This window comes from Antedon bifida, chromosome 11, assembly GCF_963402885.1.
Source record: "Antedon bifida chromosome 11, ecAntBifi1.1, whole genome shotgun sequence".
NCBI lineage: Eukaryota > Metazoa > Echinodermata > Crinoidea > Comatulida > Antedonidae > Antedon > Antedon bifida.
In genome coordinates, this window is record NC_136236.1 from 6,849,392 (window position 1) to 6,918,170 (window position 68,779).

Sequence of the window (68,779 nt, forward strand, 5' to 3'; positions counted from 1 at the left end):
AAGATGGGCCAAAATATCAACATGCGCCGTCTGTGGTAATTGTTTTGCCAATACTCAGTTTCAGAGTGCTTTCATTATTATTTAGGATATAATGTAACCATAATGTTATATCATGTGTGTTGAAGAAGATCCGATACACAAAACAGTGCACTTATACCTTGTATATTATACAGTAATTTAACTGTTTGATTGAATAATGTACACTATTTTTATTTACTAAAAATGGATTAATAGTTATTAGATGTTTGGTAGCCTTTGCGGCGGTTTTCATTATTATTCAATGGACGTTTTTTATGATAATAATAATACTAAATTTTTAAAATCAATTATGCTGATATGAGGCTTATTGTGACATTTTTATTGAAAGGGCCGGGCAACTAACTTTGGAAATTGATAACCGTTGGTGGCGCAGTTTGTGTCATACGTACGTACGTGTACGTACGTACGTTGTCGCCGTACATTCAATTGTTTTTGTATTGTCGTCGTGTCGATCGTCTGGCCTAGCCTAGGCCCAGCATAGTACAGTAGTAGTAGGGCCTAACCTAGTAAGTAGGAGGCTATTAAATAACCCTATTAGTATAAAAAAATGTACTGAACCAACTACGTTCTCTCCGGTTTATTCACAGCTAGCCTAGGCCTTAGGCCTTACTTAGCCGCTACGCTAGCCTAGCTAGGCCTATAGGCCTACCTCTCTCAAGCCTAGTAGGATGGCCTAGCTAGTAGTAGGCCTAGGCTAGGCCTAACTAGGACTAGGCTACTGGCTGCTAGGTCTAGGCCTATATAATATATTTATAGATTCCCTACATAAAAGACCTCTCTAGCCTCTAGGCAAAAAAGCCTAGCATTTAAAGTTAAAATTGCATGCATTAAAAAATAGGGGTTTACGATGAAATCGGTCGCGTCTGAAATCGGTCGCGATAAAATCAACTTCCGGTATTTTGTATGGCGCGCCGCTAGAGCTATACTTTTGATGAAATCGGTCGCGTTTGAAATCGGTCGCGCTATTTTGTATGGATCGAGCGGGATGCATGCTAGAGCGGGATATACATTTTTCGTTTATATAGATTTAATTGCATTAGGCGCAGGAGCCCCGGATAGCGTTACGAAGTCGTTAACTCTGTCAGCCCATGGTCAGCCCAACTAATGTGTTTTTCCCAAGGACAATTTATCAATAACTAAACTTTGTCACCACCCATAAGTGTGCTGTTCATTTTCTATTGACCAATGAACACCAATGTAACTGGACCTGAGTTTCTTGCTATTCGACCTTGGGTGCAAATTATACAATTAATTGATGTTAAGGCCACTGACTACTCTTTTCTGTATAGAAACACTGAATTGACTAAATAATAAGAAAACCCCACAATAATATTTACTACTACTTGATATAGTGTTATACAAGAACTATATTAAAAGAATTGAATGTATGGAACATGAAAAAAAAAAGTTAAACGTTATATGTAAAACATCACTTAGATGATATCTATCAGATATATCATTTTCTAAACATTGTTTCATTAGTTATATCACGGATCGGAAAAATAAGTTAGTTATAAATAAGTAAGTTATTTCTCCATGAAAGTTTCTCCATTGTTATATTCACATCACATTTTCATTTTCTGACAATGTGATTGAAAAAATAGTCAATTATATTGGCGGCCCAAAACGATGATGTTTACTGTTGGGCCTACAGAAATGATACAAATTCTCAGTTGATATGACACAAAATTTACAGAATTCAGCACTAACAACATACCATATTCTTCAGTTCAGGTCACAAGTTTCAGGGGCGACAATAACATCCCGCCAAAATTGTCCTTCTAATACATCTCTGTATTGCCAAGTAACACATGGGAAAAGAACAAATAAAAAACAAAAACCATTCAAAACAGACCTATTTCTGTTTTTAAAAAGATTTAAATGAAATAATTCTTTTTAAACACTGTACTGTACTTGGAAACACGTACTTGATTTGTGATATCCTCCGTTAAAAATACAGTAGAAAGTGTCCCCTTAATAGGGGTTCTACTGCCCCTGGAACAATTCCTAAAAAAACATGTCCTCTTCATAGAGGTTTCGCAGAAAAAAACCAATACCAATACTGATCTGGACTCGGAAATTAAAAATGTAGCAGGCAACGTTTCACCAATGAAAACCAAAGACAGACAAAGTATCATAATTATTATAATATCCATTTTTATTTAATAGCGATAAATGGATATAAATATTTCGTCTTTTTTGTTATTTTGTGATGGAAAAAATATTGAGTGAACATTGGCACTGAGCTTAAATGTTCCCCGTCCCCTTAATGTCCCCTTTATAGGAGTGTCCCCTCAGTAAGGATTGGCTGTTTCGCCCCTTAATAATAAATGATGGTGTCCATCTTATGTCCTCTCAATTTTAATGTGCTACACCCGATAATAGAATACACATCTAGCTCGTGTGCACTTTAAAGAACCTAGTACATCTTTCGAGACGAGTAGGGGGTTACCCCGGTGTATTAGTACATCACAGCCACTGATCACCAGCTGGGCCCTCTGGGAGACCAGTCTTTGACTGAAGAGGTTACCCAGTATAAATATATATTTCAATTCAATAGAATAACTAGGCTCCCATTTGATACAATGTGTTACCCAATGTGCTCAATTTGATTGTGCTACCCAATCCATGCTATCCATTTGAAATAATGTGCTACCCATTTGAAAGAATGTGCTACCCGATAATCCATATAGAATAATGTACAGTACTATATCCATTTGATTGTGCTACCTAATGTGCTATCCCTTTGAAATAATGTGCTATCCATTTGAAAGAATGTGCTACCCGATAATCCTTATAGAATAATGTACAGTACTATATCCATTTGATTGTGCTACCTAATAATGTGCTATCCATTTGAAATAATGTGACTATCCATTTGAAATAATGTGCTACCCGATAATCCTTATAGAATAATGTACAGTACTATATCCATTTGATTGTGCTACCTAATAATGTGCTATCCATTTGAAATAATGTGACTATCCATTTGAAATAATGTGCTACCCGATAATCCTTATAGAATAATGTACAGTACTATATCCATTTGATTGTGCTGCCCAATGTGCTATCCATTTGAAAGAATGTGCTACCCGATAATCCTTATAGAATAATGTACAGTACTATATCCATTTGATTGTGCTACCCAATGTGCTATCCATTTGAAAGAATGTGCTATCCATTTGAAAGAATGTGCTACCCGATAATCCGTATAGAATGTACAGTACAGTTATATCTATTTGATTGTGCTACCTATTGTGCTATCCATTTAAACTAATGTGCTGTCTGTTTGAAATAATTCAAGTTTTTTTGTTTTGAATATGTTTTGCTATCCATTTTAAACGTGCTAAACAAGTTACATATTTGTTAATAGAAGTTTGCGGTACACCACATATATTAGTTCTGAAAAGAACTGTTGAGTTGCTCGACGTTTCGATTTACTCTAAAGTCAAAGTCTCCAAAGCTATTCCATCATGCCGTATTCGGGGAATCGCCCACAAGTGTTTTCTCAGAGCAGGGTATGTTCCGTATGGGGTTCTGTATGCTATTTTTTAATAATTTACAAAAAATGAATGATCATATTATTTATCGGTATGTACGGAGAAAGCTCGAGCGGAAGTCGAGGGTTACTTTTGCCAAGAAGACGAAGCGCGAAACAAATAAAACGCAGCGCGAAACATCTGAAATGATATATAATTTCTTAAAACATGAAAACACAGAATATATTATATTAATATAACTTTTTAATATTTCCAAAGGCTCGGACATGGAAGAAGGGCCTTAAAAACTGAATTTCTATATGTTAGACCACATTTCCATAACTTTTCAAAACTCATCGAACCCTCTGCTAGTAGGCCTAATTAATATAGGAGCGTATCGCCAAATCATTAGAAAGAAAACATGGCATGAAGATGTAATTAATCAAACAACGGCCAAAGAATACCAACAATTTTAATTCGATTCGTAATTACTACGGTGGTGGACTAAGCCTAGTTTGAAACTATAGTAACCATTTATTTTAGAAAGAAAGATAGAAAAATTTGTTTCCATCTCCATGTTAATACCAAGGCACTTTTCAATTAAAAATTCTGGCCTAGTATTCTTGCAAGGTCGTCACAGCTCCAGTTACAAAGGTCGTCACAGCTCCAGTTACAAACGGTGATACAAAGTGTCAATCATTTGACCAGTGAACAGCCCACTGGTAGGATAGTCCTTGAAACCGTCCGTAAAACACATTAATCACTCACATCAGTCATGCCGCTAATGGTTGAAAACCTCACTTTTTGGGGTTTTCAAACGTAACGCTATCCGGGGCTCCTGCGCCTAATGGATATTTTTTAGGAACTAGATTATTTATGTGGATATTTTTTACTTGGTTAATAAATATTTATTATCAGTCATTAAATTACTTTTTTTTTTTGTATTTCACAGGTCTCGGAGAAGGACTGTGTCTGTTCAAAATGGCCATTTCTAAACACGTTTAAATATTATATTAGGCATAATGTTATATTATGCATATAGTAATTTACCTCTATTTATATGTACTGTAATTAATATATTATATAGAGAAAAATATACGTCTGTCGTGTCTTTTATTATGCAAACACTTACGTAAAAGAGAACAATTTTATTTAAAAACAATAATTTTTACAATATAGCCCGTAAAGCCAGCGTATCCATTTTTATACTTATGCATACTGTGACAGATTATATCATATCCATGTGGTTAACAACATACTATTCGATCACCTTATTTTTATTTCTATTTTATTTCTCCGTTATGTAGGATAATATTAAGTGTATAATGATTATTGTTGAGGCAAATCATGTGTATATTTTTATTTCTAATGTTTAAAATAGATTTTAGTAAAATGTGATCGTGCAGTACAGCTGTTTCCTCTAACAATACGTTATTTTGCTGACGGGGTTTCCCCTTTTTAAAAAACACGCACTTTTTAGTGTGTCAAATCATGGACAAAACACGTACGATCGTTGTCCATGGCGAGGTAAAGATGACGTCTATTACTAATAACCATCCATACGTTTGAAACGTCTATAGGCCTCCTGCACGTGTTTTTGTGAAACGATCCAATGAGCTATAGATGCTTGACGCGATTATGAGATCATGTTCATTCATTCATTCATTCTTTATTTAGCCTTTAAAATCGAAATACATTTAAAACATAGGTAACCAAAGGATAAGCAAAAGCAATTAAAATCGCTGTAGCTCACAGGCTTGCTTATCCATAATAATTCCGAATAAAGCACTTTTTCTATAATTAATTTTGACAGTATGATTTATATATAATTTACGTATATACGTCGGCGATACTATAGATTTTAATTTGAATATCTTTTATTTCTTCATTTATAATAATCATTTAATGTAAATAATTAAGTAAGTGCAACTCAGTGTCTCACATTCATACCCCGTTCGTAAATATAAATGTTGAAATATCAGTGCAGATTACCTCCTTGAGAATCGTGTCCACCTTTATTATCCATACAATATTATTCTCACATCTATCATTGTACATCATAGTCCTACTGTAGGCCTGTAGATTGATTTATAACGGCATATTATCTATATATTTTATTAATATCCTAAAACCATACGTAATTGTTTGCATAATAAAAGACACGACAGACGTATATTCTCTATATAATATATTATTTACAGTACATATAAATAGAGGTAAATTATTATATGCCTAATATAATATTTAAACGTGTTTAGAAATGGCCATTTTGAACAGACACAGTCCTTCTCCGAGACCTGTGAAATACAAAAAAAAAATTAATTTAATGATTGACAATAAATATTTATTAACCAAATAAAAAATATCCACAAAAATAATCTAGTTCCTAAAAAATAGCAATTAAATCTATATAAACGAAAAATGTATATCCCGCTCTAGCATGCATCCCGCTCGATCCATACAAAATAGCGCGACCGATTTCAAACGCGACCGATTTCAAACGCGACCGATATAATCAAAAGTATAGCTCTAGCGACGCACCATACAAAATACCGGAAGTTGATTTTATCGCGACCGATTTCAAGCGCGACCGATTTCAAGCGCGACCGATTTCATCTGACACCAAAATAGGCCTAGCCTAGGCCTAGTCTTACTCTTAGAATTTTCTAAATTTTAGCTAGCCTGGCCCTAGCCTCTAGCTAGGCCCTATAGTGAATTTGTCAATTGTATGACCCACCTTACGACCCCTGGGAGAGGTGTGTCATTACAAATAATTATTGACGCAAGGCAAGAAGGGTGCGCCAAAATACCTTAATAAATGGTACGTCAATCAAAATTAATATTGTGTCAATGTCCGTCACTTTACCACTCACTATAGGCAATGAACAACATGGTCACCAAAATAAGCGCTACATGGTCAGCTAAAGGCAAGTCACTTTTTGACTCAGAGGTGTGTCATGGTATTCATAAGGTATGACACACATCGGACAAATGACGCACCTCTTCCGGGGGTAGTATGGTGGGTCATACAATTGAAAAAGTGTATAAAATACTAATAGCAGCCTCTCTGAGGGCCTATTGACTATTTTTTATTTTGGCCTAGGATAGAGAGTATGTCATGTATGTCATTAACACAAAAAATCAGCTTAAAAAGGAAATAAACCACGTCATTTTCTATCACCAGATTCACAATGGCAACAAAATTGATGCAGTGGCTAATTGGGCTTTCTTTATTCGTTGGTGTCTGGGCATCACTTGTATTCAATCTGGTACCAGTAAAAATTGACTCTAGGATATATGAAGTACTTTGGCCTGTAAGTAGTAACCAAACCAATAGACTCTAGGGTATATGAAGTACTGTGGCCTGTAAGTAGTAACCAAACCAATAGACTCTAGGATATATGTAGTACTGTGGCCTGTAAGTAGTAACCAAACCAATAGACTCTAGGATATACAGTATGAAGGACTTTGGCCTGTAATGCACTTGTCAATTATATGACCCACTATACGACCCCCGGGAGAGGTGCGTCATTTGTCCGATGTGCGTCATACTTTTGAATACCATGACGCACCCATGCGTCAAAAAGGTGACTTACCTTTAGGTGACCATGACACACCCATTTTGACGCACTGTGACCATGTTGTTTATGATATGGTGGGTGGTAAAGTGACGGACATTGACACACCTTGTTCATTGATGTGACGTACCATCTAGGTTTTTTGACGCACCCCTGCGTCAGTAATTATTTGTAAATGACGAACCCATGACGCACCTCTTCCGGGGGTCATATAGTGGGTCATACAATTGACAAGTGCATAAGTAGTAACCAAACCAATAGACTCTAGGATATAAGAAGTACTGTGGCCTGTAAGTAGTAACCAAACCAATAGACTCTAGGATGTATGAAGGACTATGCCCTGTAAGTAGTAACCAAACCAATAGACTCTAGGATATAAGAAGTACTGTGGCATGTAAGTAGTAACCAAACCAATAGACTCTAGGATGTATGAAGGACTTTGGCCTGTAAGTAGTAACCAAACCATTGCGGTCAGGTGGTGAAGAGATCTCCTGGTGCATTTTCTCTTAATAAAAACATCCTCTGATAGTAAATGGATTTACCATTTAGGCTAACTATAATTAGACTCTGTGAATAAAAATATGTGGGTGATACAAGTACAGAAAGTAACTAGTAAGAGCAAGGCAATTTACTCAACTCCGGAGATCATAGGGTTTATCTGTGGCTGTGACACAATCAGTCCCATGCCCTTAACAAACACAGCGTGCCGCTGAGAATATGTACATAGAACAGTACTGTTGGTATTTGTTGCAGCCAGACGTAAGATCAAAGGACTGTTACAAGTTCCTATCTTGGCAAGGCGAGCTCAGTACCTTGGTAAGGGACTTCAATTTAACATGCTTTTTATTTATTTTACAGATGCCTGTCTATCTTTTAATAGCCTTTGGGGTAAGTAAATAATTACTGTTACTAACCTTTTCATTTTCTGTTTACAACATGTACATCATAAAATTTATAAAACCATGGGAATATTAGACACCAATTTGACATTTATACCGTATATCCTCAGGTATAATCCCACTTCTGGTTTCATCCCACCACCTACTTTATGTCTGATTTCACAAACAGGCGTATCCTCGTGTATTGTCCCAGTATTGACTTTTGATTGATGTAGGCCTCTCTCTAGCCAGTTCAGATGAGGTTTTACAAGAAATGCTTATAAATAATTTTCTTTCCTGAATCAGGTTTTTTCTGGGTATATTCCCAATCGACCAAAATTGGCCCAATTTACAACAAAGGAGGTGTTTATTAGAGGGAGTTGTTTATTTGAGGGAAGTAACATTATATGTTAACATGTACTGTATAATCAAATAAATACCCCTTGATATAAACAAAAATATAGCACAATTAATATCAAGAAGTGAGGGGATACAATGTAGCATATCATATTTCTGTTATTTCCCCCCCCCCCCCAATAGAATCATCATTCCCTCCCTCGAGGAGAGTTTTTATGGAGCCGTTTATTTAAGGGGGGTGTTTATTTTTGTGGGTGTAATATTTTATTAACACATCAGGCAAAGAACATTAATTCTAAACCGCCCGGTGATATACTGAAATTTAATTAATTAATTTGAAACGATAAAGATGAGGAAATCTGTGAGAATGAGAAAAAGTCACCCCAACCGAGACTCGAACTCGGACCGTCTGCTTGATATGCAGTTGTCCTAACCATTAGACCACTGGGGCTTTCATGGTATTGTTCAAACTCGATTGGATAGCGACTCTTTAACATTCTCGGCGTGTTACGGCGGAACAGCACTAGTCCTCAATTGTACGCACGCGCACCAGAGATCAAATTGATACGCTCTCATCTATTCAGAATATAAACAATAACATGCAAACTATTTACTTACAGTATATTTCTTATAATTTTCATCGTTTGTAATTTTTGTTAAAAAGTTTAATGGCTTGTGGAAGGAAGGAGAGAAGATATCGTTCAGTGCGGGAGGCCGGCAGACGATATCTACCACTTGTCACATTCAGGTGACAGTTTATCCTCTCGAAAAGAGGATGACTTTCATCCTTCGTGACAGACACAATTAATATCAAGTGAAAAAATACAGTAGAAATTGTATCAAAATTCTTAGTAAATTGTAGATCATGTAAATCAAGAAATTCTACTACTACTGTGTTTCCATGTGGCAAGGCATTTATGTGAGGAAATAAATAAACGTGGGGGTGTTTATTCCAAATGATGTTCTATGGGGGGCTTTTATTTGAGGGGGCCCCTCTGTATATTCAATAAACTGGTATTAATTACAGTATATTATTTTGTGTTTCTTCGTAGAGTTATTCGTTAATTGTCATTGGTTACCGGGTCGCTACATTTAATGATTGCGAGGAAGCTGCTGAATCACTACGAAAAGTAGGTTTTAGGAAAATATCACAGAAAATCTTAAACATAAGCCCAGTGGGCTTATTTTTGAGAAACGGATCTAGAGAAATAGACTAAACACATTTTGAAAATTTATCTATTACTATTTAATAATTAGATTAATAGCTGGAAAACATATTTTGAAAATTAATAATACTGTATCATATTTTCATTTATTGATATTGCTTTTTGGTAGTATGGTAATTGTTAATTTATGTTAATGTAGCACCTTCTGTTTAAATATGGTAGTTGATTAATGATTTAATTATTTCCCAAATATTTCTGCTTTAAGTGGTTACAATGTGTTATTCTGAAAACAATATGTAAGTTCACATTGAACATATTTATTCATGCTTACTGATCATGATCAAGCTAGTCATTTTATGTGAACCAAAAAGTGATCAAACTAATGTATCAAATTAATCACTGTAATGAGATTAAAGATGTATTGTCCCCCTGAAAAAATAATTTTAAATTTTTTTATTGTTGAATATGCCATTTTAATGTCAGATAATAGTTATTCACTTTGACCAAAAAGTGGATCCGAAAAAAAATTATGTACCTGAAAAAACTGTAATTAAAGCAAAAATAGTCAAATTGGCTGCCAGCCAATGGGTTTTTGGTTGAATTTAACCATTTATTTTGTCTATTTATAAGTGAAAACGTTATTTTTTGTTCCTTTTTTTTTCTACGAAAGTGATTAACTTTATTAAAACTACAAAATAACCTATAAGTCTGATTTATTTAACCTTCATTTTTTCATGTTTTTGGGGGACATTAGAGTAACACTATTAACCTAGTACAGTAGAAAGAAAGACAAATATGAAAGACAATATGTAAGTTCACATTGAACCTTGATCATGCTTACTGATCATGATCAAGCTAGTCTTTTTGTGTGAACCAAAAAGCAATCAAATGAATGTATCAAATTAATCACTGTAATGAGATTAAGTGGCGCATTAGAGTAACACTATTAACCTAGTGCAGTAGAAAGAAAGACAAGAAAGAATCAACAAGGGAAACTAACCTAAAAATAAAATATTCTGTTGATTTGAATTTAATTGATTTTATGTTTCCAATATGTGACAATGTCTAATGCCTTTTAGTAATGTTGCCCATTTGAATAGCATCGCTGGCGTTAATAAAACATCTAAATGAACAGTTCTCAAATTATGTGTTTTCTATGAAACTGTCTACTTTAATACAATTTTTTTTCTAAATGCTCTTTTTAACAAATGAATATTTGCAGGGTTGTAGTCATGGAAATGTTGGTTAAATTAGCTTTTCTCAATTTAAATATCTACTTATCTAATTCTATGCCACACAATGTGGTGTTGTCATTTATCATATTGTTTTTTTCAAATACCTTTCAATAGAGTTTTTAGCTCTGTTTACACTATCAAACTACTGTATGTGACAAAAAAAATGTGATATGCCCATATATGGACATGATATCATATCACTACCATATTTAGGCATATCACACTTTTTTGTCAAACTAGTTTGATAGTGTAGACAGTGCTTAAATCTCTGTCTACACTATCAAACTTTATATGTGACAGAAAAATGTGATTTGCCCATATAAGGACATGATGATGTCATATCACTACCATATTTGGGCATATCACTACCACATTTAAGCACATCACACTTTTTTTTGTCCAACTAGTTTATAGTATAGACAGTGCTTAAGTTATACCAATAATTCCTTTGTTATTTTATTTTATTAGGAAATTGAGGAAGCAAAAAAAGATCTAACAAAAAAAGGACTAAAGTTATGACAAGGTGTGGAATAGTCCTAAAAATATGGAAGGTGTGTTTGGAATTACAAGTCATTCCTTATGCTTCATAATACACAAACTTTTATGTAAAGGGGAGGGAGAGATGCTATATAATGACATTTTTAAAATGAATTAAATGAAAGACATAGGCCTAATAATGAGTTTAATAATACCGATATATAGTAGTATACAAATAATGAATATATGAGTGGAATTATAGTAAAAATAGGGCAATTATTTTTTTATAATATAACCTGCAATCGTCCAATCATATGACAAAAATCTATTTAGATGTTATAATACATGTGTAGACAATAATAAACAATATAGCCCTACCCTGTATTTGCTTTTACATTATGCATCATAGCAGCCATTTGATTTTGTGGAATTATGAAGATCTGTGTTTTGTTGAACTTCAAAACAATTTGTTTTTTATGTTTAAAGATATATTGTCCCCCTCAAAAATAATTTTTTTATTTTTTTTGTTGAATATGCCATTTTAATATCACATAATAGTTATTCACTATGACCAAAAATTTGATCAAAAAAAAAAACATTTTCCACCAATAAATGTAATTTAAAGCAAAATATACCTAAATTGTCTGGAAGACAATGGTTTTTGGTTGAAATTAACCATTTCTTTTGTCTTTTTATAAGTGAAATAATTATTTTTTGATGATTTTTTTTCTACAGAAGTGAATAACTTTATTAAAACTGTGAAATTGCCTATTCAAAATCTGATTTTATTAATCTTTATTTTTTCATGTTTTTGGGGGACAATACATCTTTAAATTTTAAGCTCTAACTCCTATCATAAGTTTGACAAATAGAGTGTGAAGTGCTTGAAATGCAGATGTCCTTACCATTAGAATTCTTTTATAAACACATACCACTGGCACAGAACAAAACCGCCCGATGATATACTGAAAAAGTTGATTAATTTATTTGAAACAATATGAGTGGGAAATCTATGAGATTGAGAATCGTACATTATTAGACTGCATCTGACATATTTTGAAATGAAGCCGAGTGGGCGGGCTTGATTTCGATCAGATGAGCTTCTTTCCGAGATTGTTTTTCCAAACCAAAGAGAAGGGCTTGTTTTCGAGATGGGCTTCTTTTTCAACGTTGTGTACGTTGGCACCATGCTCTCTACAGTAGTTCAGCATTCTCAAATTATTTTTTGGAGGATACCATTAAATACATTTTATGAAAGTCAATTTTATTTGTTTGTGTTTGTGGTATTTATCAATGTTTTTTTTAAATACAGTATTTATAATTAGTTCACCATCAGTTTCCAACTAAGATTAAAATAACATAATATATTTAGCTTACCCGGAATTTCAACAATTAAGGGTCTGTTACTGAAACAAAACTGTATCTCAAAAAATGTCATTACATTTTAAATATGATCACTGATCATGGATTTGGTGGGTACCATACAGGGCCGTAGCCAGGATCTGTCAAGGGGGGGTTCAGACACTAAGTATTTGGGTCACTGCCCCGCGCCAACCCCCCCTCCCCCGGATCGTACTTTTTTCCTCCTCCTCACACACGTGGACTATTTAAAGGACGATAATATTTGTTGCCGTATGTTAGATGCGCGTGCTCTGTGTGCTGAACCACCGCCGATTGTTTGATCATTCACTCGGTATTTTGTTTTGCGTTCAAGTTACAAGCCCCCCAAAAAAAGCACAATTTGGGTGAGAAGGCAAATTCAATGCTTATTATAGCCAGGGGCGGACCCAGGGGTGTTTCCCTTGTGGCCCGGGCAACACCCTTAATTTCATACTAAATGTTGTTTCTGCCACTAAATTAAAATTGAGTTCCATTTCATCGTATACAATATCCATCCGGACCCGGAACTTGATAGGCTTAGTCATAAAGTAGTTACAGAGTTGCAGGGCATTTTATCATTGTTGAATGTTTTGATATTAGCCTAATTGTTAAAACGACCTTCACAACCAAAATATTTCTTTGTAATAAAATTTATTTTAAATGGAACGCTACAAAAATAATCCTCTGCTTCATCAGAGCATGAATACTCAATAACCAGACAAGAACGTATCTTTATTACGTTTTACCACCAATACATTTTCATATCACGCAATCCATTTTTCAACAATATAGTGGTATAATAATAACATTTTGAGGGATTAGTTACAGTTTGACTTTGAATAAACCATTGGTAATTTACTGAAAATCCAAAATGAACTTGTGTTATAATACAAACAACATTATTCAATCAAAGAAACGCTCTACTACACATGAGAAATATCCTACCCACGCATAGCAGTGTTACTAGAGTCATAACAGATTACCTCTAATGGATCAATCATTCACATTCAAAAATTCATCGACAAACGAAATATAGCCTATATTCATTCCTTTCAAATATTAGGCATATTGCCAAGGCTAATAATCGATTTGTTCATATTTATTGCGTTTTGCCGGGGGTTTTCCATAATCTAAGGCAAATTTTTAGGCCAAATCATAATTGTGCGTATAGTTTTGTATTTCCGATGCGTGTAGTACCCTATTTATCTTCATTTCCGTACGTTCGTAAATATTAGTCCGAATTTCCGTAGTAATTTATAGACGTTCCGAAATTTGAACCGTGTTATACCGGTAGCAGAGCAAAGTTTGCTTCTTTCTGCAAATGTCCTATCATTATTTTCTTTGTTTTATTTGGAGTGTAGTTTAAAACAACACTTTTGTAAAGTTTATAGTGGATAAATAAAAATGAATTTTTGGAAACTGTGGTTTTAACATCTGACTTTATTTAGCATTTTTAAATGAATTAAAATTCCAAATTATACAATTTAACCTTTCGCTCAATATATTTATAGCAACAGCTTCATATTTTTTGTATAACTTTTTAAAATTATTAATTGATAATTAATTTACATTTATTGAGTACATTTATTAGAATGTATTACCGTACCAAAAGTACCTTCATCGGGGACTTCCCCGTGACGTTCGCATTGAACGAAAAAAAATTTATCATGAATTTTACGTGCGAGAGTACCATTTGCGGCCATCTAGGGGTGTCATTTAACAATTTGCTTGCTCAAATACTCAGTGTCTACAGCCCTGGAGTCTTTGGGAAACCCTCTTAAAATAGTCCTGCGACCGCCCCTGATAGCTCTATCTATATTTATTTACAGCAATTTGTTGAGGAAACTAAATATATCAATGTAAATAGGTGGTATTAATACAGTTGAGTAGGCCTACGTATCGGCTGGTGGTCTAGAAAAAAAATAATCGAATGCTATAGGCCTAATGTAAACTACAGTACATGATACCATATAATTATATTATAGTGTAATATATTAAATTCACTATAATCCTCTATGATGATGATACACTATACTTCATAGCCACACATAAATATTGTAGGTGACCGCAGCGTTCCATTTTTTGATGTACGTCGGAAGGCTATATACTTTATGCATGCTGACTGCCAGTGATCGAAACAATAAGTACGCGGTTGTCTAGCGGTGTCCTTTGTACGATTCGTTCGTGCCCAAGCTCGCGTCAATATCATGTTACATCCTGGGACCAAAAATTCGTATTATTTTCAGGTGAAAATCGGCAACCAATTCATTTGTTTAACAATAAGGTATGAGTTATTCACGAACGAGTTTACGAATTTTTCAATTTACAAATAACCTTTTGTATTGTGGGGCACGTATTTGTTGGAGGATTTTCAGAGATGAGGGTGGTGAGGTATTGGGGATGTCGGGGATGGGGGTTCGCAGTCGGTTAAGGGGGGTGGGGTTCGCTGTAAAGGGGGGTTCGCCCGAACCATAAAAACCCCCCCTGGCTACGGGCCTGGACAGTGCTTAAAGCTCTGTCTACACTATCAAACTTTATATGTGACAGAAAAATGTGATTTGCCCATATAAGGACATGATGATGTCATATCACTACCATATTTGGGCATATCGCTACCACATTTAGGCACATCACACTTTTTTTTTGTCAAACTAGTTTATAGTATAGACAGTGCTTACGTTATACCAATAATTCCTTTGTTATTTTATTTTATTAGGAAATTGAGGAAGCAAAAAAAGATCTAACAAAAAAAGGACTAAAGTTATGACAAGGTGTGGAATAGTAGTCCTAAAAATATGGAAGGTGTGTTTGGAATTACAAGTCATTCCTTATGCTTCATAATACACAAACTTTTATGTAAAGGGGAGGGAGAGATGCTGTATAATGACATTTTTAAAATGAATTAAATGAAAGATATAATAATTTAATACTGTAATACCAATATATAGTACTGTAGTATACAAATAATGAATATATGAGTGGAATTATAGTAAAAATAGGGCAATTATTTTTTTATAATATAACCTGCAATCGTCCAATCATATGACAAAAATCTATTTAGATGGTATAATACATGTGTAGACAATAATAAACAATATAGCCCTACCCTGTATTTGCTTTTACATTATGCATCATAGCAGCCATTTGATTTTGTGGAATTATGAAGATCTGTGTTTTGTTGAACTTCAAAACAATTTGTTTTTTATGTTTAAAGATATATTGTCCCCCTCAAAAATAATTTTTTTATTTTTTTTGTTGAATATGCCATTTTAATATCACATAATAGTTATTCACTATGACCAAAAATTTGATCCAAAAAAAAAACCATTTTCCACCAAAAAATGTAATTTAAAGCAAAATATACCTAAATTGTCTGGAAGACAATGGTTTTTGGTTGAAATTAACCATTTCTTTTGTCTTTTTATAAGTGAAATAATTATTTTTTGATGATTTTTTTTTCTACAGAAGTGAATAACTTTATTAAAACTGTGAAATTGCCTATTCAAAATCTGATTTTATTAATCTTTATTTTTTCATGTTTTTGGGGGACAATACATCTTTAAATTTTAAGCTCTATCTACACTCCTATCATAAGTTTAACAAATAGAGTGTGAAGTGCTTGAAACGCAGATGTCCTTACCATTAGAATTCTTTTATAAACACATACCACTGGCACAGAACAAAACCGCCCGATGATATATACTGAAAAAGTTTATTAATTTATTTGAAACGATATGAGTGGGAAATCTATGAGATTGAGAATCGTACATTATTAGACTGCATCTGACATATTTTGAAATGAAGCCGAGTGGGCGGGCTTGATTTCGATCAGATGAGCTTCTTTCCGAGATTGTTTTTGCAAACCAAAGAGAAGGGCTTCTTTTCGAGATGGGCTTCTTTTTCGATGTTGTGTACGTTGACACCATGCTCTCTAGTAGTTCAGCATTCTCAAATTAGTTTTTGGAGGATACCATTAAATACATTTTATGAAAGTCAATTTTATTTTTTGTGTTTGTGGTATTTATCAATGTTTTTTTAAATACAGTATTTATAATTAGTTCACCATCAGTTTCCAACTAAGATTAAAATAACATAATATATTTAGCTTTCCCGGAATTTCAACAATTGAGGGTCTGTTACTGAAACAAAACTGTATCTCAAAAAATGTCATTACATTTTAAATATGATCATGGATTTGGTGGGTACCATACCGTCCGACCGCAGGAGGCGGAGGCGGTGCCTACACGGACGACGTACACGACGGTCCAATAACGGACCCGCTCATTTTGTAAAAGGGGTAAATGATAGTGTACACTTCTACCTTTTGTTAACATAATTCATTCATTGGTTTAGTAAACAGTTATTATTATGTTAATATTGACTGTTTGGTGTTCGTGGCAGCGTGCTGTAAATGTCCAAGAAGCAGTTAAATCAACTAGTTTAAATTACAATTTGAAGTTTTCACAAATCATGACAGAAGAAAAATCGAATTTTCCCTTGGGCCTAGAAAATGTGTCGTCGTTCGGGCATCCGTCGTTCGCCGCCGCCGACGACGCTGAGGGAGATCAAAGACTGGATTACGGCGCTAGAATGGCTAAGCCGAAAAGTAAAGATTTTGGGAGCTTATGGTCGATGTACATACAAATAGGTCTAGCTGTAGCTTCATATTGGTAATGTATACTTTTATATACTAGGCCGAGACCTATGTTGTTACAATTTCAGAAGTAGGCTAGGCCTAGCTAGCGCTATCCCTAGCTAGCTAGCCTAACCTGGCTGGCCCTATCTGTAGCCTAGATAGAGGCCTATTACTATAGAGGGGCCTAGGCCTAGAGGCTAGGCCTAATGTCTCCTTCTTGACCCGTTTGGATGCAATAATGAATATGCATGATTGGGCCCTATAATATACTAAGGCCTAGGCCTATATAGGCTAGCCGGCTAGGCCTACCCTTTATTATTGTTGATTGATTGCCAGGTGGCCCTTTCATGTTTTTTTTTAATTATGATTTTTTTATATTTATTATTTAATAATGATAATACTATTTATTCGGCAAAAGTTCTTAAGAGTACTTTACAATTCATCTTGCCAGGAGCAAGTAATAGGCATGAGCCCAAACAGAAAACTGCTCTAACTCCATCATTATTATAAAATACAAAAATAACATTAACAAAACTAAGTAGGCCTAGGCTAGGCCTCTAGTAAAAATTAATTAAAAACAAAACAAAGTTATAATGGGATACACCATTAAGAATAAGCTGCATTGAATAAACAATATAAACAATTACAACTTAATATTTTGAGATCAAATGTTTGGTCCTAGGCTAATAATAATATAATTAACAGGCATAGGCATAATTAATAACTTTAATTAGGCCTAAAAAAGGCAGACTATATAAATAAAGGGAAATATGTATTTAATTATAGTCACAGTAGTAAGTTATTATAGGTTGTCGTTCGACTTTATAGGTATAATACTAAAGCCTAGGCATATACAGTATACACTATACAGGATTTTATATGATTTTATATGACTTATTTTTCTTTGTATTGTTCAACAGGTTTATTTCAATATCCCTTGTATTTCTCAATAAATACCTGCTTAGCAGTGAAGATCTTAAGGTATTCAATGTTTGTATAACCTCTCTATTTAAGGGTACACTTCCCTCATTTGTTTCATGGCAAAATAAAATAAAAGAAATACAGTAATTTGATTAAACCTTATATTTAGGACACCCTCTATAGAAGAGCTCTGCTCTAAATAATATGCTTTTTGATTAGCATTATGTACATATCTGGCTTGTGTGCACTTTAAAGAAACCAGTACATCTTTCAGAGGAGTAAGGGGTTACCTCGGTGTACTGGTCCATTCAGGCCCTGTCGTTGTTGACAGACTAATGTTCACCGTTTGGTGGCAGCACTCGACACGAAGGGATCCTTAGGGGGAGTAGAAAGTTGTGTGTGTCGTCCACACCTGTGCGCAATTCAGCCCAGTAGGCTGCAAGTCACAGGTTATTCCCCAATTTACATTTTTTTTAACACATTGTATTTATTATATTTTCAGTTGAATGCACCCCTGTTCATCACTTGTTACCAATGTGTGATTACGATTCTACTTTGTTACCTGCTCAGTTGCATGGGACGTATGTTTCCAGGCATGATCACGTTTCCAAAGCTTCGGTTTGATTACCGTACGACAAGAGAGGTAAATGTATAAACACATATTTCGGCATTATTGCAAACAGTTTAATTTTGTAATAATAATAATAATGACTTTCACTTTCTGCTCAAAATAATTCATTCATTGTCCCCTTTCTCCTTATGTTGCCACGTACTGTTTATACCCTTTTCACACTGCTTAACTTGTAACAAGCTCCACCAGATTTGATCTCTCGATTTATTACACACCAATGGTCAAACATCTTATTGAGATTGGCGTGTACAACAGTTGTATTTAACTGGATTTTACTTGGTTGCCCATCGGGACCAACCCTTTTCATTTTCATTGCCCTACATAAATATTGGGAGCCCAGAGTTTAAATAGTAAATATACTAATATACTATTTCAATATTTTTACCATTATTGTTTTTTTTACAGGTTTTACCTCTTTCCATTGTCTTTGTTGGTATGATTGTATTTAATAATCTTTGTTTAAAATATGTCGGAGTTGCTTTTTACAATGTTGGCAGATCTCTTACTACTGTGTTTAATGTGGTAAGTTGAAAATTTACCGTACAGGTAGGTTCACATTGACCGTTGATCATGATCACTGATCATGATCAAACAAGCCATTTATGTGAACGCTGGAGAAACCTGATTAACCTATCTTTAACATTAATTAATTAATTCATAAGATAGAATCAACCAATCAGCTTTTGATTAATATTGCGCGCAACCATATTGGCCCAGATTTTATGCAACAAAACACCTCATTAGCATAAATAGATCTTGGAATTATTTCAATGTGAACGGTTTGTCTTTAGTGGGCTGAAATTTCTTATTATGATAATAGATCATGATTTTTAAATCATGATATGAACACACCTAATGTACTAAAGAAATGATATTGAGTACTTACTAAAAAAGAGGTAAAAAAAACATTAGGCCTATTATACTGAGTCGCTCATGATCGGTATAGTGCCTCATTGGGTGCATAATATTTATTACCATTTCATTGGTATACTGTCAAGAAAATCGGTCTCTCCGGCTGCTTTAAAGTCCCCTTTTCAAACTTGTGTGATTACGTGAAAGTGCTAGAAAATGGGCCTAATTTATGAAAATGTTATAGCCAATTCTACCTAGCCAGCAGGCAAATTATTTCCATCTTATGGATCTATTGTACCTTGGGTCAAAACGATTCGTGCTAAAAATGCAACTTTTTTTAGTAAAACTAATTTATTCATTGAGGAAAACTACATAATTATACATTATGATCAGGGAAGAGGGTTCACTCTTCCATGATTATTTCATTATTGTTGAATAAAATAAACTTTACAGAATATCTTAAATACTACTAGACTAGGCCTAAATCTATCTTTTCTTTAGTTGCTTACGCTTGCACTTGGCCTTTTTCTGAAAAAAAGGACCCTTCCTTGACAATTTTAATTGTTTTCATCTAGGTGATGTCATACCTTATATTGAAGCAGACAACCTCAAAGTCAGCACTAATGTGTTGTATTACAATCATTGGTGGCTTTATACTTGGTGTTGATCAAGAAGGAATCACTGGTACGTATGCATATGCCCATTACACGCAATTTGCACATGCGTACACATTTTTCCAGAAAGAAAAAAGATAAATAATAAAAATGTTCTAATGTAATTATAGTGTATACAGTCCTCCAAACTTTAAAAAAATGAAATGTTGGAAGGTTTTATGAAACTGTAGAGGGCGCTGTAATACTACATCAAACTATAGAGGGCGATATGGCAAACCTAAAAATATTTGCCATCTATAATGATGAACGTTAAAACTGGGTTTGCAACTCAAAGCATGAACGGATTATAAACATAATATGGACCGATATTGATATGTTTTTCATTCTCTAATCAATATCTACAATAGTATAAATTATACATTTTTTGGTTCATCCAAAATATCGAGAGAAATTGCATTTTAGCAGGAGACCGGGAGATAACTCGAAATATCTGGAGACTCCAACCATTATCAGGAGAGTTGAGAGGTTTGGCCTGCATCAGTCCATTTTTGGTTGATGAAAATAGAGTTACGGTTTGGGCTTTCCAACTTTGAGAAACAATGGACGACAATTACTTTGACCAGATTGCAATTACTGTACATTTTGTTCTCCTCCATTTTATAATTGCATTGTTCCTTGTGTAATACAGACATGAGAAAAGATGATTTAATATGGAGCCCTCTATATATTGGGAATTGTTTTTAGCTTCCTAAATGTTTATTACCACACAAAGGACCAGTTGAATTGCTGCACCTATTTTAAAAGATGTTTGCCCTACTCTGACATTGTACCTTATACTTGAGAGAATAGCTATATTTGCAACTTAATTAGGACTCGAACCCGCGATGTCTAGATCACTAGTCTGAAATTCATACTGTGGTACCTCTAGCTTGAGTTGATGTCTAGGGCTAGAATCAGGTCCAAGGAAGCAGCAGGTACTGCACCAACAGGGTGATAAATTAACTTTGCTCCCTGATGCAAAGCTACTTCAAAGCAGGCCTAGTCATTCAATTATCCATATGTTAAATAAAATTAATGTCCTAATTTCTTTATTTTTTTAGGTGTTCTCAACTATAAAGGTGTAATTTATGGTGTTCTAGCAAGTTTATGTGTATCACTTAATGCCATTTTCACTAAGAAAACACTACCGTGTGTTGATAACAACATCTGGAGGTTGATGTACAACAATAACATCAACGCTGTTATACTCTTTATACCATTACTAATTTTCTCAGGTGAACTTCAAGAAGTTGCAAACTTTAACAAATTATATAGCGGTGTGTTTTGGTTAGTGATGACAATCACTGGAATATTTGGATTTGCGATCGGTTTTGTAAGCGGACTACAGATTAAAGTTACGAGTCCTCTGACGCACAATATAAGCGGTACGGCGAAAGCGTGCGCTCAGACGATTCTTGCAATCATGTATTTTCAAGATATAAAAACGGCGTTGTGGTGGATAAGTAACGCACTTGTATTAGGTGGATCGTTGGTTTACACCGTGGTGAGACGTAACGAAATGAAACGTGTGCATGAGGCAAAGGCGAACGATGAAGCAAAAGAGGGTCTCTTGGAAAAACCAGTTTAGTGTGCAAGGTGGAAGACTGAATAGAAATATATTGAATAAGGCTTTGCAATTTTTAGGATGCTGGATTACTTAAAAACCCATGCGAAGCCTGTAACCAGGTGGACTGAACCCATTCCTAGCCTGTAACCAGGTGGATTGAACCCATTCCTAACCTGTAACCAGATGGACGCTGTTTTCTCTGCTAAGGTGTCTTTTTTAAACTAGAGACAAGCAAAGAGTGAAGATGGCCTTCATACAACCTACCTAGCAAGCAGGCAATTTTTTAATAAAATAGGCTATAGACCTTTAAGAACAATCGTGAGGTAATTTCCTGATTGATCGTAATCAAAACGGTACTGGGTTTGGTCTACTAGCGTTCCTGATCCCAACTAGTCATCCATTCATCGAAGCATTGATGATGCAAGCCTACCTGGTGGTGACTGTATAATGGTCCCGAGATAACAACTAAACTTCGGCTTTAGTTGATAGAAGATTGAAATGTTTTGTTAGAGATAGATTATACGATGTTTGATTACAGTATATAGTGTAAACGTTTTTGTGTATTTGATTGCGATCATATAGGAAATTACTACCTCACGACAAAAATAGTAGAATCTGTGTTATTTCTTATGACAATTCACACAAAATGCAGAGTGGACGGGTGGTTGAGCGTAAACCTGGTTAGGATACATTTTTGTGGGACGAGCTACACACTTTTCTGCTATACTTGTCTGTGAATTGGTCTTAAAGGTCTAGCCTTCAGTTCCCCTAGTCCATACTTTCCCGCCTTTTTTAATTAACATAAAAACCACCCTGGTGACAGGCTTGACTGGATGCTGCAGGAATGGTCCGACAATACAATGCGGTTACTGAGTGTAGGTTCCTTTATAGTATAGTATTGTATTGATAACTAATTGTAACTGGGTCTTTTTTCCTGGAATTGGTTTCCAACGTAAGTTTTAAGTTACTAATCAACTACAGTATTTATTTTTCGTTTATTCAATATATTCTCCACACATATAAAAAATCAGAATAATAATTATATTAACAAGTTTGGTAATTAAAAACATTGTATGTGTACTGTACTGTTCATATAACAAGTTGCTAGTCAGAATGACTTCGGTATTTACCGGCTATTTTAGCTTTATAAACCAACTGCTAACTTTGGTGTTGGGTAATTAACTTACGTGGGTATTAAACTATAACTTAAACTATAAAGCGTGGTTCCCACTAGAACGCAGCGACGTATCGACGCAAAGTGCTGTATTGCGTAATCACAAGTGGGAACCGGCGACGACGCAACAGTAGGCCTACTGGAAACATCGCATGGTTGATTTCACGCAGGCGGGGGCAAATACAATTATTGGAAGGGAATTTACTTACGTTGCGTTGCGTCGCTAGTGGGAAGCAAGCTTAATGCGTTGTTCTCACTAGAGACGCAATACAACAACGTAACGCAACGTAATGGATTTGATCAATCACAAGCGATTATTTGAACTGTCACTTGTCATTGGTCAACTCGCTTGCGTTGCGTCTACGTCCTTGCGTTGCGTCCTAGTGGGAACCAAGCTTAAGCTGGCCCATAGTCCTATCTGATCACTAAACTTGTGTATTAGTCGAGTGGAACCCACTCGCACAGTTTAATACAAATCAGTGGCCTATTCAGAGAGAGTAATATGCATGGTGCTTTCTTTTCAGTTGGAAAAGTGCACCCAAGTTTTACCCTTGGAGAGTTTTGTTTGCGCATGCGCATTTCCAATCCAAATCCCATTCTTAGCAACACATTCTAATTCTGTAACTTTTTCGATTCATGAATTATAATTATAGTTTCTACGTTGTGTATTGCGAAAAAAAGCGCAACCAATCAGCTCTTTAAATGATACAGATAAATGCACTGTCGACTTAAGTGGATTCAGAGACTATACAAATGTTAGCGTGGTTTGTTTTTATTATCTAGTGGAAAACAGATGGTCGGATGCGGGTTTTCCCCGTACATATGCGAAAGAATTACAAGATAAGCGACCTACTTCTTAAATGTAACTAAACCTAACCCTATAAATGATCTCTCTCTATCTCTCACTATGGAGTTAGTAAAATGAGTTGCTCATGGGATTCGAACCCCATACATCGACTAGCAAATAGTCTAAACCATTCGGTAGGCTCTAAACAAACTAAAATTCGTACGTCATACTATATTACTAATGAATTATTCATGTTCATCGTGTGACGTTTCTTGCGGTTCCCAACTAACCAAAAAATAAAATTGGTATCCTACACCCCCGTCACACAACTACCGAATGCCACTGTATCTTTTTTCTCATTTTAAATTTTATACTATAAACATAAAGAGTATAGTTTTATTGTATTAGTGGTTTTTTTATATTAGAAAATATAGATCAACGTTTTGTCTAAATTATGATTGATAAATTGTAATGGTTTTATAAGATGAACATTCCATGTAGGCATAAGTGTATAGTACAATTATTGTGTTGATGTGTAAAATCAATAAATGAATCTGAATCTTACTGAGTTTATAATAAATTAATTTAGACACTAAATGTGGATATATTATTTGTAAAGTTAAACGCATTTCGTTCGGAAAAAACAGCGCAGAAAGTTGTATTTGTTGTTCTAGTTCACGTGTGTGTTTGTTATTGTTATTCTGTGTTGTTTTATAGTATAGGCAGGTCATGAAATACATCGAATGAACAGTATGTGATGCATCCATGTGACCCAATAAATCTTACCCTATTTCGAGTCCTTTTGATGATTACTATTCTAGGGCGCAAATCTACCTAGCAACCAGCGCACTGACCAGTCAGATGTATAAACCTTTAGGCTAGTGATTTAGAGTCATTCATGATGTTCGAGACAAAAACCGTAAATAACCATAAGCCTAATAATTAGAAAGAGGATATTCTTATCCTAGGCTGATTTCAAATAAACTCAATAGTAAAATTGTTGGAACCTAGGGTCAAAGGTCACAAAATGCATCTGACTGGGTTTATGTTCTATTGAACATAGTATCTCTAGTTATTACCTCAAAAAGTAATTACAAGATCTTTACCAAATTGAAACCACAGATAGATATATGATCAAGGACCATTCCATTAAATTGTGGAGGCCATCCGGACCAGTATCCTAATTCTGGACCACATTTTATTATTATTTTCAGATCTGCTTGTGTTAAAAGACACTTTTCAAAGTCTTAACTTTAAAAAAAGTGTAAAATATTAAAAATAACAAATACTAATAAAATATAAAACAAAAATATTAAAAGGTGATGAAAAAAAGATCATGAGCAGAACCAAGGCCCTCAATAAAGCGTGGTTCCCACTAGCGACGCAACGCAAGGACGTAACGCAACGCAAGTGAATTGACCAATCACAAGCGATGGCTTATTCGCTTGTGATTGCTAACTGTCTATAACTTCGCTTGTCATTGGTTAAAACGCTTGCGTTGCGTTTACGTCCTTGCGTTACGTTCTAGTGGGAACCAAGCTTTACTGTGTAATACGGCTGGATATAATATCATTACACCAAACTCACATTCACAAGGTTGTCGTGCAATTGTTGTGCCTAATCGCACAAGGCACAACAATAACATAACAATTCGGGGGATATCATAATTTTGTAGCGGAATTACTTTAGGCGGAAGTATTATATGCACTCTCGGAGTGCTTTCTTTCTAGATTTGTAATGTTAAAGAATAAGGTATTCGACCTATTATTATTATATAACTGGCCCACCCTGTTATAGTTCCAAGTTGGACGCGACGCAATGGCGTAAGCGCAACTCAATTGAGTCGACCAATCATGATGATGGATCATCCTGACTGTTTTTTGTATCTCAGACAATTAAAAATATGTCTCTGAAACTCACTTGCCGTGCTCCTTTATTGTGTTGCGGGTTGGAGGAACCGAGCGTCAATAATCTTATGTCTAAACTATCAAACTTTATGTGACAAGAAATGTGATGTTTCCATATGGGCACAATGATGTCATATCACTACCATATTTGGGTATATCACTACCGGTACCATTTGGCACTAGTTTGATAGTGTGTTAAACGGGTTTGAAACTTATCGGCATACCGTAAATCTTCTAATTGTAACCCTGGGTTATTATTCTTTGATTGTTTTTTAGGGTGGGTTACTATTAGAAGGGGGGTTCTATTAGAGTAGTGGGTTACTATTACTAATCTTAAAAATTAGGCACCACCTGAAAATAGTACCCACCCCCAACTTTTCCGGTCAGCAACTCATAGCAACATAATAAAACAAACAAATTTGTTTGAACTCTAACTTTATTTTATAAACTCAAAAACACTCAATCCTCCCCCACTCCCGAGATCAACATGCATCTCCTTATTTTCAAAATACGGCTGCATCATAAGTTTGTTTGACTCTAATAGTAACCCCCATTGGGTTACTATTAGAATAGTGGGTTATTATTATAGATTGACTTATAAGGTGGGTTACTATTAGAAGGGGGTTACTATTGGAGTGTGGGTTACTATTAGAAGATTTACGGTATCTTTTGTATATTTGGTCTTAACATACAATTGTGAACCGAACGTGTTTCCGTAGGCCTACTACACATATCTTAAACTATAGCCTACAAAAGCCGATAACTTTCAATCCCGTTTAACACCTCTACCATTGAGCCACTTTCTTAAGAAAACCGTTGACACAATCTATGTAATAATGTGATCTATGCTTATATGAAGCGTCCCTTTTTATCCTAAATACCCATGCCATGCAATTCTACGGCCAATTCACTTTTCTCCATGACGCAAACTGCTTCGATAGTAAGTCGGGAGTGTGTGGAATCCTTCCCTGGGAATAGTGATTATCAGATGGCATGCTGTCCTAAAAAATAAACTTATGTAACAAAAGTCCATACATTTTTTTGCCACTGTTTTACAAGAAACCTGGTTAATTTGCAGCGTTTAGTACCAGCAGGTTTTAGTTTAATTAGGCCTTATTCTACATCTGATGGTTTAAAATGACGATAATATTTTATAATAGACGCTCATTATCTATTATAAATTTACGTAAGGGCAAAATTCGGTAAATCGCGCGTTATTTCTAGAATGTTTAGGCCTACTCGATGGTATATAAAGTTGGTTAGAATCTCGGTACTGATTTAAACCACCAGATGTAACCCTGTTTACTAATTAAATTGAGTTAGATAATTAGTTATTGACAATTAAAACGAATTTAGGTTGAACGATTTGCCCCAAATAGGGGTGTTTTCCGACCGTAGTATACACTGTCTAATGGATGTACTCTTAAAAAATACCTGCACACAATAATACGAGGATGCTTCGCATTTTCCTATCTCCTCCTACGATAATTGTTTTTAATAGCTGAAAACCGGTTTAACAGCTCGAGTACAGTATCATAATGTTGAAGACAGGCCGATTTTCTTAAAAAATACTATTTTGATAGATTTAATATACGTTTATACAAATGTATTGATTTGCGATGAATGGAACATTCCAATCTCTCAGACTCCCAGTTTGTAGGTAAATTTATGAGCCCTTGGTTTAACACAAGTAGGTAATCTAGTATTTTAAAAATATGCTATATTGTTTTATTTATATATTTTAAATCCATTCTGTTATTGGCGGGTTTCCTGCTGCTGACGAATGTAACTAAAAATAAACAGTTGGAAAGCATTTTTCTCTTTTTCAAGATTTCTTTTTTTACTACAGTACATTTTCACAACAAAAAAAAGATATGTGAAATTGCATAATAGTTACCTTACACATACAAATGTACTGTACAACAATAATGGTGGGTAAAACATTTGTAATAAATAAAAAAAACTCAAGGGATGATATTACGAAGATTCAAAACCGCTGTTCATAACAGCACACAAATATGTCTCCTCACTATAATGTTACATAACTGGATATCATACAATATTTCAGATTAACAAAAAAACTTTGCAGTGCTTCAATTAAGCCCATGGGCCAATTTTCCATTAGATTAGGGATTAACTAAGTACCTGCAAATTGGCAACTTAATCTCAACGTCAACAAGATAATTTCCCGCGTTTGATTAAACATAGTATCAGCATGGAAGAAATATATTATACAGATATTGCCTGCTTAGAGGTGAAATATAAGATTTGACATCCCCGAGGAAATGATATTATTATTATAAAAAGTATTTGAATTTTATAATGTAATCCAATGGGCCAAGCAAGCCACAGATTTGGCAAGAAAAAAAGTTGGGTTTCTACTGTATCATAAATTATGTTTATAATCTCATAACATAGAATAGAATAAAAATTAATATATTTAAAATATTATAAAACAATCTCATAACACTAATATAATACTTCTAACCTCTATTAAAAACAAAAGTTCAGTTAAATTGTTAAAGATGTATTGTCCCCCTGAAAAAATAATTAAAACAATTTTTTTTTTAAATATTCCATTTTAATGCCACCTAATAGTTATCCACTTTAACCAAAAATAGGATCGAAAAAAAATGTATTTAACTAAAAAACTGTAATTTAAAGCAAAAAATCATCAAATTGGCTGCCAATGGTTGAATTTAACCATTTATCTTGTCATTTTAATACTGAAAACATAAAAATTGTTTCCTGTTCTTTTTCAAAGAAAGTGATTATCTTTTAAAGTCTTATTTTATTAATCTTCATTTTTCATGTTTTTGGGGGACAATACATCTTTAAATTCTGTTCTGTTTTGTATCAAAGACAAAAATATCTCCCTCAACAGTTTGTATCCAGCTGCTATTAGTGCAGTGAATGTATGAGGATGATATGACGCTTTTGTTTTGCAAGTGTTATGTTAAGCGTGGTTCCCACTATCGACGCAACGTAACGCAATGCTACGACGTATTGACGCAAAGTGCTGTATTGCATAATCACAAGTGGAAACCGACGACGCAACGATGCTGCAAAGATCGTTTGATTTCACGCAGGCGGGGGAAAGCACAATTATTTTTGAAGGGCATTTCCATACGTTGTGTAGGATGCGTTACGTTGCGTCGCTAGTGGGAACCAAGCAGCGGCAAACTGCCGTATTGCGTAATCGCTAGTAGTAACCGACGACGCTGCAAACATCATCAAGGGAAATCAAATCAGTTTGATTTCACGCAACAACGCAAAGCAAAAGAACACTTGAAAACATAGTACCCAAAACTACGCGGGGTGAACCAGGTCAAGGTTTACGGCATGCTAACCTTGACGCGCAATAAGCAGGTTTGATTTCACGCAGGCGGGGGCAAACACAATTATCGGAAGGGCATTTGCTTATGTTGCGGAGGTTGAGTCGCTAGTGGGAACCAAGCTTAAGTAAATTATGTTATAGTACAGTATTGACCAAGAAGATTTCTTCTGAGTTTTTTTAGAAACAACATTAGCAGCATTTTAATAGGTTTTAAGATAGATAACACTAGTTATGACTGGGTATAAAAACATATATTGCATAAAAGACCATTATTATTATTACTATTGAAATAATAATAATACCATATTTTTAATTTCCGCCTCTAAAAATAACCATAACGATTTAACTGTAAATTTTTAGTACATCCTATTCTAAGCATAAACAATTTCAAGATAAACTTGAATATGATGAGTTATTGTAAAGAATTTTTATTTTAAAATATTTTTAAATTAATTATTAATTGGTATACCATTTGAATAAATATTGCAAATAAATAATATATTGATACCATACCATATAAATATTCAGCATTATAGAATTAGATAGCATTAAAATTATGTTGTATTTTACTAATATTATGATTAATATTATAAAAATGATTAATCATTACTGTTATTATCATTCCTGATATTAATTATATATTTTTGGTTATTACTTTATTATTTTGTCTAAAATAAACAGTTGACCAATCAGAAAAGTCCAGGGAACTGCTTGAAAATTTCCTGAACAATGAGTCTGTCCATCCCACTTGACTGATCTTCTTCCTCTACTATTGATCGAAGGCATTTTTGGAGATCGTCCCTGCGATGTCTGTGGTCATTGTAAGGTGTGAACTGTAGTATGCTATGCACTAGTGAAATGTACTCGGTTCGATTCTAGAATAAAAAAAATGTTGATAAAAAACATGAATTTAATTAAGAATAACTATTCCCTATAAAACAGTTCATAGTCAATTAAAATGTTAATAATGGCAATGATAGTGACAGAAGTCATTTAAAATAATAAGACCACTGAAAACTATTATAATTGTTCATTGCAATAAAATGAATAGTTTCTTGGTAAATTTATAGTGTCTTTGCATACAAGGATTGTATGGAATATTATACAATACACGTTCTCGTATTGGTAAGGGGTGTGACTACAGTAGTGTATTGAATGGTCATTTGCTGAGTTAGCACCTTTCATACAAAGCTGCAAGACGGTAATATTACAGTAATTCGCGAATGCCGGCTTATGTGTGAAAGGGTAAAAACTTCTGAATGCAGGCTTCTGTTAGACCGCCTCTGCACCTAGTAAAATTTTGGTAATTTTACCGTCACGGTTGTAAGCCTGATCTATGTGAAAGAGTTCACGATATAAGGCCCGCTTACGCAGCGAAGCATTACAAAACGAAGATCGAAATCAGGACATTTTATTAACTATTATTACTAGATTATATCGACATTGGTGTAGATTAGTATGTAATAATAATAATTAATATAACATCAGAACAAATACAGCTATTATTACAGTAATTTTGGTCGAAAGAGGAAGATGCTGTAACGTAAGCCTGGGATCTCCACGTGGCTCCAATCGTTATGAGCGTTGCCATGCTAAAACGAAACATTGACGTTCGATTGCATTTGCCGGCGCTGGACCGGAACCATGCCAGAACAGCTGTGTAAGACCCTTTAAAGATGGCAATATGCTTTTCAGAGTAAGATTATCGCAATATTACCTGCGGTATTGCTGCAATTTCGATGTGAAAAGGGCTATGGAGAATCCCTTTTTGAACTGCTACTATAAGATTGGAGTCTGCGCCCTAGCCAATCCCAGAGTCAATCTAATAATACTTCAATGGTATGGTAGTTTACTGTACCTTGTCTCCAGGATTTAAGTCAGTCAGTTGTCGAATGACAATATCTATCAGCACCCTCATATCATTTGTGTAGAAAATATTTGATGTTTCTGTTGATGAGAAGATGTCAGCTAAAAACTTCACCATGGAATTCTGTGGCTTAGGTTCATAGTCAAACATGGCTATAGGATCATCTATTTAAAAAAAAAAACTCCTGTTCCAATTTGCACTCATAAAAATAAATTAATTATAAAATTATTAAACTTAATTAAACTTTGATAAATAATTTGTATTTAAAGTGATAGGTAAAGTGGAGTGAGTTTTTGAGTGGAGTTGTGGCTTGGTGGTTATGATGCTTGGCTACCACTCCAAGGGTCCTGGGTTCAAGTCCCTGTCAGGATTTTTTTCTAAGGACAAAATTACAACTCCACTCCCAAAGACTTGTAATAAGATTTTGTTTATGTAGAGCATCTTGTATATGTTTGTCTTGTGAAACTCTGAGGATCCCTAATGATCAGCAATTGCTGGATGGATCACCCTCATTAAATATGGTAAAAAAAAAAGGGAATTCCTCTCCATTCCATTTAGCATTTCGGCCAGACCCGTATTGTGCATGTTTGTGTGGAGTACAGTACACCTCACAAATGGATTACCCTCCCAGTGATTTTTTATACAGCCACTTATATGTCACATGGGAGAGGAGGAACAATGTGGATAAAGAATCTTGCTCAAGAACTGCCGTGACCGACTAGAGCTTAAACCAATAATCCCTGGATAACCTCTGAGCCAGAGAGCAATTCTTTTAAATGGTGACCTCTTTTTGACCCGATTTATTGAATGATCGCACAATCAATACCGAAGCGAAACAACAATTTGCCTTATCAATGACAATCAATTTATCAACTCACCTTCCCTATTGATTAGTAGCATAAATTTCTCAGTAAAATATTTCACATTTGGGTTGTCACTGAAAGCTTTCACTACTGGATTTTCAGCTGGAACTAAACACACAACAAAAATAATTGAAAATAAAAATGCCTCATATTACAGTTTTTTTTTCATTACACTACAGATTAAACACAGTAGTTTTTATCCACATCAATTGTAGTAAGCTAAATCCATCGCTTGTGACCAATCACAAGCGATGGATTATTCGAAAAGTCGATTGTCATTGGTCAACTCGCTTGCGTTGTGTGTACGTCCTTGCGTTGCGTCTCTAGTGGAAACCACGCTTTAGGCAAGATACTGTACTTTACTTGCTTTTCTCCACCCAATTGTATAAATGGGTAGCCGGTTAGATCAAGACACAACATTATGGGAGTATGTTTCCATAAGTGTTTGATAAAAAAAAAATGACCTGAGTAATAATGTGAAGAGCTTAGAAGCATTGTGCAATAACAAATATTATTATTATTAATATTAGACTACATAGAACCTTTTTACCAGTGTAGCATAGCAGAATAACCTGCAACAAAACAATGAAAAAACAATGGCTGATTGACAAATTAATCAATAAAAACTGAAACATATTGTATCCATTGTATTTTTGTAATATTTAAAACTGAAAGTGAATTTTTACAGTTTTGAAACTGACAAAATAATTGCTTTAAAATTTGACGTATAATGCTTATAGGGAGATGATGGGATTGTACAACAGAACCAAAATAAAAAGAAAATCGATTAGGTATGATTCTGCAAAAAAACAAAAAAAAAGGTTGACTTACTTCGAAACTGTAGATTGAAAGCAAGAATGACATTAACAAATAGATCAGGAGTTTGCTCCTCCTCATCATTGTCGGGTGGATTCTCAATCGAATTCAATAAATAATTTACAAACTCCACATTCAACTGATCTAAAAAAAAAAAAACAAGAAATAGAAACCAATATTATTCTAAAAGACAATAATTGATTTGATAATACTGTAATTGATTTATTAAATCACAAGTCTTCTTTAAATCTAGCAGTTACAAAAAGTAAAGAAGACTGCATTCCAGAGGTAGATCCAGGATTTTTTTAAAGGAAAAATGTGTTTGAATGTTGGTTTCCACCAAGTACATTTATCAATAAATCACAATAAATTTGTTTCCATTAAAAATTATGTAATATACAATGTCATAATTAAGTTACTGTATGAAAGGAAACTCAAAGAAAGTAAAGGTTTTTATCACAGAGACCTCAACAAACATAGCTTGTTAATAAGATGATAGGGAGGTTTCGCAACCTTACAAATACGATAACGAAAACGGATATGTCACACATTTGTGAAACTTTTGAGCTGATCCACCAGTCATATTCGTAACTATAAAACAAGTATAGTTTTTGATCTATTTTGCACATTTTGCATTTGAATCAGGAATGATTCATGATTATAATATAATAATAGATTTATTGAAAGTAATTTACGAAAAGTAATTTACTAAAAATGTCAGGTCAATTTTGATATTGCTTGCTTTGATAGGCATCCAAGCAACACGTACCTGTGCTTTGTTCAATTTTACCGCAGTCATATTTTGGACGGCGCTCTCAATATTCGGTGCCATGAGAAACAGATTTTTACTGGCTTACGAAAACGAATACGTGTGTGTGACGTATCCGTTTTCGTTACCGTATTCGTAGCATTGCGAAACCTCCCTATTATTAGAAACAGAAAAAATCTAACCATAGTGCGTATATGGGATTGATTCTCCTTGTGACAATAACATTGTAAGTACTAGAGCAGAGAAGCAGAGTTTTTGGATATTTTTTGTGTCAGTCATCGTATCACGAGCAATCTCAACCGGTAGCACCGACGTCAGCAGATAAGAGAGGGCGAACATGTCTAACGAACATATACAACCAAAAACCTTTAGTAACAGAAGACGTATACTTGTCCTTGTTTCCTAGGAGAAAATTGAGGAGAGAGAGAAAACATAAATAAATCATATCTCCACTTACAAAACGAGCAATTGGCCCTGTATTAATATTGGAGACAGATTGGATCTCTTCTGTGTGGATGCTCATTAACATATCATGCATATTTATGAGTTGTTAGCTAAATTTCATAATTTTTGTTTTCTTATAATAATGCAATAAGCTACAAATCTCAGAAATGTACTGTACCTAACGTTCAACAAACAATTCAATATCTGAAAAACTTATTTCCAAAAATTGATCCTTAGAGTTCCCAGTCTGGGAATTTTTTTGGTGTAATATTTTTGTTCTTTATATTAGTGGGCAACATGAATGCAACTATAGCTTTTTATTTAGGTCTTTATTTAAATTATAAATATGAAAAATTAAAATTTCAAAATTGAGATTTCAAATCATAAAATATGTCCAGGACTAAAATTGGTCACCTTTTATGAATACAGGCCCATTTGGCCAGTATAAACCTCTTTATTTTTAAGTAAGAGAAGAAGTTTCAATAACTCTTAGAAGTACATTTTGTTATTTTTTCTATTGGAAAATTGTAAGGAAGAATTTTAAAGTAGTTACTGTATATCCTCAAGTGTTAGTAACAACAAAGTGAAGTGGAATAGAGCAAGCATTCAATATCCAAGAATTATTTTTATCAAGATTAAAGAATAAGGAAATGAAGCTGCAACAATGTATCTGTATCTAAAAATATTGATTGTTTTAAAAAAATAACAATTAAGTTTATGATTATGTTTCAATGCTAGCACTATGTTTTTGTTTTTTATCGTTTATATCCATCTAAAATTTTGCCAATTAGATATTTTAATATTTAATTTGTGTTTTCTTCATTACTTTTGGATTAGAATAATTATAAAATAATTTAAATTACTGTAAACTTTAAAAAGATAGTTACATCGCTGTTTCTAGATTTAGTCATTTATTTCATTTACTAAATAATGTGCTTGATATAAAAAACAACCTATATCATCAAAAGCATAGATTGTAGCGCTCCTTTTAAGTACAAGAAGTTGATTTTATCGCAACCGCCGAAAATAAAACATGACCAATATAGTAATCCTAAGTATCTTTAAACTATTATATTACATAGCCTATGTAAATACGTGAACGTGATTTGTTGAAACTGCTGGTGATTCGGCTCCTCGAAGAAGACGAATTATTATTTATTCAGCCTACCTGATAATAATATTATTATTAATGTAGGCTTATTGATGAAAATTCTTTTGTTAATTTAAACAACCTAGGCCTAAGTGAATATTTTATTGCCAAGGAATCATTAATTAGTAATTATCTGTATATTATTCTTCGCAAGGTAAGGTGAATGCAACGCATAACTAGGCAGGCTTATTACAAGGAGGCCTAGTCTACACTCGACCCAGCAGTAGATATTCAACTTGTTGTTGGCTATGTAATATAACAGATATCGCGTTTTATATCAGTAAAATATAAGATTTGACAACCCCTCGGGAATGATATTATGTTCTCGGGGAATATATATTTCACTCAGCTAGCGCTTCGGGGAATATATATTTCCTCGAACAAAATATCATTTCTTCAGGAATGTCAAATCTTATATTTAACCTCTAAGCAGGCAATATATAATATTATACGTCTCAAAATCAGACACAAGTATAGAACAGTATATTAGTAGTGCTCCTTTTAAGTACCAGAAGTTGATTTTATCGCAACCGCCAAAAATAAAACATGACCAATTAGTAATCCTTATCTTTAAACTATTATATTATACGTCTCAAAATCACAGACACAAGTATAGATACAGTAGTAGCGCTCCTTTTAATTAAAAAAAGTTGATTTTATCGCAACCGACGATAATAAAACTTGACCAATATAGTAATCCTTATCTTTAAACTATTATATTATATGTCTCAAAATCAGACACAAGTACAGAACAGTATCAGGCCCGTATCCAGGGGGGGTGCGTTGGGTGCAGACGCACCCCCCCAAGTCCCAAAAGGTCCACTATTTCCTCGGTTGGTATTTTTTCTTGTCTTGTTTAACTAAAGACAATCATTATATATATACAAAATTTACATTATCAATGGTATACAAACAAAAATATGTTAATATAAAATGAAAAAATACCGGTAATTAAATTACGGAATCTGAACTGACTACAAACTCGATGTGAAACATGCGCAGTCGATCATGTGACGACAAGCAATAGCCTAGCGCTTCATGTACGCGGTATGCGGTAAAGTGTTTTTGCATGCTGGAAATACAGACAACCGGCGGTAATTTGCTGGAAATACAGACAACCGGCGGTAAATACAGACACTATCGAATACGGCGCCTAAACATGGGAAGGAAGCAGGAAGCTAGAAAGCGGAAAGCTGCTGGAAAATCGACGCTGTCTAAGTTGGCCTTTAAACATCATGAAAGCGTTAAGTTCTGGTGTCCATCGTTCAACTAGCCCAAGCCACAACAAAGTCTTAAATCAGTCTTTAGAACGTCAAATAGCGTAAATTTTGCCGCGGGCTTCGGCCCCTGGACCCTGACCGGGGGCCCTTGGCGGCCCCCAGCCATTGTAGCTCGCTTCGCTCGCACCCCCCCAATATAAATGCTGCATACGGGCCTGAGTATAGATAGTAGCGCTCCTTTTAAGTACAAGAAATTGATTTTATCGCAACCGAAAATAAAACATGACCAATATAGTAATCCTTATCTTTAAAACTATTATGTACTCAAAACCAGACACAAGTACAGAGCAGTGAGTATACCAACTTATTATAATAGTATTAACTTCCTGCATTCAACAAAACATTACATTATAAAACAATTACTTTCTTCTCTAAGGAATAACTATCATGTAAAGATACAAATAAATAAAACCAACATCCTCAATGTTAGTAGCCATTTATACTCCTGGGCAAAGGGAGACAATTATGGATAATAGGTGCTGGTCAAGGACAAAATAAAAATTGAATTGTCTAGAAATTATTTCTGATAAGAAAATAGAATATTTAAAAAATGAATTTATACAAATTCAATTTTATGTTAGGTCACTAAAACTAGTATAGTCTTTATACCTTAAAAAAAATAGAAATTGTATCATTGTCATACTTGATTGAAGAAAACTTTAAATTAAATACTTAAACATGATTGATACTAAAAAAATTATTATTTTTTAGTTGATAAGTTTCCTTTTGTAAGATTAACTAGTTCTTCCCACTTTATTTGTGTTTCTGGCCCTTTAATATGGAATCAGATACCAGTATTGTTAATTCTTCCTCTCTCTCAACTTTTCGTAAAAAAAAAAAATCATTTATTATCATTTCCAGGTCTCCCATCCAGTACACAACCGGGCCCAATGTTGTTTAACTTTGGTGATCTGACGAGAACCGGTATGGCCATGGCCATGGCTGCTAAGTGACACAATTCAATGACTATGATTATAACACTGATACATACAGTTTAATAAATTGATATTCTGCTTACCATTTGATAGTATTGCACAAGAGTTGATAGCGGCTCAAATTCCTCTTGTCGAATAACTCCCACACTAACACATTTATCAGCATCATTCTGTCAGGATATTAATGAATACTTCCAGTTTAGATTTAGAAAGTGTGATGTGCCTAAATATGGCAGTGATATGCCCAAATATGGAAGTGATGAAATCATCATGTCTATATATGGGCACATCACAGAGCATTAGATAGTTTTAATATATTAAATTAATAAATGAACAAATAAAACAAAGAAAGTATCAACCAAATGAATTCTCAACCAAATGAAACAAAAGGTCAGAAATTAATTTTAAAAACTCGGTTCTCGGTTCATTTCAACTATGAGTTGTATTTTGAGTCTTTTTATACCGAAAAAAAAAAAAGCCTAATACTAGCAATAGCCAAATGTAGGTAACGTTGGTGGCTAACAGCTATAGTAGCAACGTACAAGTAAGTTGGCTGTACTGGGCTGTATTCTATTATATCTTTAGTTTTGGTGGCCTTAAAAATAAATTTCTTTACCAATATTGAAAGAAGTTCTTCTAAATACTCCGTAATGATAGACTCATCCTCGTGAAGCGCCCAGCTTCTCTGCTGCGCATCGTCCTTACAACTTGTCAGCTCAGAAAAAATCACCTGGAGGCGCTCTTCATCCCGTCCACCTCCAACAGATACCCCTGACTACATAATAGATGGAAACGAATCATTGCTAATGTATAGTTTCTTTAAAGAGGTTTCTAAAGGGCCTACAAATTGTTAAAGGACAACATGACTGAGGACCATATTTTTACAACGTATTAGGGATGTACATATGATTTCAGAACAATCGCGAGATTAAGGATATCGCCGCACGCGCTCACCGTACAGCCGTCGTCCTAAACTACTGTGACGTCACGGGTGCATCGAAAAATTTACTAAATGAGTCCAGATACGCAAAAGAAACAATAAAAAAAAACATTTCTTATGATTTATTTACGAAGTGTGTTTACTAGAAATTTTCGCGATTTGCCAGACTTTGCCAGAAAACACATTAAATTTTGCGATGCACCTGTGACATCACAGAAAATTACGGTGATGGCTGTGTACGGCAAGTGCATGCATCGATATCCTTAATCTCGCGATGGTTCTGAAATCATATGTACATCCCTAATACGTTGTTAAAAAATGGTCCTCGGTCAAGTTGTCCTTTAATAAAGTGCTGAACCTTTATCTTTTGCATTTTATTCTATCTTTAGGGATAAGAGGGCTGAACAGCGCGCCTCCTAGATCATCTATGGTATCATAATTAACATGGTAATTTGTATACTTGGTATGATTTTTTTATACAGTATGCCAAACCACTAAGCAAAATATTGTTGGATGTAGAATATTATTATGAGGACATTCATCAAATATTGTTTGAGAAATAACTGTTTCTGTAAACTAACTGTACAAATAGGAACTCTCTTGGGAAATATGATATATTAATATTATTAATATACCACAGTTGATAATTTAGCTTTGCAAGCAATCATATGCTATTATTATTATGAGGTTGATCTTTAAACAGTGACTCAGGATGTTTACAGTAGTTTGATAGGAGAAAGAAATTCTATATACAGTCGACTCTCTCAATACCGGACTCTCTGAACACCAGAAACTCTTCCAATACCAGACTTTTCTTAAGGTTCAGAAGGTCCCAAATTCATTTTTACCATTAAAAACACATTCCGAATACCAGAATTTCCGGAAAACCAGACATATTTGGCCAGCCCAAAGGTGCCCGGTATTGGGAGAGTTGACTGTACTGACATTACCCTCAAAATTAATTATGTAAATAAATATAACAATAAGTAAATATAACTGATATAATTGAAAAATAAACATTTTGATTAACTTACTGTATTCAATGTTTTTATAATATTCTCCATTACCATGGCAACACTTGGCACGGAATCTTTAACATGATTCAACACCATGGCAACAGCCACTTTAGATTTATTAAAACTGAGGTTTGTGTTAACTCGCACCATTTCAACTAATTCAGGACCAAGATTTGAAGCTATTGCACTGTCTGAGCGCGCTCTGTGTGTTGGGCTAATCAACGACTCCATGGTTGGTGACTTTGCAAGTTCACGTGGTGATAATGGTGCTCGGTATTTTCGTGCGGGCGATGGCATAGGACTCGTGGCAGCATCAACAGGCTGCGATGTTGACGATTGCGACGTTGAGTCTGGAGGTGGAACGGGGATTACAGATTGCACTTGTTGCGCTGGAGGTGAGGGCGCTTTAATTGATTTAGTACTAGAGGCTCGTTTGACAGGTGAGTTTTGTGGTGACGTCGGAGGCGTGTTGTCTTTTGTAAATGAGTTTCGAGTTTGTTGAGAGGATGGTTGGCTAGGGGGCGCTGCTGGTGCTACTCTTTTTGGTTGAGGTACATTTTCACCTAGCTGTTCACGCATGATGGTTTGACGATGTTCAACAAGCTTCCTACAAATTTAGATTAAAATTGATTAGTAAGGCCCTTCTGCATACAACTTCATACATGCCAACACTCCTGTTTTGGCCGGGAGACTCCCGTATTTTAGTCTTATCTTCCGGCCTAATATTGTGCTCCCGGTTTTCCACATTTTCTCTGAGTTACAAAGATAACTGAATTTTTATGTATTTGTGTGGTTTTCTGCGTAAAAATATAACAAAAAGGCTTACACAAGCAAATTTATGATATTTAAACCATTGTATGACCATCTGCGGTCATCATTTTTTTATTTTCTTCACAACGGAAAGGGGATTCCCCTCACATAGCCACCACACAATACTGTTTGTGACGTTACACACTGCACTCCTTACCTCTCGATAATAGGTAGGGGGTGCTGTTGACCTAAAAAAATCACCACTTCCCGTTTTTTATAATTCAGATGTTGGCATGTATGCAAGTTTGTAAAGTATACATAGGTTACGCTAACAATAAGTAATAATGAAGTATACTAATTACTAATATAGAAATATTATGCTAATGTTGAATAAGGAGCAACATTTTCATTGAAAGAGATTCAACCAAAGCTCTGTCAACACTATCAAACTTTATGCGACAAACAAATGTGATGTGCCAATATGGACATGATGATGTCATATTACTACCATATTTGGGCAAATCACACTTTTTTTGTCAAATTAGTTTGATAGTGTAGACAGAGCTTAAGTATGGACGAGTGCAGCACTAAGACACTCTGTTTGCTAAAAGTGGCTGGCAAGATTATTTGTAAATTAAATATAGGCCTACAATGGAAAACTGTTGATGACCCCTGACCTGATTCAATCCAGAAACAGTAACTGGTTCAACATGATAGTTACTATTCTGTGTGGCTAATTAATTAACTTATTAATTAATTAGTGCTTTTCACATTTTCTGTTGATTGTTCAGCGGTTAGTAGAGGCGCCCTGCAATTTGCGCTATATAAATTGAACACTATTATTATTCTTATTATTAACTAAGGCAATCTAACAACAGGACACTGAGCTTGCCTTGCCAACATAGGAACTGTAAACAGTCCTTTGATCTTATGTCTGGCTGCAACAAATACCAACAGTACTGTACTATGTACATATTGTCTGTTAAGACGTGTGGAACTGATTGTGTCGCAGCCACAGATAAACCCTTTGATCTCCAGAGCTCAGCATCCTGCTGTTAGGATTGCCTTGGTTAACTTAACACACTTAACTGTAAGCTTTTCCTTTGTTCAGGTGTGTAAACCCCATTCTTATTGGTTGCTGCTATATGAAGGAACTCCATTGCACGATCAATAGACGCAAGAACTTGATCTGATGGTAACTAAAAACACATAAAACAATTAATTTGTGATTTAACATAAATATACCCTATTTACACATATGATTGGGTCCTGTGCCGCTCCAGGATCGGGTACAAGTTCTTAGCGTGTTTACGCTTGCATTCGAAACCTGAGGATTACTTTAATTCATTTTCTTAAGCCATTGGTCACGGTTCACTGCATAAGCCAGCCCAAACATAAAATCCGCTACTGGACTCACCTCGAGAGGTGGTCCAGGTCTGCATCCAGCCCAGGGCTGGCCTAACTTTATGAAGTTTTACACTTATCGATTGCCGACCCATGGCCAGCTCAAATCGTAAGTGTAAATGGGGTCATAGAGTCTGAGAGATTTGAAATGCGTGACATTTTTTTTAAGGGGGAAGGACAGGGAATTCTAGAACCGCCTGTAGGGTCTAGACAAATTTGGCACTTTTAGATTTTTCTTCATTTTTGTTTCAACCAGCGTATGCTGGAAAGAGGGCTGGTCGGATGCGCATGTAAACTGTTGTGGCGGCCATAGATATGATTGATAACAACATCGCCGCGCCATTGTATATTCCAGATTAACTGTTTTATATTTTTAATAAATCAATAAATTTGAATGCATTTCCTCTCAAATAGCGATACAAAAATAGTCATGCATAGACTTGATAAATGCATGACAAATGTGTGATCATGCATGTGTTTGTACAAAATGCATGTTTCATTAAAAATCACTTTGAAATGTGGGACTGTCCCGCCCAGAGTGAGTTGGTTCATAACTATGCTTTAATAAACTTTTGCTTTGGAGAGAATAAATGCTTTAATACTGCCTCATGGTTTGATTACAACAAGGGTTATGGTTACTATGAAATTAGATTCTAAAGCTCAAACGTTACTTAACAAAATATATATTATGTGCCCATATATGGATACGATGATGTCATATCACTACCACATTTGGGAATACCACTACCATATTTGGCGCATCACATTTTTTTGTCACATCTAGTGTAGACAGAGCTTAGGACAAAGTTGATAATTATAAATTAACACACAGTATGTAAACCTGCATTTAAACACACACAACGAACATGATCACTTATGTTACAACACAATATTGGAATGGTTCACTGTACATCATCTCAAACGTCCATCCATCAATGATGTATTATTACTATTACACATAGCAATAAGTTTATGTAATTAAATGTAATGTTGCCCATATATGGACATGATGATGTCATATCACTACCATATTTGGGCATATCACTACCATATTTGGGCATATCAATATCATATTTGGGCATATCACTACCATATTTGGGCATATCACTATCATATTTGGGCATATCACTACCATATTTGGGCATATCACTACCATATTGGGCATATCACTACCATATTTGGGCATATCACTATCATATTTGGGCATGTCATTACCATATTTGGGCATATCACTACCATATTTGGGCATGTCATTACCATATTTGGGCACATCACACCGGTGATTGGTGTAATTGATAACTTCCAATGTTAGTTGTTTAAAAAAATGGTATAAAATTGAAATATAAAATAATAACATTTATTAATACTAAATAGGCTTTTAAGTTTTAGTAGGCGTGCACCTACAATATACCATAATTACGAACATTACATTTTGTGTAATGCACCTTTTCAATTGTATGACTCACAATACGACTCCCGGGAGAGGTGCGTTATGGGTGCATCATTTACAAATAATTATTGACGCAGGGGTGCAACAAAAAACCTAAATGGTAGGTTACATCAATAAACAATGGTATTTTTAATGTCTGTCACTCTACCACTCACCCACTATATTATAACCAACAAGGTAATGTTCTTAATATCAGACAAATGTGGGGGGGGGGGGGGGGGGTGGGGGTGTCATATAGTGGGTCATACAATTGACAAGTGATATAGGCTTTAAATTATGCATATTGTCAAAATGACCCAATACGACCCCCAGGAGAAGTGCGTCATTTACAAATAATTATTGACACAAGGGTGCATCAAAAAACCTAGACGGTACATCATATCAATGAACAATGGTGTGTCAATGTCACTCTACCACCCACCATATAATAAACAACATGGTCACAGTGCGTCATGGTCACCTAAAGGTAATGCATATTTTTTACACACGGGTGCATCATTTGGACAAATGACACACCTCGCCCGGAGGTCGTATAGTGGGTCATACAATTGACAAGTGCATTAAGATTATAGAAGATGTGCCGGATCCTTTTTTTTATAAAAAACCTACCACTGATCTAGGCCTAATCATTTTCGTTATATTTTACGGTTTTTACATGATCGTAGACAAAAGCAATACATTTGTGTCATGAGCCTACCTAGCTAGGCCTAGGCCCTAGTAGTCTCTAGGCCTAGTAGATACAGCCTAGCCTGGTCGCCTAGGCCCTACATCGCACGCATGCTGTGTTTCAATTCCATCCATGTGATTAAATGTTTGATAAATAGAGAAGGAAGGCCTAGGCTATGATGCAGCAGGGCAGTCACTTCTCTCCCTGGTCTAGATTCATAGCCAATTTCTTTAGACCTATAGATCTTCAAGTAGCTAGGCTAGCTAGCTAGGCCAAACACATCCCACCTCCATCCATCCATCACACGTACTGCACGAGAACAGACCGTCCTTACCTCATCTTTTGTGACATAATTTGCCGGTACGTATCCTACCGTACCGGACTGATCGGACATAACTTGCCACCAATGACCGTTGCTTTTGTCAAGCAAGGTAAACCGTTGCCCTTTCTGAAAGTTCATAGACTTCCCATCTTTACTTTGATAGTCATACAAAGCTCGAAACATTGTTGTTGTTTATTTACAAAAATCATTCGGCGAACTGAAAGACCTTTATAAGTTTCATGGGCGTCGCCATCACAGTTTATATGGGAGGCCCTCTATTGTCGACAAGAAAGCACAAACTTTCTTTAAAAATAAATAATAAATGTTGTTGGCGGCGCATAACGGCAATATTGAATAAACTTTTAAAACGTTTTTATTTCATTTATTTAAAACATATTTATACAGAATAACATAATTCAGAAAATAAAATGTAAACAATCGGGTTTACCTATGGTCCTTCCCTGCAATTGTTGACGCTTTGATATTAAAAACATTAAACCTGGTCAGCGAGACGCGCTAAACTACAGTTAATAATAGGCATACAATGACATTTATATTAAAATATCAAAATAGAAAAAATAGGATAAGATAATTAAGATTAATTAAATTAAATAAGATATTTATCAATACAAATTAACCGAGAAAGTTCCTGAAAAATCAGATATTTTGGATAAATGCGATACTTTTTTACATAAAAGACACATTGTTGCGTTGTGATTGGACACTTGTGTCCGGTAATGACTGTTCATGCGCACTTTATTTTTGCTTTAATCATCTGTTTGGTTGACTGATCATTTGTGTTACGCTGCGGGGGAAACACAGCCTTAAAGCTCGGTTCCCACTAGGACGCAGCGCAAGGACGTAGACGCAAGGCAAGCGAGTTGACCAATCACACTTGACTGTTGGAATAATCCATCGCTTGAGATTGGTCAAATCACTTTGCGTTGCGTTACGTCCTTGCGTTGATCTCACTTTGTATTTTTTCTTTTTCTGTCTCAAAATGTCATTTTTTTGTAATTGTAATGCGTCTGTCTATGTTTTATGTTTCATGCTTAGACTACAAAGACAAGCCTCTTTGGCTTCTTGAACATAAACAATGTAAACTGTCTGTTGATGAAGTTGGAAACAAGCTTTACGCTATCTTTTAAACTTCGTTCTCACTAGACACACAACGTAAAGGATTTGACCAATCACAAACGATGAATTATTCGAACTTTCGCTTGTCATTGGTCAACTCGCTTGCGTTGCGTCTACGTTCTTACGTTGCGTCCAAGTGAGAACCAAGCTTAGCGCAACGTAAGGGATTTGACCAATCACAAGCGATGGATTATTCGAACTGTCGCTTGTCATTGGTCAACTCGCTTGCGTTGCGTCTACGTTCTTACGTTGCGTCCAATTGGGAACCAAGCTTTATATAATAAGAGTTACGTCAGAACAATGAGGTTGTTATGATCTATTTATCAACAATTTATCTAGCAGTACGTTAGCAAAGGAGTTAATTTTTAGTATTGAAATAATTTGATTCATCAACTCCACTAATATGAATAACAACTATGTGTGCGTTTGACATGAACATAATGAAACAAACATTTACTACTTTTGGTTAAACATAGATATCTGAAGCAGATAAGAAGATTTAATAATTATTACTTCTTTGAAACATAAATATTACGACGAAATACGTTAATGTATATATACATTATGTATACAACTAATGGCAAAATGAAGACTTTAACAGATGGACTCGTATCAATCTTCTCTCAACGGTTTGTAAACAAATAAATAATTAATCAAAGGATATATCTGATAATTCAATTAAACGTTTACAAACTTAACAACACGATCGGAAGTGATTATTTCAGGTGAGTTTTAGTAGGAGTTTCTAGTAGAGATTGGACGGTAAAGTAAACTTTATTGAACAAACGCTTTTGTATCAGCGGGACACGTTTATAAGACGCACCGGACCGGTAGGTCCTCCCCTCCCATTGAATTCGCTGCGCCTCTGAATTACGTCACATTATGATTACTCAAATGTTATTTTAATCTTGTAATTAATTTGGGATAACAATCTGTCAATCCCACTGCAACTGTGTATACAATGCCGTGTGGGCCTACGTCACCAGTTAACGAAAACTATATATCGGAACACATCCATTGTCATCTCTTGTCTGAAAAGGGGGGAGAAGATACATAAAAACGCTTCTTCCAGATCTTAGTTAGCGTATATCGTACAAAGTTTAAATAATAGAATAACAATGATTTTGCAACATCAGTAACAAACTCATAATTTATTTAGTATAGGCCTGGTTATACGATTAATCTAATCAATTTTGTAAATTGTCTAAAAGCAATATCATAATTTAATGAAGACCACCGAAAACAAGTGTTATAAGTTGGAAAGATTCACGGAGGTAAGTTTTATTCGCGGATACGAGTGAGTGAACTTACGGAATTGCGGAAATCGTCAACGAATCTGTACAGAATTACGTAACAAGATGTTTATCTTTAACGTTATTATGCTGTTGGTTGTTATACCGTTTTCTTCATCGTCATCATATTACTATAGTGGTTATTATGATCCTGATATGGGTACTATATTTTGTTTTAAAATAATTATTATTTGTGAATTAATTATACTGCCGGTAGCTATCATTATTGTATATCTCGTTTTCAAGCTGTTCTATTCGTGAGTATGCTTTCAAGTACTTCAACTTGTTTTACTTTTTAAATCAAAAAATATAAATAAGAATTGATTGAAAGAGTCGTAATTCTCTACAGTTTTACACAATCGTTTCTATCTTGAGCAACCGTGATACTCTTTCTGCAGAAAACTGGTCAATACTGTAGAACATAGTAACAACAATTGCCCGACTGATTTTTTTTTTAAACTTATAATGTGTGGATTGAAAAATTTAATTCTCCGCAATTTTTTAATTCTGTAGAACATAATTATAAACAACAATTGCCCGACTAATTGTCTTTTTAAATCATTAACATTTGAGAATCCATTGGAAATTATAATTGGCTACAATTTTACACAAATGGTTTATCTCTCTTGATCAATCGTGATTCTGTTTCTACATAACATACTAAAAATTGTCTGACTATGAGTTTAAACAATAACATGAACTCAGTCAGACGATTGTTGTTTATTTAATTTTACATTAAGTTAAGAAGGCTATGTTATTGGTAAATTGTATTGACCTGGTACACCAAGCTTTGGCGCATGTGCAGATTTAGGTTTTGGCGAAAAAGTAGGTGCTAACTTTCCTTGTACAGTTAAAACTGGACACCTGGTAGTAAACTTACTCGATTTATTTACCAAAGTATACACGGAAATCAAATATTTTTCATCAACAGGTAATAATTGATAAAATTCACACTTTTATAAATGGGATAACTGGGCCGTGACAATTACTGATTAATTACTATTTGTACATTTGTAATCTAATGTAATTTTTTGTATTATGTGTACCCTATTTTATACTGTAGCACGGCCTGATTGAGTGACAATAACTGTTGTTAAAACTATATATAAAAACACATGGATGGGTAAAAATAACTTATTATTATGGGAGTATATTTCCATACGAGTATGAATGGGGTAATAATGTGTAGCGCATTGAGAGCTTGCTTATAATGCGCTATAAGAATGAACTATTATTTTTTTCATTATCATTATCATTATCATTATTAGGCCTATCATATTTTAACTATCAATAACAATTAGATAGTATAGGATTATCCGGATATGTTACCTTTAAGGTTATTTTGAAAATATCAAATATTGCGATTACCTAAATTATTAATCACACTATTTGTCTATCAATACAATAGTAACAGTAGGCCTATATACATTTATCCGTGTATTCTTATTATCTTATTTCTCTTTCTGCAGAATGTAACAAGGATATTCATCTTGAATCTGAGAACTCATCATATGTATTTTGGTCTCCTAATTATCCGAATGCTTACGACAACAATTTAAAGTGTGAATGGATGGTTACAACCTCTCCGGAGTTGGTTATTCGTATTGAGTTCAACGACTTTCAACTGGAAGACGGATTTGATGTTTTGAATATAGCATTTGCAGAAAATGAATATAAATTTAGATTTACAGGTTCAGCATTTGATTCTCTAGTTTCCAACAACAACACAATGTGGATTTCTTTATCTACTGATGGTAGTGAAACAAAGAGAGGATTTAATGCAACAGTTACAGCACAAGGTAAGTGATTGTTAACATAATTTAGAAAATAGTTTATATATTATTTTTAAATTTAATTGGTGAAAGAAATTATTCACATTTTAGGCTAACCTGAAAATATAAGTAAAATGAGAATTGAAGATATATTATCCCCTGAAAAAATAATTTGTTGGAATATTTTGTTGAATATGCCATTTTAATGTCACATAAGAGTTATTTACATTGACCAATTGGATTTTAAGAAATGTATTCACTTTAAAAGGAAATAGTCAAATTAGCTGCGCTGCCACTTTAATGAGGTTTTGTTGAAATTAATCTGTTTATTTTGTCTTTTTATAAGTAGAAACATTATTATTTCGGTCTTTTCTATGGAATTGATTAACTTTATTAAAACTAAAAAATGGCCTATTATAAGTCTGATGATCTGACAATACATCCCTGAGTATGCTAATTCGAAAAAATGGGTGCGTTTAATATTAATTTTGAAATTAGGATACAATGAATATATTTTGTATTCAGTAGATTATTTAGGTTTCAATGTTTTTAAAAATTAATAATACATGATTGTATTATAAATATTGAAAAAAATGTCATACCATGATACCTGATTAGGCTTTCTGACGATTTGATAGAAGATACTTAACAGAGAAACACTCCACTCCAGTGTGCGTCAAATCCACAAATCCAAAATTACACATGTACAACAGTAATGTATCAAAATGATATTAGATTATGATATCTTTGAAGAATGACCTATCAGAATTAAGATACAACAACGTCTAGTCGTACTCAAGAGCCAAGTCAATTAATAGTTAAATGACAAACATAGTTAATACATTTTTATAGCTATTGTTTTACTGTCCATTTAGTCAAATTCGAAACTAGTAGCTAATTTCACAAACATTTTTTTTACAGAACAATTAATATTCCTAACACAGATATGTCCAATCAAATGCACGTGTTCATTAAGCAAATTAGGCTGTCGGAAATATATTAATACAACAGCAGAATCCGTCAAGAACTACAATAATCATCAACCAATAACATTCTTGTAAGTATCATCCAAGAACCTGTTTTGTGCAAACTGTTAGCTTACATAAGACAAGCATGGTTACATTGAAACGTTAATCGCAGTTACGTTATTCCCAAAGTCTATGTTATTAAAAAAAAATACTGTAATTATAATTTATACAATTTAAATTAGTTAATGTAACATTGAAACGTTGATCGCAGTTACGTTATTTCTAAAGCTGATATTTAAAAAAAAATAATGTTATTATGATTATATTATTTTTAATACAAATTATAGAAATAAAAATGATACAACGGAAAATTAAAATTAGTTAATTGTAAAAATACAGGACTAGCGTAAACGAATCATTCCAATTAGCACCATCCACACAAATCCACGATTTCAGTTCGTGGTTTTTTTTTTCAATACGTAAGTTCTGTAAATTGGTTAATACATCGTACACTTATTCGAATTGTATAAAAAATGTATTTCCAAAATGCCCCTCATCTTTTCACTACCTCAAATAGTAACAAATAGAATAATACAATCGTGCGAGAACAGAACTGAAAAATCCTCAATTGAAAACCAGCATTGCACCGCACAATTAACCACAGAAACTATTATATTAGTACACGGTGGGTTAACACATAAAGTAACGGATGTTAGAATCAAAGGTACTAAATAACAAATATGTACATATATTAAATGTTTGACTTCCTACGTCCGTAAATTAGAAAACGAACGGTATTTTAAACAATTTTATTATTATTTTGGTACTTGATTATTCATAACTTTAAAGTGGAGCTCCACCCAGAAAATTGCTATTTTTTATACATTTCAACTATTCTTTAAAAATATCATCCCTCATACTTCTTATTTTTTTGAAAATGTTTTCAATGAGTATGATTTTCTTGAAAATCACGCCTTTTTGCGTTTTTGGGGGGGGGGGGGGGGGGGAGATACCTTGTAATTTCCTATTCTTTTACATGCAAATGGGGGGTATATTTGAATATTCCTAAAAAATTAATTTCTTCACTAAAAAAAGAATGTAAAATGTTTTTATATGTAATTTTCCAGATCTTTTTATTTCTGGTATTGTTATTGCGTATACATTGCGCAATTTCGCGTAAATAGACACTTTCCCCCGTTGGGTCCAATTGGGTTTTTACTTTGCTAGGGAGTATGATCACGTGACATTTCTCACGACATTTTTCACACTGCAGCTGGCGATCTGTTATTGTCGCGATGTTATTTTTGACGGGCGAAAAGTATATTAAAACATTCTGGATGTGACCCTATCATGTTTCACTGTGTAATAAGTGATTATGAGATTATTACTAAAATGTCAAATTTAACGAGATTTGAGAAAGACGTGGCTATATATTCAATAAAGCTAGGCCTAGGCCTACTAGAGTCTAGGTATGTAACGATGCTGCTTGGCCTCTAGCTGGCTGCCTGATAGCCTTACAGCAGTGAAGTTTCAATTCTGGCACCCAATCTCGGCCTACCCATGGGCCATGATAGGGTGCCTGAATAATTGCTTTTTTCAGTCAGACATAAGCTTCCACATCCGTTACTAGGCCTATTCTTTACTATTCTGAGCAATACCAGTCTTGTTTTGTAGAGAATTTTGTGTTTCACAATTCTTAATGTGCGAGAAAACCCAGGAACGATAAATGGGACGAAACGACCAAGCATTTTCGAACCCATGACTACAGTCCTACCTAGAAATGAATTCAAGCCTAGCTAGCTAGGCTGAGCAGACGATTTAGCTAGGCCTAGCTTAAAATTAATAAGCAATTTGATTAAGATTATTATGCTGTTGTTGTACAGTGCAACTCATGATGTTACATGTAAATTATGCTGACATTTTTATCGGAAATATTACTTGGGCCTAAACAAATCGTATTAATTGTGTGTATAAACAGAAAAATTATTTTACAACTCCCTGGTATAAAATTGATTCGCCATTTTCCAACACATCATTTACCAAAGGGGAGACATTTCACCAACGCGTTCACCGGCGACTAAAACGCGTCAGTCGCTAAGTGTAACGCGTTTTGCGACGTCTTGTAAACTAATAACCCCTAAGTTACTGAAAAAGTGTAATGTAGTAAAAAACACTATTTTCTGACCGATTTTTTAGAAATTAGTTTTTGGAAAATATTGGCAAATCTTCCCTGTTTTTTGTATGTAATCACTTTCAATTAAACATACTTAACATAATATAAGCTGAGAAAGTCTGAGTGTAGCTCCACTTTAAAAAAAAAATGCTGACTTTTGGATTGAATCAATGTGTGAGTCTGTAGATGCACCGTTTGATCTCATCGGGCTAGTTATCAGATAACATCGATCTTTTGTACATATTCTTCATCGTTTAGTTATACTTTAATTATTGCACATGTAGGCATGTACCCTCAGATTGCTGTGTTGGTTTGAGTCTAAACATATACTATCGTTATCAGATAACATCGATCTTCTGTATATAAATGTCTTTCTTTATCGTTTAGTTATACTTTAATTATTGTAGGCTGCCCTCAGATTACATCAGCTGTGTTGGTTTGAGTCTAAACATGTACTATTTTTCTCTATTCTATAACAAATAAGTTACACACTCTTGCTACGTTTCTGCTTATAGTAAGGGATTGATTATTTATCAATTGCCTTTAAGGTATATTAAAATGTTATCTCTCCGTCTTAGATTAGTAATTATATAAACGAACAACCTATTCCTGACGTACTACAGTACGTACTAAATCGATATATTTTGTATTTATAATTTGAATAATATTTTAACGTTTGTTGTACCGTTATCGACTCTTTTACTCTTTCACTAACACGTACAGTACACAATAATAGTACATTTCAGATAAATTATTTTACGGGTCACTATTTTATCCACTGACACATACACACCAACTGTAACTATTTTCCCCAAAGAAGAAAACCTCAACTCGTGAACTGTTATTTACCAACTGTTTTTATTTTGAAGGGATTTAAGAAGTAACAACATTACTACATTGTATGAAAATACATTTGGTGGTTTGACATCATTGGTTACACTGTAAGTGTTTATTCTCATTTTTTTTCCTTACTGGTAAAAATTTAAAAGCTTTACAATTGTAAGTAAATCATGTTAATTGTGAAAATATGTATTTAGGCCTAAGGGTAGGTTTAACTGTTTCTTTAAAAAAGGGGTAGGGTAGGTTTAGATGTTTCCAAATACCATGACGTTCAGGGTAACGTGCTGATATCTTACAATATAATAATTGTAATATTAGTACACTAAATCATTAATACGTGGAAAGGAGGTTAAAATGTTTGTTTGTCAAAATGTTTATTTGTCAAAGCGTTGTGGTGGTGGTATGACCGTGAACAATAAACATTTTTTTTGATTTAATATTAATGCGGATACAACATAAAATATGTTTTTCCTAATTTAGTGTATTTTGCAAAAGAAATCAAACGATAAATTTAAGTTGTATTAACACATTAACAAAACGTGGTACCCATCTTCAATTTCATTCCTGTTACAAACTTGACATAGTCTATTTTCTCGTTTTATCTCACACCATCTAACATTAATTCCTAAACAAAATTTGCTTAATTTCATTGAGTCGAGTCTGAATTGTAGAATATTTGCCCTTGCTCATATACCAGAGACTATACCTATAACAAATAAATTACAAAGCTAAATCATACAAATTATTAACATTCAGCCGATTAATCCCCCTTAACCAAAGGAAAAATTAATTCGTAAACCTAAGAAAACTACCAAATCTAGGAAAAAATCCAATGATCTAGTTTACCGAACATTTTTTTTACAATAATTTAACGTTAGTATGGTTATGAACCTTCTATAGATTAAATAAATAAAACAATACTATGCTGGAAGAATCGAACTGAAGAATAAAAAATAACAGCACTACAGTTCACAGTGGGTTAACCCAGGCCTAATGTAGGCCTAATGAATATCATAATTAAAGGCACTAAGCTATGTGCGTATCATATTCATTTTGAGGCTTCCTATGTTCGTGAATTATAGCTTTGGATCATGTTGTATCATTTCGTGATCTGACCGCCCAATGCTTGGACATCTCTTTGCTGTATAAGCATTTTTAACATTTCCATAGCACATATCAAGTATATAGTGCCTTCTCTCGTAGCAACGTTTACATATTGATAAAGGTGTGGAATTACCTTTGTAAGCTCTTTATGGGATCCTTTGTGGAAATCACCTAGCTTTATTGAATCTGGAGATTTGTAACTTATGTGTCTATCTCAGCGACTAACGCACAAGTTAGGCTACTTTGAAGTATTCTTTCGGGTGTATAGATAATGATGACTATAGAACTTGCTAGAATTCCATTGGCGAGTAAAAGGGACGAAGAGCAACTGTTAATAATTCCAGATTACAAGAACAATTTTTGGATCCATGATTCGAAACAGATTCATTTAACCAAGTTTCAGTGAGCGCCATAAGGCAACTGTCCCTGTATTCGAATACTGGCATTTGCAGCCAATTCACTAAACTTGTTTTTGAGTGAGTGAGCATTACCAAAAATAACAGATGGCATTGGATGTTTTAATTTTTCCTTCGAAGTTTGACGCGTCTTCGACATTTGTCCACGCTTCCTGTGACGTGTTTGATAGTTTGAACTTGATCAGGATCCGTCTCTCAGTTAGGCTTCGGATCTTTTGTTCTACGTACTTGATCGATTAACTTTGTATATTAATTTTAATAATATTAATTTTTAACGTTTGTACCGTTATCGACCCTCTTTAATTTTCACTGACACGTAATACACACTAACAGTTACAATACAGATACATTATTTTACGGTCACTATTTTGTCCGCTGACATACACACCAAACTGTACCTATTTTTTCCCAAAGAAGAAAACCTCATCTCGTGAACTGTTATTTTACCAAGTATTCATGTTTTTATTTTGAAGGGATTTAAGAAGTAACGACATTACTACATTGCATGAAAATGCATTTAGCGGTTTGACATCATTGGTTACACTGTAAGTGTTTATTCTCATTTTTGTCCTTACTTGTAAACATTTAAAAGCTTTACAATTGTAAGTAAATCATGTTAATTGTGAAATTATGCAAGGGTGGGTTTAACTGTTTCTAAATATCAGTACGTTGTATTAGGCCAATAATATCACTTTTAAAATTAAATGACGGTACACTATTCATCCATTCATTCATTTTCTTTATTTCGGATAGTACATCCATATACAAATCATACAAAAAACAAAAATAGAAACAATTTCACCAGGAAATTAACAATATAAGCAATTTCCACAAAACCAACCTACAATATCCTAAAATACCAATGTGTACCAACGCTGATGTAGGTTGGATTGTGGAAGGACGTTAACTATGGTTTGAATCAGACTATTGAAACTGTCATGAATTCTGTTCTTAAAACTATAATGTATAGAGTTCCATCAAATTATAGAATGAGGGAACGTTATTCGTTACAAACATCATACTTGCGCTATTATAACTAGGCAATTTCAGTAGCTTACGCAAGCCGTTATTAAAGCAAACTCTAAAAGAGTTCACAGTACCTTCACTGAATTTACTCCATAGAGTCATACAGTATTGGCCTACATTAACGCAAAACATTTAAATAACTGACATTTCACTTCAACTGAACATTTGTAGAATGTCCTGTATAATGCATTAGCTTTGATACACAGAGCTCGATACTGTTTCTTAATATCATTATCATCATTCAGAGAGTTACAAATCACATGACCCAAGTATGTTATACAACAAATTCAAGGTCAGTATGGTTTAGCTTAACACTAGGTAAACCTTGTAACTTACGTACACGAGCACATAAAAACATACACTTGGATTTTATAGTACCGTACACAATATCTTCGTATTCGTAGCATAAAGTTCAAAAACATTAATGAGATTCAGTACTCCAATAGAAAAAGGAGCCATGTCATCAGCGTAACTGAGACAATTAACTTTGTTATCACCAATAGTACACCCATGATTGGACTCTCTAAGTTGTACATAAAGATCGTCAATATAATATAGGCTACATTGTAAAGCAGTGGAGACATTACACTCCCTTGGCGCACACCGTTAATAACAGAAAAAAGGTGAAGGGACACAATGTCCCCATCTAACAACAAATTCTTGATTATCATACCAGTGTCGTAAGATCCTAACTACAAAGATAGGCACACCTCTTTCAATTAAAATAAGGTTCAATGATTGACTCGATCGAACGCTTTTGGTGCGTCCAGAAAGCAACTATGGCAATTGAAAGCTTAGGACTTAATTAAGACTATTAAGTAATACATGTGGTATAAGTGTACTTATCAATATCCTGTTTACTAACGGACTTCCAATTAACAGTAGTTGCAATGTTATGTCTGTCGTTATCTTGAATCATGGGTTATAGGCTTATCCCATAAAACATCATTAATACAAAATGCAATAGGGAAATGATCAGACCCTATGAAATCATATAGCTAAAATTACTTAAACAAGAATGAGAACTCTGAGTGGAAACTAAATGGTCCAACCGACTGGTTGTGTTATGTGCTTCGCTATAGAAGGTAAACGTGTCAGACGTGAACCCCGATTCTCACAGTCAGACAAATGTAGATTTTATTCTGTACAGAAATTAAGGAGTTCTGCACCGAACTTTTTTCTTATATTAGCATTAAAATCTCCTAAAAGCACTATTTTACAGTTATCATACTTCTCAATCATATCTTCAAATTTACACAATTTTCGTTGCAGTCATACGTTAAGTATACATTGACAAGCAATGTTTTATTGTTATCTACACCTAACTCAATGGAAACAAGCTATTGTCAGCTAGATTAATGTGCCTAACAGAACTATATAAACTCTTTCTAAACAATGTAGCTACACCTCCATGAGGACGTCCAGAGATTTGAAGTTATCAATAGACGACGTGCCTTAACAGTCAAAATCATTATGCAGCGTTTTCAAGAAGTGAAGCTCATCATTACATAGTCATGTTTCTTGCATCAAACAAATAACATTATACGTCTCGCATGAGTCAAGTCAGGCAGCATCTACAGCCCCAACAGGAACAGTTGCAATTTTAGATAAGTTCACAGCAGCAAATGTCAGAATGCTTTCATTCAACATTAATGTTAATAAGAAATGATAAGATATCGGTCATATGGTTCTCGACTTTTTGACGACGGTTTATTACGACACTGTCACCATCAGTTACAAACTTAGCTAGTTTATCCTTGGATATTTTAACATCTTCTGGAGTAAAATGTTGCATACATATCTGGTGTAATTTGTCATATGGCATACTAGATCCTATAACATTAATACGTTAAAGTACGTTTTTTAAAGTGAAGCCTTGTGATATGAAAATTATTCTATTTATTCTTAATTATCAAAGCGGATAAAACATAAAATATGTTGTTGGTTTTTTGCAAAATAATTCAAATGATAGTTTGAAGTTGTATAATTATGTTTAGTTTATTGTATTATAGGGTATTCTTGGTAGGAACATATTTTACTTAATTTGACCAATGGTAATGTTACAGTTGTTGATCCTTACAAAAATATCAAAGCCCTTGTGGGTCAACACAAGTAGTATTGTATTATACTTTTTAAAAAAATGCTGTAGTATCTTCCAGTCTCTTTGCTTACATTGTTGAACAAATAATATGTGAGTGTGTCGGCCTAACGGCGCTATGATAAGTATTATAAACTTGTCAATCTTTTTTTATAGATTTTTTTATACGTCCATCTCCCTTTTTGGCAAACGTATACGGATGTTTCCGTTCATATTCTGCAGTAGACCTAGAGAAGGAAGAATACTGTCACGTGTTAGACTGCAAATAAATCATCATTATACCATCGATTTTCTGTAATTGCCCTTAATTCCTTTGGTTATTCTCAATTCTAAAATTCTTGTAGGAAACCATCAGATTAGGTCTACATCAACTATTATTTCAGGTATGCTTAGTCGAGTTTGAATTTATATAACTCTTGCCCTTGCTACAGAGACTACCTATTACAAATAAATTATAAAGCTAAACTCTTACATTTTAATGTTACTCTTTTTTTTTCATTAGCATGTTAACATCAGCATCTATTATTTTCCACTGACATTTATGTAGTCCGATATAACACACAGACAACAGATTCAAGTAAACGATATGGAACTTTATTCACTACTATACACTATACACAAGAGAGAGTTTTAAGGCTGAGAACTATCTATATCAGTGTGTTCGCTAGTACAATGTAATTGAAACTCTGTCACATGAATAGATGAGGCTGACTATATACAATGTGTTGGCCCATGGTTGGCCTTGTGCAAGCCACCCTGTAAGCTCATTAAGTAATGAAGGTAAAAGTTAAACTAAACATACATTGGGATTTCAAAACAGCGCAAGCGTATGTTTATTTACAACATTAGGGAGGTTTCGCAACCTTACGAATACGATAACGAAAACGGATACGTCATACATTTGTGAAACTTTTGAGCTGATCCCCATTTCATATTCGTAAAGCGTATTCGTGTTGACGAATATCACCAGTCATATTCGTAACTACAAAACGAGTATAGTTTTTGATCTATTTGCGCATTTTGCATTTGAATCAGGAATGATTCATGATTATAATATAATTATAGATTTATTGAAAGTAATTTACTAAAGTAATTTACTAAAATGTCAAGTCAATTTTGATAAATAGCAGTTTTTAAAGTCCTCACTCGTTTTGGGTGCAGTAGGCCTGTATTCTGATATTTAAATGAATGATCGATAAACGCCACGGGTTTAGAGTTCTTTCAACAGTAAAGTTCACCGGTTGCCATTTAAAATAATATAATCTAAATTTGTAATCGATTGTGTGACAACGTAAGTAAAATTAACATTAAATAATACTTGGAAAAGCGTGAGATTTGTTAGAATGTTCATATTATTTCTTTGGTAAACCAAATGAGAAGATTAGAAACACAAATTGGAAGACCAACGTTTATTGAATCTTAAAAGATTCTACAAATGTCAGAAAGTCTCGTATTTAGGAAGTTTATTCAAAAAATCAATCAGGAAATGATTAGTGAATACTTTAAGTTACTTAAACTGACATTTGTCTAACCATGGAGCTATAAAATTAGTAATTAATTCTAATTTTATAGCTCCATGGTCTAACTTTAAACTCATTGATGCTTAATCGCCAACATCTACAACGTGTTCAGTGTATTTTGCGAAATGGCCCTTGATGACAATGTCTGAAAGTTCACAGTAAAATGTTTCGATGTGTTTGGTAAATATCTCTTCAGGAGCAAGTGCGTACAATTTATTATGTAAGGCAACATGTAGAATATTCAAACTAACCACTGAATATACATTTGGAGGGGAGAGAATATTATGTTTAAGGTGACTAACATGTTTGGAAATTCTTGTCTGCTTGTATACGTTTTGTTTTCTTGTTACCCCGTCACTTAGTTATTAGCTATTTATATAGCTCTGTCTACACTATTAAATTAGTTTGACAACCAAAATGTGATTTGCCCAACTATGCTAGTGATATGACATCAATATGGGAACATCACATGTTGTTGTCATACTAGTTTGACTTTTGTCAAAGCCGGTGTGTTTTCATACAGTATGGCCTTTAACTATTTGTATTGAAAAAGAATTATCAATTGAATGATGTTGTAAAAATCCACCTCCGTATGCCTGCACATGAGACCCAGAGACATTATAAACGTCACTGCATTCACAATACACTGTCCATATTCACAACGTTGCCGTCTGGCATCGAGTGAACTGTCTGTTTTCTCAACAAGAAGTCCGAGTGAGACTTTCAATTGATGTAAGAAACACGACCAAACCTACAGGAAGGTAGGATTTCCAGATTCCTGAAGTGCGCAACTATGACTTAGTTTACGTATACGATGACCACACCTCTAGTATAGTATATTCTTTTGTACATCAATCAAGACCATCAGCAACGACTTGTCCCACAGTCTTTGGACAACCTAAGATAGGCCTACATAAACATAATAAGAGTCATATCGTATCTTCCAGAGGCTCATCAACTTACAATCTGGCAAAACAATTAGCCAAAATACTATATTCACTGGTAGGACAAACAGGTCATCGTGTGAAGAATTCTCAGCATTTCGTGGAAATCATCAAGGACGGTTTACTTGGGACAAATGGACAAGCTGATCAGCTTCGACATCAAGTCTTTATTCACCAATGTTCCAGTCAGGGAAGCCTGCACTGTAGTCTGACTGCAGACTGATCCTAAACTCCAACAAGTTATCATCAATCAGCAAAAACGATCCTGCATAGTGTAGAAAGTCTGTTTGTTTACCATATTTGGGATAGCTTTCTCGTCGTAACCAGTACTACAAAACGCCGCCATAGAAGTATTTTATTGTGCACTCAACAAGTTGTCAAAGTTCCTTCAAACACACATGGACAAACCATCTAAACACAATGAACCTGGTGTGTAATGCATCCTGAATGGTATAAATCGGAGAAACTGAACGCGACCTTCAAACCAGGCTCCAAGAACATGCCAGAAGAGGAGAGCAAGAAAAATCACCCATAGTTATGCATTCTCACAAACAACAGCATCGAGTTAATTGTAAATTATGATGAACTGATTTCTACTGTTCCTTCTTTGAACCAGAGAAACTATTGAAAGCTACAAACACAATACCGTTGGATTGGATTTATTATTAGTGATATTTCGCTATCTTTATTCAACAACTAGACATGAAACTCGTCACTTTGACGAGTTAGTTATCCGCACAACGACAAACGCCACGTGCACGTCATACGTTGGAATATTGCACACAGATAAAGATTATGGCATTATGACAAGAAATGAAGAATATGATATGCTGTTAGTGCTGAATTCTGTCAATTTGTGTCATATAGTATATACATGCAAAGAGTATAATCTGTATACATATTACATACAGTGTAGAATAGGTGAAATTACGGGACCCGCCATTTATTCCAATTTTTAACATGGCGACGGTATCAAAATGAAACACTTAAATAGCAATTTCTGGAGGAAATTATCTCAGGAACAACATATTAACGTGTAGAAGAAATTTGAATACGTAAAATATAGATGCGCACCCTTTTAAATGTGATGAACTATTACGCAAAATATGAAAATACGACTTTTTTTATTCAACTGGCCATATGATGACGTCACAACATCCGATTGGCAAAATGTTTACATGAATTCGTATCTACAATCCAATAGCTTCCAGAAAACGTTTTAATCGTGATTATCACATTTTATTCTTACGAGCTATTACAGATTAAAATTTACTGTAAAGATGAAATTAATGACCCACGTAATTAAAATTTTTAGGCATGATGACGTCATAAAAATTAAAATATTTTTATCTCATGCTAAAGAAAGTTGATTGACCTACACAATATATAAATTTAGGAGAAAAAGGAATACAGATAAGCATGATGCGCTCCATTGAATGTGATGAGCAATAACGAAAGAGACAAAAATCCTATATTTTACATTCGTGTGGCCATACGATGACGTCACAATGTTTTTTTAGCCTTATCGATGCATGATCCGATATCTACAACTCATCAACTTCTAGATTTTGTAATAAAAATAAACGGTTCACGGTTTACTTTAGAAACTATGACTGTTTAAAAAAATACATAATTTTGACGATTTTTTAAGCTTTTTCATAAAAAACGCGCACGAATTGTCTAATTCAACGTGTTCGTATGGCGTTATTTAAACTGGAAAAGGTCTAAATTGTTTTCAAAATTACTAGGAAAGACTTGAAAAATATAATTCAAGAGAAAAAAATATGTTTTTAACGCTACGTGCGCACCGCGTGCGTAAAAAATTGCGCGCCCGTGGGAATTTTTGACATGCTCAAAATGACAAGAAACGCATAAAAAGTTGATTAGAAATTAATTTTGCGCATTTTGAAATTTTAAATGCGCGTGCGCGCGTAACTTCTTGTGAAACATGCCATTTTTAATCCGTAGAAAGTTTGCCCCTGATATGACTTAAATTTTGTCAAAGTGTCAATACTAAATGACTTTTGGTTTTTAATCTATAATCAATCATTGAAATTCATAAAATTGCGCGTAAGTCACGTTGCGCAACTATGACGTCATTCAAAAATAGGAGGTGCACAACTTCACGTAAATGCCCATATGTTGTCAAAGTTATGAAATGTTATGTTTACACATTTTAGAGAAACGTGACTCACAAAAAGGAAGGAAGGATCCAAGAATAATACAGAACTAGACATGAAACTCGTCACTTTGACGAGTTAGTTATCCGCACCACGACAAACGCCACGTGCACGTCATACGTTGGAATATTGCACACAGATAAAGATTATGGCATTATGACAAGAACTGAAGAATATGACATGCTGTTAGTGCTGAATTTTGTGTCATATAGTATATACATGCAAACAGTATAAGCTGTATACATATTACATACAGTGTAGAATAGGTGAAATTACGGGACCCGCCATTTATTCCAATTTTTAACATGGCGACGGTATCAAAATGAAACACTTAGATAGCAATTTCAGAAGGAAATTATCTCAGGAACAACATATTAACGTGTAGAAGAAATTTGAATACGTAAAATATAGATGCGCACCCTTTTAAATGTGATGAACTATTACGCAAAATATGAAAATACGACTTTTTTTATTCAACTGGCCATATGATGACGTCACAACATCCGATTGGCAAAATGTTTACATGAATTCGTATCTACAATCCAATAGCTTCCAGAAAACGTTTTAATCGTGATTATCACATTTTATTCTTACGAGCTATTACAGATTAAAATTTACTGTAAAGATGAAATTAATGACCCACGTAATTAAAATTTTTAGGCATGATGACGTCATAAAAATTAAAATATTTTTATCTCATGCTAAAGAAAGTTGATTGACCTACACAATATATAAATGTAGGAGAAAAAGGAATACAGATAAGCGCGATGCGCTCCATTGAATGTGATGAGCAATAACGAAAGAGACAAAAATCCTATATTTTACATTCGTGTGGCCATACGATGACGTCACAATGTTTTTTTAGCCTTATTGATGCATGATCCGATATCTACAACTCATCAACTTCTAGATTTTGTAATAAAAATAAACGGTTAACGGTTTACTTTAGAAACTATGACTGTTTAAAAAAAGACATAGTTTTGACGATTTTTTAAGCTTTTTCATAAAAAACGCGCACGAATTGTCTAATTCAACGTGTTCGTATGGCGTTATTTAAACTGGAAAAGGTCTAAATTGTTTTCAAAATCACTGGGAAAGGCTTGAAAAATATAATTCAAGAGAAAAAAATATGTTTTTAACGCTATGTGCGCACCGCGCGCATAAAAAATTGCGCGCACGTGGGAATTTTTGACATGCTCAAAATGACAAGAAACGCGTAAAAAGTTGATTAGAAATTAATTTTGCGCATTTTGAAATTTTAAATGCGCGTGCGCGCGTAACTTCTTGTCAAACATGCCATTTTTAATCCGTAGAAAGTTTGCCCCTGATATGACTTAAATTTTGTCAAAGTGTCAATACTAAATGACTTTTGGTTTTTAATCTATGATCAATCATTGAAATTCATAAAATTGCGCATAAGTCACGTTGCGCAACTATGACGTCATTCAAAAATAGGAGGTGCACAACTTCACGTAAATGCCCATATGTTGTCAAAGTTATGAAATGTTATGTTTACACATTTTAGAGGAACACGACTCACAAAAAGGAAGGAAGGAAAGAAGAATAATACAGAAAAAAAATATTGATCTCATACAATTACAAGGAGTTATCCGCTTGGTATACCAAGCGGATAACTAAAAAAAACTATTGATCCCATACAATAACAAGGAGTTATCCGCTTGGTATACCAAGCGGATAACTAATAATCTTCATCGACAGTAAACCATGCCGTAGTATTTGGCCAGTTTACATTTCACAACCCTGTATATACACATGATCCTTGTTTACATCCCTCTTCGAGATAATGCTATTGTTTTTAGTTGTCTCACATGGCTGATCACATCTTTCAGAAACAATGTTCTTATGGCTAGTTTCAATCCCTCCCAATGTGAACCTTGCTATTGTTTTTAGCCTTCAGACCAGTCCCATCCTATTTTACTTATATTCTCAATTTCTTGACTTTCTGCATTCTCACTCCGGAGGACGATCAAATTATATTATATTGATCGAAACGTCGAGAAATCTAACAGTTCTTTTCAGAACTAGTGTACCACAAACTTGATATCAACATTTGATTTCGCCATGCAAACCTTCAACTAATATATTACATCAAACATAGTAAGCTGGCTCTCCAGTAAATACATCCAAATTATACTATTGTTTTAAATATTCCGAAATGCATTTTCCACCACTACGAACGCTTTCAGTGCTTTTTCGATCGCCAATCAAACACAATAAACCACGACGTTGAACACTTACCACCAGTATATCTCCAGAAGATAAAAAGAGAAAAGATCCACTAAAAAACATGGATAGCAATAAAAAGTACATTCATATTTTGAGAACACTGGCATTCACAAACAATATTATTGTATCTAACTTAAAATGACTAAAGTATGATTGTTTATTGAGATTTAGAACTAAAAACAGCATCATTTATGTAAAAAAAATCCAAACCACTGGGGCCATGATCGCAAAAGAACGTAGACCGCATCCAAACTACGAAGTGTAACAGCTAGTCAGAAAAGTGTCGATCGTAAGTCGTCACAATTTATGTTTTAATTGAAATACGCGACATGTTCTTGATTGCGACGAACGGAAGAAGAACCTGGAATAAAAGGTTAAGCCATTATTCTATACATATTATCATGTACGAGATTTTTTGTAGCAAGGATGTTGTAGTTGAATAAAATGTTGTTGAACCTATTGGCCCGTATTCAAATGGCCGAGCGGAGAATTCCGGGATACAATTCGTCCTCCAGTTCATAAAACTCCAACTTGACAAATAAAACGCGTAAATAATATGTATCGAGTGTGGCATATTCGGGTGTGGTCATGTATTGATATATCGACAAGAGTCTAGTTTGATGACGCGTCACAGGAAAGCAATGAATATGCGCATGCTCAAATCTGACAAGCGACAGATCAACGGCAATTAAATGTTACGTAACAGTAAGATAATCCAATTAGCGGCGGAGTGCGGCCTATAATTTTTACTCGGGGTACCCGAGTCTAGGTCTTACTAATTTTCTCCTCTTCCATCTGGACACTATTGAGTAAAAAGTGCGATTTTTAAAGTACTACTCCTCTCTTATTAGTTGTAGTATTGAACTGGGATTTGGCATGAATATACTACAGGGACATGTCCTCAAATCTATATATTAAATTTCAAACCGGATGCAGCCATATGACGTCTCGAAGATGGTACCATATAGCCGTATTTGTTAGGTTATTGATGTGTATGTGACGTCACATCCCGTCTTATGACGTCATTACAGCTTCATTTACTGTACCCCGAGTATCGCACATTCGTGCTTTTTACTCGGGGTACCCGAGTCTAGGACTTACTCATTTTCTCCTCCTCTTCTTCCTCCATCTGGACACTATTTAGTAAAAAGTGCGATTTATAAAGTACTACTCCTCCCTTATTCGTTGTAGTATTGAGCTCGGATTTAGCATGAATATACTACAGGGACATGTCCTCAAAGCTATTGAGCCGGATTTTTTAATTTCATACCGGATGCAGCCATATCACGTCTCGAAGATGGTACCGTATAGCCGTATTTGGTAGCGCGGTTATTGATGTGTATGTGACGTTAAATCCGGTCTTATGACGTCATTACGTCACACAAGCTCCTGTATGTAGTTGTATTGTGTGTAATGATAGGCCTACTTGTATTCGTTTGTTTTAGAGTAAATTATTATCATTATTAGTAAATGTTATTGAATGAAAAATAATATTATTATGAGAGGCATCGGGTAGCTATCACTCCGTAGAGTGGAATAGCACTTGTTCTTTATTCGCACGTGTCATTATGGGGGCGCATCGGTTACCTAATGTGGTGGTACGTACATTATTAGCGTTATCCGTCCGTAAGATAAACTTAATTTAAAATTTGAACCAGCGTTATAAGCATCTGGCAACAAACAAACATACACATTCTCCTCTTTTTTCTGTTTTTCAAGTTCTATAAATAAAGGGATCACAATAATTGGGGAGCAGGAACATCCCGTCAAACAACTAGTCTCTTGATTTCGGCCTTCACACTGGGTCAGTAATAGCTTGCGTGTGAGGTGTTATCTGTGTCTACACTTTACATTTCCCCTCCCTCCATATTTGCACTTCCTCATGCTAAAATCAGCCAATGTGCTTTACATCTCAATAATTAACACACTTAGCTTTAATAATGTTTAAAAAAACGTGGTCACATGTGTTTAAATTTTTCCGATTTTGTTTTCTTCAGTGCTGAATAACTGGCACTCTTCTAACTTCTAGCGACGCAACGTAACGCAACCTACGCAACGTAAGAAAATGCCCTTCCGATAATTGTGTTTTCCCTCGCCTGCGTGAAATCAAACCTGCGGCTTTGCAGCATTGTAGCGTCGTCGGTTCCCACTTGTGATTACGCAATACAGCAGTTTGCGTCGATACGTCGCTGCGTTACGTTGCGTTGCGTTCTAGTGGGAACCACGCTTAAGTAAACAATATTACTTTATTGATATTATTATATTTGAAATTAAGATGAAGTTTACAAGGAACATACAAATAACACAATAATAAATATACCACAGAACGTCTGAACCTCTATTATGTTATATCAAAATATTCCGACGGGGCAGATCCAGGGGTAGCGATTGCTTTGCGCTACCAATTTTGAAAGCCAAATTAGATAATTAGATACGAAAACAAAAATAGACACGCCTCCGTACAACTGCGCAAATGGAGCGCACTTGGCAAGACTTGTCAGAAATCCTGGATGATCCGTTCGGCTCGTTACCGATTCACGTAGCCTATACTCTGCAATAGTGTTGTAATAAGCTTAATGTGCACGTAGAACAAATATTATATACCTTACTCTCATGAAAACGTCAGTTTAACTCTATGCCTCTTAAAAACAATTATTTTATTTTTGGAAGTAATACTCTTACGGAATATGTCTGTTTAATGTGTAATACGTTCAAATGTAATATCTTTCTGTTGCTCTTTTTGAGTTTTTCTATTTTGGCATTATTTGCGAACAAGACTATTTAATTCAGTTACTGTAGCACCATCGACGGCCATAACCAAACGTAAAAATATAGCAGAACACATGGATCATAGGCATTAAACGGTTGTATTGTATCGTAGATATTGATCTACATCCAGAAATCATATGATATGGAAAGTATTTCTAAATTAATAAAATAGATAATTTTTATCTTACTATTCTTTGGTACTGTATATATACTGTACTTATTTAGGCCTATTGCATTTTTTCACGGTTTTCAGGTACTTGTACAATAACCAAATAACTACATTAACAGCAAATGTGTTTGATGGTTTGATATCATTGACAGAACTGAGAGTGCTTTCTCTTGTTTATCATACTTTTGAAAATAGTATATTTTCGTTGTAATATAACCACACTTATTGTCACATCATTTTATTTTTTACCCTTTGCCCTATTCGTATAATTATTATTATCATTATTAGTAAAAAGTGTTATTTTTTACGCGTGATTTAGGCCTATATTTGTCCAGCCTTTTCTAGTAATTTTACCAGCTTTCAAACGATTTCGACTTAAAATCACGTCATACGAGCACGTCGAATTGGACAATTTGCGCCCGTTTTTGATTAAAAAGTAAAAAAAATCGTCAAAATTATGCCTTTTTTTAAACAGTCATAGTTTCTAAACTACATGGTGAAGTTTTTTTTTTACATATTCTGGAAGTAGATGAGTTGTTGATATCGGATCATGTATCAATATGGCTAACTAGACATTTTGACGTCATCGTATGGCCACTCGAATATAAAATATAGGATTTTTGTCTCTTTTGTCATAGCTCATCACATTTAATAAAACGCATCTCCACTTATCCGTATTCCATTTCCCCACATTTTTTTATATTGTCTAGGTCAATCAATTATCTTTCGCATGATTTACCATTTTTAAAATTGTGATGACTTCATCATGTTCAAAAGCGTGAATAACTTTGGTCACTTTTTTTCATCATTCCAATAAATTTAAATTTATTATAGCTCCTCAGAATAAAAAGTGATACTCATTATTAAAACGTTTTCTGGAAGCTGGAATTCATGTACAAATTATGCGAATCGGATGTTTTGACGTTTGACGTTTTATCTTGACATTTAAGAGAGCGCGCTTCCGTATTCTACGTATCCAAATTTATTCAACACGTTGATATGTTGTTGCTCAGATAATTTCCTTCCAAAATTGCTATCTACGTGTTTCATTTTGATGACATCATCATGGTAAAAATTGGATGAAAAAGCGGGTCCCGGTATTTTCACCTATTCTGCACTGTATGTAGTACGTATACAGATATATAGTGTATACTCTATATACTTAGACGTGACACAAAATAGAGAGCACACTAACATTTTTTCAATGGCATAATCGTTTTTCTGTGCGCAATATTCTAAAGTATGACGTCCACGTGGCGTTTGCGCTGCGGATAACCTAACTCGTCCATAGTGATGAGTTCAAATCTAGTTGTTATTATCATTATTAGTAAATATTATTAAATGAAAATAATGTTATTATGAGAGGCATTGGTTATCCTTCCCTCCGTACAGTGAAATAGCACTTGTTCTTTATTCGCACGCGCAACACATGGTTTGTATCTTTCTCTTATAAAAAACGTCATAATGGGGGCGCATCGGTTATCAATGTGGTGATACGTACATTCAGTTTCAGTTTTATTTCACACAGCATAGTGTACTATATACATTTGTACTTTGTGTTTAAGTCTGAACCTCCAAATAAAACAAACATTAACTATTGTGATGACTGAAATAATCTAGAAGGAAAACAATACTTAATGCACTTTAAATAAGTTTTTATAAGTGCAAGAAAAAAAAACTAAAAGCTATAAAGCATAACTATGAATTAATAATTGTTATTATTAGCGTTATCCGTCCGTAAGATAAACTTAATTTATCATTTTCTAGAGTTTAGGCATCTGGCAACAACAACAAATAATACACTACCTTCTCCCCTTTTTTTCTGATTTTCAAGTTTTATAAATAAAGGTGAGGTGATATCTGTTTGTACACATTACATTTTCCCCTCTCCCTCAGATTTGCACCTCCTCATGGCAATATTAGCTTGCCTTTCATTTGACATTGTTTCGAGTGCCAAACAAAGTCTAAATCGCCCACTGAAATGCTGAATACAAATAACTGTACTGTGAAATATAGCTGAAAAGCTTAATGGTTATCTATTTATTGTATTGTTATACAGTATTGTTATTAATATTGTTTTAAATCAATCCGTTTGAAATGTGTGTCTTTTTTTTCAATATTTGCAGGTCTTTATATGATAACGATATAACTACCATAGATGAAGGTGCATTCGACATTAGATTCACGTATAATCTGCAATAGTGTTGTAAAAACCGTATTGTACGCACGCGGAACAATATTATTAAATATTTTGTTCATATCTCCCTCTTATGAAAACCTTAATATGAGAGGCACCTGTTATCTAATTGTGTGTGGTACGTGCACGCATATCGTTATCTCGCCGTAGTAAGGTGAACTTAGGACGTATCTATTTCATCGGCACGAATGAGAGAATCA

At 34.4% G+C, this 68,779-nt stretch overlaps 3 protein-coding genes across 5 annotated transcripts; 2 read left to right on the plus strand and 1 right to left on the minus strand.

Annotated features, from left to right (window-relative positions):
* Window positions 1-406: 406 nt before the first annotated feature.
* On the plus strand, window positions 407-16,586 carry LOC144856488 (dolichol-phosphate mannosyltransferase subunit 3-like). 3 transcript variants are annotated; one of them, XM_078714504.1, is made up of 6 exons: window positions 407-545; window positions 6,703-6,832; window positions 7,955-7,984; window positions 9,384-9,461; window positions 11,201-11,283; window positions 15,306-16,586. In XM_078714504.1, the coding sequence occupies exons 2-5, from the start codon at window positions 6,710-6,712 to the stop codon at window positions 11,249-11,251; spliced, it is 282 nt and encodes a 93-aa protein (XP_078570630.1). In that variant the 5' UTR covers window positions 407-545; window positions 6,703-6,709; the 3' UTR covers window positions 11,252-11,283; window positions 15,306-16,586. The 3 variants fall into 3 exon arrangements, with proteins under 3 accessions (XP_078570630.1, XP_078570631.1, XP_078570629.1); XM_078714505.1 differs by lacking the exon at window positions 11,201-11,283; XM_078714503.1 differs by lacking the exon at window positions 15,306-16,586 and having other exon boundaries at window positions 11,201-11,593.
* A 563-nt stretch (window positions 16,587-17,149) lies between these two features.
* On the plus strand, window positions 17,150-22,901 carry LOC144856575 (GDP-fucose transporter 1-like). The gene is made up of 6 exons (XM_078714597.1): window positions 17,150-17,259; window positions 18,146-18,206; window positions 18,649-18,789; window positions 19,183-19,299; window positions 20,205-20,313; window positions 21,344-22,901. Exons 1-6 carry the CDS (start codon window positions 17,180-17,182, stop codon window positions 21,868-21,870), a joined length of 1,035 nt encoding a protein of 344 aa, XP_078570723.1. The 5' UTR covers window positions 17,150-17,179; the 3' UTR covers window positions 21,871-22,901.
* A 4,526-nt stretch (window positions 22,902-27,427) lies between these two features.
* Window positions 27,428-43,979, minus strand: LOC144856439 (NCK-interacting protein with SH3 domain-like). Its single transcript, XM_078714449.1, has 10 exons — window positions 43,740-43,979; window positions 40,974-41,083; window positions 39,153-39,741; window positions 37,795-37,953; window positions 37,262-37,348; window positions 33,552-33,771; window positions 32,616-32,744; window positions 31,800-31,892; window positions 30,913-31,085; window positions 27,428-29,929 (listed from the first exon to the last, which is right to left on the minus strand). Exons 1-10 carry the CDS (start codon window positions 43,908-43,910, stop codon window positions 29,744-29,746), a joined length of 1,917 nt encoding a protein of 638 aa, XP_078570575.1. The 5' UTR covers window positions 43,911-43,979; the 3' UTR covers window positions 27,428-29,743.
* Window positions 43,980-68,779: the final 24,800 nt, after the last annotated feature.

What these genes read in the sequence shown, in the direction of transcription:
- LOC144856488 (XM_078714504.1), top strand. Translation starts at nt 6,710, where the DNA reads ATGGCAACAAAATTGATGCAGTGGCTAATTGGGCTTTCTTTATTCGTT. An exon ending in TATATGAAGTACTTTGGCCT is followed by an intron (nt 6,833 to 7,954) that starts GTAAGTAGTAAC and finishes TTTATTTTACAG; the next exon opens with ATGCCTGTCTATCTTTTAAT. An exon ending in ATCTTTTAATAGCCTTTGGG is followed by an intron (nt 7,985 to 9,383) that starts GTAAGTAAATAA and finishes GTTTCTTCGTAG; the next exon opens with AGTTATTCGTTAATTGTCAT.
- LOC144856575 (XM_078714597.1), top strand. Translation starts at nt 17,180, where the DNA reads ATGGCTAAGCCGAAAAGTAAAGATTTTGGGAGCTTATGGTCGATGTAC. An exon ending in ATTACCGTACGACAAGAGAG is followed by an intron (nt 18,790 to 19,182) that starts GTAAATGTATAA and finishes TTTTTTTTACAG; the next exon opens with GTTTTACCTCTTTCCATTGT. An exon ending in TGATCAAGAAGGAATCACTG is followed by an intron (nt 20,314 to 21,343) that starts GTACGTATGCAT and finishes TTATTTTTTTAG; the next exon opens with GTGTTCTCAACTATAAAGGT.
- LOC144856439 (XM_078714449.1), bottom strand. Translation starts at nt 43,910, where the DNA reads ATGTTTCGAGCTTTGTATGACTATCAAAGTAAAGATGGGAAGTCTATG. An exon ending in TTATAAAAACATTGAATACA is followed by an intron (nt 37,954 to 39,152) that starts GTAAGTTAATCA and finishes TCTATTATGTAG; the next exon opens with TCAGGGGTATCTGTTGGAGG. An exon ending in AATCCCATATACGCACTATG is followed by an intron (nt 32,745 to 33,551) that starts GTTAGATTTTTT and finishes TTTTTTTTTTAG; the next exon opens with ATCAGTTGAATGTGGAGTTT.